The following is a 72,089-nucleotide window of genomic DNA, read 5'->3' as shown; positions in this document are numbered from 1 at the left end:
AGGAGACCTAGTACTATTATATGATCAAGCTAACGATAAGCTAGGTGCCGGAAAATTCGTTCCCATGTGGCATGGGCCCTACATTGTAAAGCGAAAGCTAGCAAAAGGGGCTTATGAGCTAGTTGACTTTGATGGGGACTCTTTGGGTAAACCCAGAAATGGACTTTACCTAAAGAGGTATTATGCTTAAAATGATGGGTATGGAGAAATTTTTAGATAGGTTAGATTTTCTTTCTAGCTAGCAAGTGTGTTAGTTTAGTCAGTGTGCTTAGCTTAGAGAGTGTGGTTTTTCGTCGTTATTCTGGCTTATCTTGGTTTTACTCTTGATATTGCAGATGTCGACGCCTCTCCAAACATACATTGGATTTGCTGATGGTGCTTGTCGTAGTACACGGAATATCTCTTCCGCAGCTTGGGTTATCTATTCGCCCTCTGACGAGTTAGTTTCTATGCATGGGGTAAGCCTCGGTCAAACAACGAACAACATTGCAGAATACAGTGCAGTGATTGAATTATTATCCGAATCTATTTCATTTGGAATTCGACGTTTGATAGTGAGGTTAGATTCTGAACTTGTTGTATTACAGCTTAATAGAGTTTATGCCATTAGGAATCCTGTGTTATTAAGGTTGTTTTTGAGAGTGCGTCTCTTGGAACGTGAATTTGATTACATTGAATATCAACATATTCCAAGGTCTTTGAATACATTAGCAGATGCAATTGCTTCTCGAATGTTGGACAGACATTTACAATAATCATGCAAGTAAATTTAAAAACATTTCATCACATATGTTAAACAAGATAAGCCGGTAATAGTGATATATATAGATAGAAGTGTGTCAAAAATATATACATCGTCTTCGATCATAGGTTGAAAACACCTTATGATCGGCAAAATGATAGTACAAAAAGTCAAAATGTCACATGTGACTACAAAAGTGACTAGTCAATCACTGGTGGTGCTCTCTGTATGACACCACTGCGCGGGCTACCTTACGCAAAAATCTCCTAAACGGTCCAGGGACCGCGACTACGAAACGCTGAAGCCTGATAGGAATGTCGTCCATAGTAGTCTCAGGTATATCTGCCGTGAGACGCTCTAGATCATGCTCCAACTCAGCTAGTACTTCTGCAGCTGCGTCCTGTGGGGCCGGTACCGGTGCAGCTGGATGTAGTCTATCAAAAGGCCGGAGGTTGGCTGGACGCTGTGGACCAACATCTGCATTTTGAAAGTTTTACTGTTAGTTTTGAGACGATATATATGAAAAATAAAAAAATACATAATTAGAAAACTTGTGAAAATAAAAGTACCTCTGTCGTCCCATTGTTCTCCCTGTGGAAGAACCATGTCCGGATCACCTCTAAAATCCACTCCGGCATACGGAAAGTCCTGTATCGAAAAAACCTGGTCCTCTAACCAGTGAAAGTAACTATCTGAGAATCGAACCACTGTCGCACCCTCGTCAGGATGCCGGGCCATCACCGCAACCCATCGTATCAGCTTTGGCTCCCGAGGACCCAAGATATCAACAGTGAGTTGCTGAGGGATCAGCATTGGAACTCTCTCCAAGGCAAAGCTCACGACTAGAGGCCCATATCCAAAAGTCTTTAGTCGTCCGTTCTTTGCCTTGGTCAGTTGGCTCTTCATATGAGCCGACACAGCTTCACACCAGTTGAAAATGGTGCCTTGGTAACAGTCAATTGCCATCCGCATTTGGGATCCGGAAGCAATGTGTAAAGCGGCCGCGCCGCAAATTCTGGTAACCGTGAACGCTATGACTTTGAGTTCAGGCAGAGTGATGTGTTTTATCTCTATGCCTTTTGAATGGTGAGCCCCAGGTGTGCACCACTCGTCGCGGAGACTATCAAGGGATTGGCCACCCGGCCTAGTCCCCGCAAGACTGAGTTGCTCGCCTCTGTTCGGCAAGCCAGTGAGAAAGTATACATCCGAGGGCTCTATCTCGAGCTGGTGCCCTCCTATGTAAAAGCATTGTTCTTGAACGTTCCATCGCTCAACCAGCCATTCCAAGAATCTTACCTGGCCCCTCATGCCCGGTATGGTCCAATATTTGTATAATCCGCATGCTCTTAGGGCATCCAGGGAAGGTTGATGATTTATTGCAGCTTCATCTTCCTCTACATGCTCTCTTTCTCTCCAATCTAACATGGTTAATGCCCTGCACATCAGAAATAGCAATTAGAAATTGATTTGGGAATTTTTGGTAGTTTTTTGAGGGAGTTGGGGTTTTGAAATGCGCACTTCTCGGAAGACGCACCCCGGCTTTGTAGCACAGGGCGCCCGGACGCGGCTGGCCTGAAGGCGGGCCGCGTCTTCCGACCATTTTCCCGTATGAGAAAAAGTCGGGGGACGCGTGTCACCCGAAGGGCACCTGCGTCCGCCGAGAGGCGCATTCCAAAACCAAAACCCCCCCAAAAAATGAAACTAAGACCTAAAAATTGATTCTAAATGGATAGAAATGCAGAGTAGGATGTGTAAAATACCTGGATAAGACGGCGTTCGATTCCGACGGTCAGATTTTCCGCAGCGACCACGGGAAGTTTCTTGTCAAAAGCTCCTTTTTCAACCTCAATAGTCAAACGGTAAAAATGACATGGTAAAAGGTCTTTTTATAGGTTTTTTGGATGAATTAGTTCATTTTTTACCATGAAAAGATGTTTTTCGATGTATTTTTGCCTATTTTAAACAGGTATGAGTAATGTGTTGCTTTTGTGCAGGACAAAGGGATTTCGAGGGAAATTGTAATTTTTCACAAACAAAAATATCAGAGTCATCTTTTAAGCCCTTTTCTGACTCCTAAAACATGAAAAGATCGCCGAGCGTTTCTTTTACACTCGTTAAAACGGAATTAAAAGACGGTCCCCTTTTAGCTCTTTTCTGACCGCAAAATCAGGAAAAGATTGCCGGGTTTTTGTCGTTTCAAACTCGATAAGGAAATAAAACGACGTGTCCTTGATCGCTTTTTACTTTTCAGGTCAACGACACTATTATGAAAGTACTCCTTGGTCGCAAGATCAAGCGGTTCCCCCAGGTATTATTTTATACTTTTTCGGGCTTGAGGGACACAAATATACGAAAAAGTTCAACGTGGAGTCTCCTTTTGTTTTTTCAGACTCTCTAAAAATGAAAAACGCCGAGTTTCTCCTATACTGGGCTCGTTAAACTTTTACAGTAAGGGACCTGTTCAATTACAAACAGGAACGAACCACTCCTTCCTAGGGTTCGAATTTAAACTAGGTTGGACTCGTCCAAAGGATGAGCTTATAATCAAGCATATGTTATCCTCCTCAAGCTTGTTAAAAATAAAGAGGTACTTGCCAGAAATGGTGGGGGAAAAGAGAGAAGAATGAACCTGTTTGTTACCTTTTGTCTCAAAAGAAACTTTATTACCACTCTTGAACACGACACTTTTCATTCACCTGGGTTGGGAAATCTTTTACCTCACAGTTGACCAAACCACTTTGAAAGTCTTTAACCGGGTTCTGGGGATTAACTTTGAGTTATTCGTCACCAAGCCATCTGTCGTGTCGTTATGTGTTCAAGAGGTCTGCAAGCAAAACTTTCATCTGCAAAATACTTGTCATCCATTTGACCATCCCTGAGTCAGTCCTTACAGCAACATTTCTTCAACTTGAACAATGATTTCGTGTTGCAGGCTTGCCTGCAACGGGTCGCTTTCTATCGACATCGACACATTATCTAGAAAGATGACTTAGGAATCGACAGTACCTTGAAGTCTGCATGCATCAATGGCAGGTTTCTCGCCTTTGACGTCAGTTTACATCATTGACTTTCGATCAAAGGATTCCGTGAAGTGTTCGACATCAAAACATCTATTCACATTTCACGGGTTGTGCTTGGTACTTTGAGAACCATTGACATTACTGGTGGTCTCTCTCACGCTTGTTAACAGTTTACATCATCGACTGGTAATCAAGTGGTTTCTAACATGTTCGACATAAAATCATTTAATCACATGGCTAGAATCGTACCAATTCGGGAAGTAGAAGTGAAGACCCTGGATCTAGTTTCTACCATCCAGGCTGCGAGGAGTTTTGTATTCATTATCTATGTAGACTAATCATAAACAGATGGTTGCGTCCATACTGTGTCTACAAAAGTCTATAAAAAATGATGTACTGCAAGATCATTCCTGTATCAGAATAGTTAGTCCATTAGTTAAAGTTTTGAATCTGAGTATGGGAATGCCTACCTCAGTGATGATATAATCTTATACATGTATTTTGTGTTGAAAATTGCAGGTTCCAACCAGGTCATCCACAAGACAATCCTTGAAATGATAAAGCACTTCACCCTTCCTAGAATTACAAAACCCTAATCTATTCCAGGCTTCGCACTTTAGGGGGCAATCTGTTACACTAAAAAATGTCACCATGACTACTTACAGTTAGTATGGCTCAAATCAACAGTCATGCTACCCTCTTAGGCAAGTCTTATGCCTCTGCTATCCATCTCAAACTCAAAGAAGAGAGAAAGTCTTGTAAAAAATGTGTTTATCTCTGGGGTCGCAGGTTCTCTCTAGCCTTACCTGCGGGGACGCTCACAATGTTCACAAAAGTTGCGTCCATGGACGCTCTGTATGTTAAGGGATAGGTGCGTCCTTCTGTAAAAGGCAAAATGCACGAGTTTCATCTTAAAAAAGTTACTTGTGGTTACTTCTAGAACTTTCTAGAGGTCGGTTTGATGAAATGGATGCGCCTCCAGTTGGTTCATGTATCTCTATTAAGGAGGATCTTATCCCATCAATAAGGGAGCTATCCCACCCAAAGAGGGGGATTATCCCATTGATGGTGGACCTGAATAACCTCTTTACAGCACTATAAATAAAGACATTGAGCCAGAGGGAGGGGAGGTTGGAGCTATACATTTTCTTTGGGTAAACGCTGCAGGAATTAGGACTCCCATTTAGAACCTTGTGAGGAGAGATTGTCTTTGCTTGATTCTACTTGGAAGTGGGTGAGCTTTGTCAAAGTAGAGGAAAACCCTTGATGGACCCTGGGAGGAACTTGCACAACACCAAGGCCAGGTTGTAAGAGTTTCTTTGTTTCGTTATTAATACAAACTGGTTTATTTTTCTCAATAGCTTGTGTTAATGAGTTATTTCATGTGTTCCTTGGTCTGCATGTTGAATATATGTTTTATTATATGAAATGCAAGTGCTTGGTAATTGTTTGATTGTTTGTGGTTGCAGGAATTGACATGAAGGAGGAGCTCATCCGGATCGGCAAGGACGAACTACAACAACAGCGTTTTGGAATAAGGTAAGCCTAAACACTTGTAGTTTTCATGTTTTAAAAGGTATATTTAGAGAAAGATCACTCCATTTTGTCTTGTTTGTCGCTAGAGAGTTTAGACTCCTAGGGAGGTCAGTTGTGTCCGCACAAACGACTTTTTCCGCAACGACAAGGACTGTTCACTGCACTATGCTCCCTTGATTTGGGCTTTGACCCCCTCTCCAAGTGCAAGCAATGGCTGTGTGGGCTTGTTTGATAGGGAATTGGGATTTTGTTTGACTTATTTGTCTCTACTTTAGACTTTGGCCTCTGGCACGAGCAGTGGACATAGAATGTTGGTTTGCTATTTGTTGAGATTGTTAGGATTGTGGCAATTGCTCACCACCATTGCAAGAGTGCTTTGGTAGGTTGAAAAGAGGAGTGAAGCACATCCAAAGTAAAAGTGGTTGTAACTTGTGTGATGGAGTGTTATAATGTTATCCTTCCCACTTAGGTTCTATTCTTGTAAGTGACATGACAAAGCTTTGAGCCTCACATATTTGGGTTTACCCTGTATACCAACCTCGGAATGAGGGAAGATGTCTAATGGGTTACTTTGAGATATGCATTATGTGGAAAAAAATTGAAGGAAGAGTTTGAGAAGCAATTTTTGAAGAAAAATCGTCTAAGGACTCTTGTGCAATGGACACATCAATCACATGTTGGAAACCTGGATTGTCAGAAAAGTGATGCATTCATCGGGATTCACTGTAGGAAGTATTTGGAGTTCAATGCACATCTATGGTCTCTATAGCATAGGGTTGGAGGAATTGTGGCCCATTTTGATTTACCTCCAGAAGCTTTCATATCCCCCTATTGAAGATTCAAACCCATTTGTGGCTATATCTTTGGTCTTTGGAGAATTGTAGGGGTATTCAGCGTGTTCAAAATCTGGTACCGGCGTAAAGTACATATGAGGTCAGCCTTGTTGCCACAATCGAGCAAGAGAGGCACTTGGAGGGCTGTTGGAAGTGACACAAAGGAGGACAAATAAGCAGATGCCTATAGTATGCATGGAAAGTTGGAAACTAGTATTTTTCTTTTCCAGTTTATTTAAGGCATTACACCTGTAAGGCCACTAGAGGCTGGATCAGGGAAGATTGACCATATGGTTTGAGGAACTATAATTTTGAATTTTGGACATTCGGCTATGGCTAACACTTCTCATTTTTGTATTACAAAGATGTTTGGCTTGACTGCAACATTTTCTTTAAAAAAAATATCTTTTATTGTGAAAAAATATAATTTGATTACTACTGTGATGCTTGTATGCCTTCTTAGCCAACTTAGATGTGTCTAGTAATATTTCATGCAGTAATGAACTGAACAATTGGTCTGAAAGGGCGTATTTTCATAATATAAATTTGAGATTTTACCTGAATTTGCAGGGATTTGCAAGTGGCAGTCTTGATCAGGATGCATCATCTGTGAGGTTGTTTGTAGCTCGTGGGATGAAAGTTTTTGTTGCTCAGTCCTACAGCAAGAACTTGGGTCTCTATGCAGAACGGATAGGAGCTATCAATGTTGTGTGCTCCTCATCAGATGCAGCAACTAGGTATCACTAATAAACTAGGGATTTTTATTTTTTCCATTGGGTGTTTATATTGCTCCTAGATATAAAGCATTATTTAAATGGAGTGTGAAATTTACCTGCTCATACACTTTTGGCAGGGTGAAGAGCCAGCTTAAAAGGCTTGCTAGACCAATGTACTCAAATCCTCTAGTTCATGGGGCTCGAATTGTGGCAAATGTTGTTGGTAATCCTACTCTGTTTAAAGAATGGAAGTCAGAAATGGAACTTATGTGAGGCAGCGACTCTATGATAATATTTCTGCAAAGGATAAGAGTGGGAAACATTGGTCTTTTGTTCTTAGACAGATTGGCATGTTTTCCTTCACAGGCCTTAACAAAGCTCAGGTAAACTATTTTTATATAACTTTTCCCCAATCCGGAATTCTGACTTTTATGTTACTCCTAATTTATTATTTATTTACCTAATACATATTTTTAATCTGAACAGAGTGATAATATGACAAATAAGTGGCATGTCTACATGACAAAGGATGGGCGTATTTCCTTGGCTGGTCTGTCGCTGTCCAAATGCGAGTACCTTGCAGATGCCATATTTGACTCCTACTATAATGTCAGCTAAACAACAGGATTATATCAAAATCTAATATCAATTTTCTATGCTAGAAATATTACTAATTTTGAAGCACCTGACATCACATTCGGTGTTGATGTCTGAGGCATTCTTATCAGTATGCATTCTACAAAATTTTGGCTGCTTACCGATCTTTCATTGTTCATCTTGTTAAATAAAGGTCTGACATTGGATGCCACCTGTTTGGCCGGAAGACCATAGAGTATTTTTCAAGCAGATTCTGCTTTCTACAGTTTCTGTCCTATTTTTTTAGAGCAGATAACATTTAAAGTTAGTAAAATATAAGCTCGGTTTTTGAAATCTAGGGATATTGCTGTTTAATTGTCTTCTATATTAAGGGATTTGAATAACTTTTGTAGTCCAGTGCCCAATTTCTGTAACGTCAGAGGGAAAATTGTGTCAGGTCTTAGCATATCTTGCATGTGATGTCATTGGTAGTTATTAGCACTTCTGCAGCTATATGCCGGAATTCACACAAATAGATTCAGTTCTGATAATCTGACTACAGAGCACTCTTGTCGGAAGATTCAATGCATTGTATGAGTGGTACTGTGCTAGCTAGCATATTGAGTTACATTCTGGAAATCATTGTGGCTTTGTTTGTTTCCCAGCCTCACAAATGAGAGTGGTGTTAGATTGAAATATTCCGGAAGGCTAGGACATCAAGTCTTGTAAACTGCATGAACAATCTGTAGGGTTCCGATACTTCTAAATAATTTATGCTGTTTGATTAACCGTATTTGCCTCATAACATGATTGTCTTAGTGGAGCTTGCCAAATGAATGAGTGTTGTGGGCAAGTATTACACCTACAGATTGTTCACGAATAAAATATGTAACTTTCTCAGTTTTCATGTCCCAGGAAATTGTTTGAGAAGTCAGAGAGAGTACACTTAGATTTAGCTTGAATTTTAGGCTGTAGGTAGTTGGTCTCCATGCCTGAAACTATTATGCTTACATAACCTTAGGCAGTGGATAATTGATCTGTATGCTTGAAATTAGTAAGCTCATCAATTTAGATTTTTCCTATTTGGTTTTATGTCAATATGCCGTTTATAGTACACATTCCTTGTCTAAGGCATGCTTTGCTTCTTTTATGCATCAATGTGAAAATGAAAGTCATGGATTTAGGAACGCTTTTCTTCCTACATGTACCATGCTATAAAATAAAACAGGTCTAGCCATATTATATTAAAATAGGTTTAGTTCGAATGAGTTCTAGAGTTTTACTACGCATTGGTGCTAAATATGTCCTGACATATGTAATATCGTTAGGGTCTAAGATTTGATAAGCCCTACATTGTACAAAAGAGTTCAAGTTGGAAGATATCACAAAACTTTTGTTTCATGAATAGGATAGCAGGAAGTTGCTCATCTAATAATGCACTGCCATAAAATTTAGCAAATACTACTTTGATTAATTCTTCCACTGATTTCTCGGAAGTCATTATTCTGAACTTTTATTTAGATGGATTCTCTCCCACAAAAGTTCAAGATTGTTAGTAAACCCACATGTTAGTATTTGCACCATGTCATACCATGTGATCCTATTTGTGATTGATGTGGGATCTATGTTGTCATGGGAAATACTATTGAAATCTTCTGAGTTACTAAGACCATAAGGATTTTTTATATTAGATCCAAACTTTGTTTGGCACCATTTTTCCATGCATATTAGAAAGGTTTTACTACTACATCATCCTTTATAGATCTAGGAGGATGATTAATAATAGAAGACTCAAGGAAATCAATATTCAATGTTTTAATGAAAAACGTATTCAAATTATCTACATTGTCTTTCAAATTTTCAAATTGAGATTTCACTAAAGAGGCATTTTCTTTTGCTAGATCAGTAGCAACAATTACTTTCTTGCAATTATTTAAGTTGCTTTATAGAGCATTTTGAGCTGCAAATATCTATGTTTTTCTCTTCCATAAGTAGATTTGGTAAATTTAGGAAATTGAGAATCCATTTCCTTTATTGTATGAGGAGACAAGGATAAGGATCTTTCTCCTTTTAAGATTCTTTGTAGTCTGTGTATTTCTTTTAAAATTAGACCAGAGTTTTCATTAAGCTCATGGAATGACCTTTTTAACTCCTGTGTTCTTTCTTCCATCTCAGTGGATTCTACGTGTCTACCAAATATATATTGTTTCATTTCAAGGATATCTTGTGCCATATCATCAAGATTTTGTGTTAAACAAATATCTTGGTCATTTGACTAATTTTGCAGGCACAAAAGATTTTGAAGCTTAACTGTATTATTTTAATAGCTCAATGGAGACCGCATTCGTAAGTGTTAATCTGAAAGCAGTCATAAGCAGTCATAAGAAATAAACTAAACCTTGATGCCCAAAATCACAATCCTAAAATAATCTGATAGCCAGCACAGCCGAACTTCATAAGATAGTATGGCCAAGGTCTACTAAATTTAAGGCATCCACAACACGCTGCATTTTCTGTTCTCTAAAGATGAATTGTTTTTCCATTGAATGCAGTATACCCCAGAACAGAAACTTTGTACACAAACTACATGATTTCTCACAACTGTCATTTTCTGCAATCCAGTACATGGTCCACTGCTCTGTGCTTTTTGTTGCTTAAATGATCTGTGTTTTGCAATACGAGAGAGCAGGTTGGGCTCTAGAGCCCAAATGGCAAGATTCCTTCTACATTAAACAACAAAAACATGTCAGCATTTTACCCTTCCATCACATTCACAAACTTCAGTTTTATATCATTTGGATGTTCAGCTTTCGAAGATGCTCCAGACACTTGTGCACACTGCTATTACTCTGTTTTCTAAAACTCTCAATTGCTTAGAAATTTGCAGATATGGACATAAATCCAATTCCAATATCAATTTACCATGTCCAATAATCTCAATTCATAACTTTACACAGACTTACAAGCAGAATAGCTCCTGTTCATCACTTTACACAGATTACAACAAGCATTGCTTCAAACGCACCAAATGCCCAATCTCTCAGCTATACAACAGATTATAAATCTATAAAGAATTTAGTTTTACTCCACCCCAATAAGGTGTGGAATGTTATATGCACAAGCCAGTACAACTGTTTATAGTTCATCACTTGAGTTAATTGCTCAACGCCATGATTAGTGTGAAATGGATGTTATTGTTAAGATGCTATGCTGAAAGAGCTCACTTTCTTTGGTGTTGCAACCACAAGTGGAGCTCCTGGAGAATTTGTAATAGCAAATTTGTCATGCATAAATTTGCTATCCACACTGGATTCATCTTTTGGAACAATCTTGTAGCAATAGTAGCTTTTTAGCCCATTCTGGCCCTTGTAACACACATGTCGCTGTTTTTTACTTGCCGGAAGTTCCAGATGACAGAAAATTTACCAACAGTGGCAACTAGATGGCACTCTTGCCTTCCACTCTCAGTAACCTGCAGTGATGAAGAGAATAGATGTCAGAAATTAGTACACTTGAAGAGCTAATAAAGGTTATATTGCAGGCCAACGGTCCTGTAAGGTTCAATTGCTACATGTTATGAAGTTGAAGTCATTTTCTGTGTACCTTATCCCTTCATAGACAATTGCTAACTTTTAATACATTATTATTTGTTTATAGTGGTGATATTCAAGAAGCATATGGCCAAATTTTTGTGTATCTGTAAGGCCATGTTTGGAATTTGTGTTTGGGAGAATCGAATGTAGTGGAAGTTAGAGACATAGAAACTTTGTACAGAAAATAAATGATTTCTCATAGCTGTCATCTTCTGCATTCTCTGATTATCGCTACTTATACTCAACATTCAATGGTTATGGTCAGCTGTTTGATGTGGCGTAGTCTTTTCATGACGGTACAGCTCCAACACTTCCAGTGTCGAAATTGGTTCGCGCTATTTCTCTTTTGAAAGGATATACGCAGATTACATAATTGATCTTAGTTAATTCGAATCTATATTATCTGGATTCGTAAGCCCAAATACAAGACCTAATTGCTTTTACAGTAATTTGAATCTACAAAAAAAGCGTGTTGCCAATAATCTTAGTAAGTATGAACGCGTTCTACACTTACTATATTGATATGCATGGTTTGGTTTTGGTTTTTTTCTTTTAATATCAAATGTACTGGTACAGGATGGTCAACGTGGTTATTGCCTTCGTCACTACTCAACTTTATATATGCCTGACTATCTATAGAACTCTCTTCCTTTTACTAATCCTATCGGCCTCTCTTTGTACCTTTTGGGACAATTGCTAGTTATATTAATATTATAATATTAATATTAACACTATAATGAGGTTGGAATTAGTAGGGAAGAAAAAATGGAGCAAAGCGTTAAGGTTTCTACTCTTTGCAGGTCTGACCAAATTGCCATCACTGAATAGGAGCTTGCTTCTAGCACTAAAGGAGAATCGAGGCTTGGGGGTTTTGGTTTATTCTCCCTCCATGGCTCTAGACGTGAATGGTTTGGGGCTTTGACTATGACAAACTGGTCTTCCATCCACTATTTTGCAACCTTGGAACAAGATGAAAAGAATGATCTTGGTCTTGTGGACACTCCCCACGTCTATACTCACGTTGAGGGAAAATATTAGAAAAAATGTTAACAAGCGATCCAAATCTTTCTTCGTTGGCGCCTATGAGTATAAGGAGAGACCGTGGTGGGATGGATTGTTAGGAGTTATGTCCAAATAGTTTCTTCCCACTTTTTCATTTTCTTATGGATGCACAGCTAAGTCGGGTTTGTGACCCATGACAGAGTAGATATTTACACCCATGGGAAATTTGATATCTCAAGTAGAACACGTAGATGAGAAGGTGTTCTTCTCCTATTCCTACATGGTTTTATGGATAATACATTGGTGTTTAATGGTAAACCCATGCTTTTACCTTTTTTCAGGGTTTCTTTCTCTTCCTGTTACTAGATCTAGAACTATCTCCTTATCATACCCTCTTGGAGAAGGGGATAAAGTATTAGGTTGGAGGAGACTTAGGGTTAAATGAGGTATCAATCCCCTTCTTATAGACCTTTGATTGAAATATATATTGACTTGGATTAGGAGGTAACATCCTAGCTCAAAGGCGGCCCAACATCCATCATGCACAAAGAAAAATAGAACCTTCTAGATTTTCATCAAAATCCTATTAGGTAGATCCATATTGATTTGGGTCACGGATGAAGACTCAATGGAGAGCCTCAAAAACAATATTCAATACTGTGAGGGACTCCCAAAATCATAACAAAGGCTCATCTCTAAAGGGAAACTGCTACACGATAAGAGGATTCTCAAAGAATACAAGAAAAGCAGAGACTCCACTCTCTTCTTGATCTCGAGACCATGTGGTGGAGCAAGATCTACCCTATCACTCTCCTACAAAGAAGTTGCTAGAAGAGGAACAGGACATACCAAAGCCACATAATCTACAGGGACTATGCTCGGGGCCTACATAATGGATAATATGGATAAATATCCACAAATAGAGATCAATAACTCACAAGTTAAAAACATCTTCTCATATTTTCATAAAGAAGTTGTAATCTACAGATTCAATGACTTTTGGCCTAAATATGAAGCCCTTTACTAGTGGGTCTACACAAATTGAACCAAAGAGTTTGACATCTATGTACGCTCGAAAGGTTTTTTCATAGTATACCCCTATACAAAAGAAGATTACTAGAAAATTAAGGAGGAAGGACCATGGTTCTGTGGAAGAGATGGGTTTCTTACTACCCCCTAGTTTCCATAATTTGACTCACCAATCACGGAAGTAACAAAAATGTATGTCTAGGTTCGCATGCCAAACCTACCACTTCCCTTTTGGCATCACAAAATGCTAGAACACATTGGAAACGCATTGGGAAAATTTATAAAAATAGACAACTCAAGAATAACATAAGGGCTTTTCACATACACCCACATTTTTGTCGAGATTGACCTCAGGAAAGGGCTACCAGATCACATACAACTGAAGAATGACCATTCCAAGTGGACTCAAAGCCTTAATTATGAAAATAAGACTTTTATATGCCATATGTTAGTGTACTCACAAGCAAGCTTAGTCTTTTATATTATTTGGTAAATTTGTAAAATATTGCCTATGATTTCATAGGGATCAAGTCTTAGTGTTAATTTGAGTGGAAAAAAATCAAGTTGTCAATAGTTTAAAAAGGGTTTAGGTTTAATAAGTTTAGGGTAATGTGTAATCCAAAGTCATGAGTGAAAGATAGTAGAGGGTCATTATTCTCTCATCATTGAGACAAAATAGTGGTGTCATTTCAGTCAGTTTTGTTGTCAAATCAAGCATGTGTTATGACATCACCCTTCAATACAACGAGTATGAGATCTTCCTTTGCTGCGCTTTCATGATTTGAACTTCAAATTGCAATGATTGTTCTTGAAGGCGGGTTTTAGTCATCTTGGGAGTTCAAAAACTTGTTTTGGCATCCAAGAAATTGGTGATTTACTCCTTGTTCTACTGAAAGCATTTTGGACATCAGTTGGAACTTGTTGCACTAATTCTATAGGGGAGTTGTTGTGCTTAGGGACAATCACTATGCTTCTACAAGTCAAGAGGTTATCGCCACTTCCAGGTTTCAAATCCTCATTTTCTTGAATGATTCATCTTATATGTTGTTCAATTTACCCTTACATGTCGAGGAAAACACCCAGATGACCTTGCAAACCTCAGATTCTTAGCTCATTGTGTTTTCCTTGTTGTGCCTAGAGAATTCGTTGTGCTTTCACACAGTCGTTGTGTTTTGTGTTTTACAAGTGTCAAAAAATAAAATTTCACTTGCCACCTATATCCTGGAGCCTAAAAATTCAATATAAGTGATATGGAGTCTCAGAAACTTGTTGTTGCTTCCCTAGAATATCAAGAAACCTATTCCCCTTATGTGTTGCGCTTTCTCACTGCACCTGTGTATTTAAAATTATGTTGTAGATAAAATAACAAATTGTTGCATTTGGGTCTGAGAGTTGAGTTTTGTTGTCTGAATTTGTTAATATAAGGATTTTCATTCAAATTTTTCCATAAGCCCTCATCTAAAACCCTAATTCCATAGCTGCTACACTATTGCTTTGCTTAATTGTTAAGCACTGTAATTGCATTGAGAAACCCTAGAATTCATCTTTTTTTGTGAATCATGAAAATAGTGGACAGAAGGAAGCACAAAGGGGGAGACATAGTCAGGTTTGAGCCTCAAGACCTTGCCTTGATAAACTCAGATCCAAGAATTAGGGTTTCTTTTGAAGAGACTAGTTGCATCAAATTTTGTGAGAAGATACAGGGTTACAACGTTCAACTGACCAAAGAGTTTTCTTTGAACTTCACGAGGGTAGATGTTAAGGTTGGAGAATTAATTTTTCTAGTGTCAGAGGCTACCATTTCAGCTGCTACAAAAATCCCTCTACAAGGAGAACAATGGTTCAAGGGCATGCCTTTAGACATAGTCAGCTACAAGGATTTCTTAAAACCAAAGTACAAAAACAAATAATATGGAGCTATTGTGCCAAGGGAATATCTGCTTGAACCCTACAACAAACTTCTTAAGGTCATCCAAAGATATTTCACTTGTGAAGGCATATTTGGGAGAGTTTATCAGTATCATTTCAAGTTGTTGATGCATTTCATAGGAAAAATCCCTTTGAGTATGCCTTTCTACTTGTTCAGAAGCCTTGGTAAGATGGCAGATAAGGTTCAAGGTAAGCAAAGTCAAGTAGAGCCCAGTCTCTTTCATTTCTCTTTGACTAAATTGTTAGTGGTGGAGGAGCTGAAAAAGAAAAATCAGTCATGGCAAGCATTCTTGGATTCATCCAAGTTGACAGTTGAGTTTCCAACTAGCCCTTGGAGTTAAAAGGATACACCTTCATCTGTGGCAAAGGATGTTCAATCAACAGTGGAGAGCTTAGTAAAAATGCCACCAACTTCAGTTGATCCATCAGACAAGAAAAAGGGTAAAAAAAATTCATTTTTCTCCCGAGGTGGTGGAGGCTCCTAAGAAACCACTCACAAGAGTTGTTGCAAAGATATTTCCCATGGAGAAAACACCTAAACATCCAACTGAAGTTATATATACCATACCAGAGGATATTTTTTCAGATGACAAGGATAAGGAAATTATAGAACTATAAGAATAGTTGAAAAGGGCCCATTTAGTCATTTCTTAGCTACAACATGATAATAAGGAGTTGAAGAAGAACATTTTGGAGAAGACACCTAAGATTGATGAGACAAATCCATCTTCCACTAAGTCTAAAGGCAAAGAAAAGGCAGCAATAGAGAACATTCAAAAGCTAGAGACCTCATCAACAAGAATTCTTGTAACTAGGTCCTCAACCAAGAAGTGTAGTTACAGAAAGAAGATTTAGTGCAAGAAGAGAATAATGTTGAATCGGATGAACGGAAACAAACTTTCCATAGGCTGAGGAAGCAGTTGAAGAAATCTCAAAATGAAATTACTAGGCTTAGGGAACAAGATGAAAGGGCTAAACAGAAGATACATGACCACTTGAACATATGTGAGCCAACATTGTTTGAGGCCAAGTATATGCTGAAGAGAAATCTTCCCTTACATAGACATCTCAAGAATATTTGCAGGAAAAATATCACTTTGAAGAAGGAATTGAGGGCTACAAAGCAACAATTGCAGGAGGCATTATAGGAAAACCAAAAAGAATAGAGGAAATATGGACTTATTGGTTGAGGAAAGAAAGGTTTAAGTTTGAACAAGTACTCAAGATCAATTTTGAATTTTCCCTTTTTGTTTGAAGTTCATCATCCTACATCAATCATATCCCCTGCATTTTTGGAAGTTTTGGGTAAAGGAAGCAAGTGACATAGTAATCCAGCACAGTCGTTGCGCTACTGTCAAAACATTAATTTTAGTAGAAAATCAATGTTTTTGTGCTTTTTATTATGAATGGAGCCTTAAGGAGGTTGTTAAGACTGTCAGCATCATCAACAAGCTATTTTCTTCAATTAGAGACCCCAGTACCTGGTCAAACCTATGCAGGTGTGCTCAGGCGCTGTGCTTTTGTTGTAGGTGATGTTTTTTAAGGATGGAGGGTTTGCATTATGAAAAGAGGTTATTCAAAGGGTGTTTGATGATTTATTTGTTTTTTCTTACTTGTTGGGCACATCAAGAAGTACATGGCATGATTGAAAGCTTGCAAACCATCAACTCCTTGTGCTTTCTGTTGTGTTTCTTGTGAAGAAGGGAGTCACGCAGTGAATGCAATGTGCTTCCACATAGTCAACACTTTGACCATGAAATTCGTATCTAAAATTTATGTAATTGAATTTTATGGTCATGGTAAATGTCCTGAGGTGTTTGGGAGGTTCGAAACTCATTTTTATGCATGTATTCAATGTAATTTGTTTAAGAAATTCTTAGTCAAAACAGTTTCCTAGTTTCTAAAGAGTAGTTCTATATTCATTGTTGAAGGCAGAAACTGAATCTTTTTTGAGGGAATTTGGTTCCTAAATGAAGGAACTAATTGTTTTTTATCTATATATGATGTATTTTTTATTAAGAAAAGGGTTGGTCAGGGTTAGAGAAAGAAGACATTGTGCATTGTATATCTTCATTAAAGTTTCAGTGAATGATGAAGGCTTAAGTTGACTTTTATAGGGATTCCTGTGTCAATTTCTTATGGTGATGTTTTCTCCTATGTATGTGAATTTTATCTCTTGTTATAATCATTCTTGATTTGTTATGTCTTCATTTTTACATGAGCCACAATTTATTTCAGAATTCACTGTTAAGTGCTCTGTTATAGCTTACTGAACATTTTATGTTTTTCGTCCATTGTGACATCTAAAATTAATCCTCAGTTAGATGCTTTAGATTTTATAAATTCTACTACTCTTCTCACCATATCTACAATGAAATTTGACAAAGACACCATAAGGAATTCCTACCCTTCCCCTATCTAAGGATTCCTCATTTTCCCATCATATCACTAAAAATAATTAGCTCCATATGACTCCATTCCCAATGGATTTTCCCTCTTCCATGCCATCAAATTTTTAAACATATTCCTCTCTGATATAAATACCTAACCTAAGACCCAAGATTGAAGATTCATATAGAGAGAGCCCTCTCTGAAGTTGGAAGGGCTAGATTCCAGTTTTTAAGTGGTTTTTGGTTACCTTTGGGTTCGTCTCCTTAGCCTGGAGGAATTATGAAGTGCTAACACCATATATGTAACCAAACATGAAATTTACATGACAATTTCCAACTGGCTAAGAGAACAAGAAATAAGACGAAAATGTAGCGAGTTAAGTCAAAGAATTGGTAACCCCACGAGCTGCATATTTTAGATAATGATGAAGAGGAGGAACAAAGGATTCACCTAACAAAGAAAATGAGGAAATTATTGCAATAGTCACACATGTTGATCACCCTCCACAAACCATATATCTCAATCAGAACACTGAGATGATAGTCACACAAAATCCTACAGTCATCGAAGCAATAAAAACCAAGAGATTTCATGTTTTAGAAGCTCAAAATAAAAAAATAAAAATATCCCACCCTTATGCATACTCGGTGGATATCGCTTTGGCTATAGTCCAACATGCCTTAAGGATTTGGAAGGAGTTAAACTAGTAATTGCACCAGAGTTGCAAAGGAAACGCCATACAGAGATAACATATGGAGAAAGAGCATGGATGAAGACATATGTGATATGTTACAATTTGAATGAGAGAAAAAACATGGTTTTAAAAGTAAAATGAACTCATCTTTCACTATCCTATTGATTTGAGTTCAATATGTCAATTGAGGGAATGCATAGCAGTTTCAACATTGTAGTTACATCCATTCAATGTGTTTTTGCTTCACCTAAAACCGTCTTTTTTATACCTTATACATCCTCTCCCATGAATACTCCTAATGATTTCCTATCATTGCTTTTTCCTTACTGAATTTTCATACAAATGTACCAATTCAAAGAACCAGGATGTTGGAGTGATATCATCAACTACCAATTTTTTTTTGTTTACAATTCCCATTAAGAGGCTTTTGAGAATAACCAACAAACCAAAGTGACAACAACTTGTTTTGGCTTTGGATATTTCCTTCACCATCTTCAAGATTTCCAACCGACTTAACCTGAAACTTTAACAATCAACATAGAGAGTGGTATTCTATTTTCTCCTCCAATGTACATTGCCATAGTTTCCTTACACTTTTTTGGTCTACAGACCCCTTTAAGAGGCTTTTAAGAAAAAACACTGAGCTAAAGTGATTGCCACATGTTTTGGCTTAAAGGATTTCCTTGACAATCTTCAAGGTTTGCAGTTGTATTAACCTCAAACTTTAACAATCAACTTAGAAAGTGATATTTCATTTGCTCCTCCCGTGTACATTCTAATTGTCAACTTGCAGTTTTTGTTTAAGGGGCCATAATGAATCTAAATATTTGTTCCTCCCGTGTACTTTTTGATTGTCAACCTATAGTTTTTGTTGAAGGAGCCATAATGAATCTAACTTTGACATTTTTTGTGCTAACAATTATTGCTTTATGACAAATTTATGTGCTTGCAATTGTCAATTATGATATATTTATGATCAATTGTAGTGTTGGATCACAACTTGTACCTATTGTATATCCTTTTTCTAGATGTAAATGTGTAAATGTGTGTGTCGTTGAACGTTATCAACAAATCCTTTAACATTACTCTTTTAATATTTTAATCTCCATTTATCTTCATTTTAATTCTTGTGCATTGAATTGCTTACCCATATTTTATTTAACCATTGTTTGATTTACCTTAGTTTAATAATATCACATAGATAATAGGTGCAGTTACTAAGAACATCACTTTGGGAAGACCCTACCTGCAAGGAGAATATGAAGGCTAATTAGTTGTATAGGCATTTGGCAACAAGTGGTTAAACAATATCACACTGACCACCTATTAGTAGAAGATTGAACCAGGCATAGCAATATACCTACTACATATGCTTTGATAATCTAAAGAGCTTTAGTTCTGGCTTATACCCTTGTAGGGAACTGACTAGCCTGGAAATTTGGAAATGGATGGTTTGTGAATGTAGGTATTGATCTTTTATTGAATCACTCTATGCCAAAACGAGTGAGGAGATCAACAGAACTTGACCTTACTAGCTAATATGATCATTAGCCAAAATGTGATTAAAAATATATAAAAACTTTTCTCCATTTATACCTCTTCATAATACATTTTCTTAATTAAAATTTTGTATATATTTTCTAGATTTAATTTTTTAAAATCATTAAAAACAATTTCAATTGCTCCATATCTTTATTTATATATATTATTGAGAAGATATTAAATAAACTATTGGTTTCCTGGAATTGGATATTATATACTTTAGATTTTAACACTAATAACCTTCTCCAAAAATACTTCGTTAGATGATATTAATTAATAATATAACAATTATATTTATATAATGAACCAATTTTAATATAATTATTCTCATTTTCTTAATAAAATTATAAATCAACAAATTGCATTGTAACACTAAGTTATAACACTTTTAATTAAAACTATTTTTTTTATATTTTTTTTTACAATAGTTGAGAAATCTAACTTAAAATATATATAAAAACTTTTCTCCATTTATACCTCCATATAATACATTTTCTTAATTAAAATTTTGTATATATTGTTTAAATTTAATTTTAAAAATTTACATTTTCTTAATTAAAATTTTGTATATATTGTTTAAATTTAATTTTAAAAATTCATTAAAAACAATTTCAAATACTCCATGTCTCTACATACATTTTATTGAGAAGATATTAAATAAACTATTGGTTCCCATTTAAGAATTGGATATCATATTTCATTAGATTTTAATACTAATAACCTTCTCCAAAAACACTTCGTTAGACAATATTAATTAATAATATAACAATTATATTTAGATAATGAACCAATTTTAATCGAATTGTTCTCATTTTCTTATTTAACTTATAAATAAACAAATTGCATTGTAACACTAAGTTATAACACTTTTAATTAAAACAATTTTTTATTTTTTATTTTTTTATAATGGCTCACATTTTTTTTATTTGGAAAAAACATGTTTTTCTTTATTTATAAATCAACTCCATGTTGAGCACAGATGGAATCACACATTTTCCTTATACTAAGTTGAACCATCACTTATTGAGCAGATTTCCAACAGAGAAAGTCATGAGTGAATCTCATAGATATCTTAATGGCTATATTTCTATAAATTTTTGTGCACCATGGTGCAAATGTTTTCATCCTCTACATTGAGACGAGGTGTTTGTCTTACATATAAATTCTTTGATAGTAATTTATGAGCTTGATATAGATTCTCAATAACCTCTGTCACTACTTTAGTGGTTTGTTGAACAGTTTCTTGATGATATTTTTGAGCTTTTTGGGTTCTATGTTTTCAAGATTTGCAAAGATAATGATTGTTTAAAATGTTTTGTAAAAGTCTAGTTAATACTATTAGGTATAAGTAATATATCAGCCCAATTTTAGGTAGTTATGATAGTATTTATATTTTATTGGAATAGTAAAAAAGAACCAAACTTTGTGAGAGCTAGCAAGATCTTCCACACAGATGTATGAATCCTTAACCAAGGGACAAAACAAGTGTGTTGTGTATAGAACCAAACGATAAAACCGGGTCTTACATATCCACTGAACTATATTTTTGGTTAGTGGTTTTGCAATTATACATAAAATCCCTCATTTGGAGAGTCTCATAACAATACATGGAGAAAATGTGCATCAAATGCCATCTTTCCAACCACTGAGTACATTACCACAAAGGTATATTATACATGTCTTCATCAAAGGTATGACAATGTTCATTACTGATATGCTTCTAACCCAAAAACATTGAACCCCAAAGAAGCCATTTATCTAAACATTTCTGGGACTATTCTCAAACCTTGTATATAGGGGTATCCTCCTTTTGCAATGAACTTACCATTTAAGTTTTTAAATGCATTCATGTTTTCTCACACACCTAGATTAACTTAAGTGTCTAATTTCCTACAAAGGAGTGGGATACTTGTTTGAAAAATAGAGAAAACAAGTGTATCAATCTATGACACCTCACGTTACATGAACAATTAACTTATTCTATTGTTTTTATTTTTACTTTTATTGTTATTGTACTGTTTTGTTTTTATCATTATATGTTTGATGGAAATACCAAAGAAATGTGGCTGAGTTGGCCAAACAATTTATGAATAATACATAATAAGAATTAAAGTATTTTCAAGAACAGAAAACAGTTGTTAAACCTCCTAAGGCAGTTAAGGTGGTTACTCACCTTTTTCCTCAAAATAAGAATTCGAGGAAGGCTTAGGGGGTTGGAGAATTGAAGAGAGGAAAGTAATGGATTTGTTTAAAAAGCAGAATGCTGCCACCAGAAACTCCTTGAGCTGGGTGAGATAAACCAGTGGGAGATTTGGAGAGAATCTATGAGGGTATGTAACTTGAGGCTGGACTATTGGTCTTGACACTTCAAGATACCCAGATTGAATACAGAGTTATAAATACTGTCTGAAGGGAAAGAGCTCGGGGGAGGGTCTGGATGTCATTGCCAGACTTGAGGCTAGGTGGTGAGATCTTCCAAGAGACTGAGGCTTGTTCAACCTACGGAAACAGATAAGTATGATTTAGTTTATAAAGTTTATTTAATTCCAGTGTACAGATATGTGGTTAAAGAATAGCTAAGTTGTTATTGTGTAAGTGCCTGAATGTAAGTCTGTATATGCTAATATAATTCAGGTTATTAAGTAATGAGGCTTCAGTCTGCAGGCATGTAGAAAAACATAAAATAAATTGTACATTGCATACTACACATAAATCATAGTTTAAATGCTACAGGAATTGTGAACAGAATGTAAAGAATAAAAAAACCTTGCATTATTGAAAAGTATAAATATTCCAAAAAGGGAAAACTATAAATATTCAGGTTCTGAAATAATTACAAAATGTATCAGTTTCGAAGTCGACCATGTCTAACTGGGTGCGAACGAGGTGATAGGATTAACCACACAAGCATGGAATTATTCTATGGTTGTCCTGTAGCCTTTGCTACAAATTACAACTGAACATCCAGTAAAAACCTAAGTTACAACATGTAGAAAATATAACAAAGCATCAAGTAAATTTAGTTTATTACACATAGAGCACACATAAGAAACCCACCACATCTGATATATATATATATATATATATATATATATATATATATATATATATATATATATATATATATATATATATATATCGACCAGTGTTTTACAACCCGGCCGAGTCAACTCGGAAACGGCCGTTTCGAACCGAGCCAAAGCAAATTTTAATGACCCGGCCAGCAACCCGGCTCGGTTGACCGAGTCATAGTTGACTCGGTCAACCCGGCCGGGTCCGTATTGACTCGGCCGAGTCAAAGAACCCACGGTTGCTCTAGGTGCCATTTGTATTATTTAGGTTTCAAATAGGTGTTCAAGAACAGTTAATAAAATAGCTGGGTATATGTACATCTATGCTCTTGCAGCCCAGGATTAGACATAGTAACTACAATCAGCCACTCAATGACTGTGATGCATTCTTGTGGCACGTATAGCTAAAGTTAATTCATGATTATGATCACCATTCTTTCAGCAGTGTAGACACAACATGTAGGATTTCACACAAGTGTAGACTTATTTAATAAAGATCTAGGCTATGAACTGTAGCATTCCTTTTACCACACAGGAATCTATTAATGCAAGCATCTTAAACTTGAATAGTGTCCATAAGCACCCTTAATGCTGAGATTAATTAGACTCGAGAGTCCATGGCACATGCATATAGAGTACTGCAATTTTCACATGATCAGATGCATATCATGAGGTCAACACATGTAATCATTTACATTTTCATCAACAATCAAAGCATTATCATAACATGAGCAATTCCAATCCCTTAAGAAAGCATACTTCACACAGTTAATTAGCATATAAACCATTCCAGAAATATAAACATGACATCCATTGCTCATATCAATTGTGGTAAACACTTATCTCAAAATATAAGCTGGGAAACTAAGTCGGGGGCTTGAAGTCTCTGCCCACCCATTGGGTACCATTTTGATATAATGGATTAGTTCATGAGCCTACTTTGATCATATGTTGTCTTCCATCTATATTATAATGCTGTGTGTTTGGAAACATGAATGAAAATCTTTAAAATTATGTTTAAAATATTTAAAATTATGTTTTTTTTATAAAAAAAAATAAATATTTAATGTATTTTTTACAACGACCGAGTCATTGAAATCGAGCCGGCCGAGTCATTACCAAGTCCGAGTCCGAGTCGGAGTCGATCCTCGGCCGAGTCCGAATCCGAGTCCAAGTTGTAAAACATTGATATAGACTGATTGAAACAATAACCAATCTTGAAAGAATATATATTTATAATTCCTTCGCTGTGTAATAAAAAAATTAACAATAACCCGCAAGGAATTCCAAATATTCATTTTTACATGAACATGCATCAATAATTAGCACAGAGTTGCAATGTTCCTGAAGTCTGAAAGAAAAGGAAATAAAACCTAGTTTAGAACCCTATCACCTTGCCTGTATGAAGTATAGGGTAGAGATAGCATGGTCGTTTTCATTTTTACATCCCTACATTCCCTGTCACTAGAAAACTGGGAAAAGGTCATGGCCTTTGTGGCTGGAATCACTGTAATAAAGGAATTTCCCGAAACTAACTAGAGACTTGAGACCAAGTGAGAAGACTGACCTAAAACAAGGGCACAAAACCTGTATGTTTATTTCTGCCATGGAATTCATAGGTATACAAGATATAACAGTGAGGATTCGTCATGTACCTATAGGAAGAGATTGTCGAGGGTTAAATTGGTTCAAGGAAAATACCCATTAACAAGTATTTAAGCAGAAATTGTGGGAAAACATAACTGTAAATCGAAGCTTTGGTAGCAAGAAAAACTACGAGAAACTCTGTCAGCAAAATTGACAAGGGTAAGTAGTTGTGAGCTTCATTCAAGATAACTAAACCAACCAGGATGTGGTAAAACCCTTACCTGTGTAAGAACCTCCTTCAAATAATAGTTTAGATTGCATTGTAGACGCATATTGTGCAGAAAGAGGAGTATAGTCCTTGCCACAGCAGGGATGTCTCCTTAAGGTATGAAAACGAACAGTGGGACAACTAAACCCTTGTTCGACCTGTAAGAATGGAGATGAAGCTTTCGTGAAGGCTAGAAGTCATAAAGCGAAGGGTAGTTTATCCATTTGAAACCCTCAGTGAAAAAAACCCTCACCATGTAGAGCCTCTCCATAGCAAAGTTGTTGCTCGAATGTCGTGGGTTGCCCGATGGGGGAGGTAGGTGGTTACCTCATTCTCCCTTGTCGTGGCTTGTCCGTTGGATCGGAATCTGGCACATTGACGGAAGAGTGAGCCTCCCATTGTAAAGGAAGGGTCTATAAGGCATACATCAATGTTAGGTATAGGAGTTGAGTGATAACAGAGTCCCTCTAGTTGCTCATAAACTTATTAAATGACCTCAGGGCAGTGAAACATTGAAAAAACAGTTAAACCTATCACTTAACCTTAGTCTTTCGTATCATGTCAGTGGTAGGGATTTATGTGAACATTCATTTTCCCTTCAATCTTTATGTGAAAATTCATTATCCCTTGAATCTTTATCTGAACATTCATGGTCCCTTGAATTTATGTTATGGCTTGTGTATGGTAATTATCAATATACAATTTTTTTGTTAATTAATGTGTCCATGAGTAAATACATGCTACATATGGTATCAGAGCCTGGGATTACAACACTGAGGCTTCTAGGATATATATAAATATAAATATATAATAATAATAAAAAAATAAGTGGAACTCGGTGTGAATGATTGAACACAAAGAGAGAAGAAAGGCAAGGAGCCGCAAGGATAGAATGCAGAGCGAATATAGAACACCAAATCAGTCAGATGCAACATATGTAGGGTTTAATCCAGAAATGTAGATACAATTGGGAGAAGAATCTCGTCAAGCCAATGCTGCCCTACTCGAAACTGTTCAGCAGTTACATGTTGAGATGACTAACTTGAGAATGGATAATGAGAGATTACGACAAGAACAAGAGAGAATTATGAAAATCCTGTCCAATCGACAAAATCAACGTGGGCCAAACCCTAGTGCTGGTAATGGAGAGAAAACTATGACTGTCCATCAAGGGGAAGATAATGTTGAATCAGAGGAAATACATGATGATGACAAAGGACGTTCTGATAATGTCTCTAATCAACGAAAGTCAAAAAGACAGAAAATTGAATTACAAGGGGAATTTAAAAAGATAAAACCCCCAACTTTTGAAGGTGAAATAGAGGAAGCGATAGAATCTTGGTTAATAGATATGAATAAATATTTCCAGATCTATGAATATAACGATAAATTGAAGGCTCGGCTGGTAGTTTATCAACTAAGAAGTAAGGCCACCCTATGGTGGGAAGAAATAAAAATTGTAAGGAAAATTGATGAAGAGCAAGTCACATGGAAAGAATTTCAGAAGCATTTCAAAGATAAATATTTGACAAAGCATTATTATGATGAAAAAGTGAAGGAATTCCATGATTTAAGGTTAGGAGCCTTAACTATGGATGAATATGTAAAATGATTTACCTCTTTACTATCATGTAACCATGAAGAAAAAGTCAAGATTCAACATTTCATTAGTAGTCTACCTAATTTCATGAAGGAAAATATGGAATTTGATTATCCAAAAACAATGGACGACGTTGTGCGAAAGCCCACATTTGTTATCAGCAAATGAAAAAGAAAAGTAAAGGTTCAAAAGGAGGTTTGAATCAGAGGGGAAGGAATTTTCCCCCAAATAGACAAACACAAATTTCCAATGGAAGGAATTCGCAACAAAGAACCTTTAATAAATTTCCGGTAAAGAATTAACCAAAGGTTCTAGCATCTATTGAAAGTAGGCATACCGAGGGAGCTAATAAGCATGCTAATGACCAACAACAAAAACAACCTCTGCAATGTTGGGGGTGCGGAGAACCCCATTATTACAAAAATTATCCACATAAATCAAGAACGGAGCAACTTTCAAACATGCAAGAAGCCTCTACAGTTGGGGAGGTGGCAAGGAGCATGCCCAGGATTAATGCTGCAATAGACGACCATCAAGCAAAATACTAGCCCACCATGATTTAGTGTGAAGGTATGGTCACTAATCAACCTGTCTCTATTTTTTTTTACCTAGGTGCTAGCTTAAGCTATGTTATTCCTAAGATTATAGAGGAATTCCAATCACAGGGCAGTAAATTTCAAAAACCTTGGTTAGTTCAATTAGCTATAGGGGCGAAGCGAAGGGTAGCTATAAAGATAGAAAATTGTCCTGTGGATATCTCGGGACAACATATTTATGTTAATTTAAACATACTTCCATTGGGATCATATGATGTACTAATAGGGATGGATTGGTTGGAAGGACACTAGTCCTTGGTAGATTGTAAGGGAAAATCTGTTAGTTACCTCACTAAATCAGGACAGAGAAAGTAAATTCAAGGAATTAAGAAAAATATTAAGTTATGCCCTATTACTACTAACCAACTGGGAAAATGCATCAGGAAAGGTTGTCAAATTTATGTTGTACAGGTGGGATATACAAATTCCAAGAGAAAGATGACTTCTCTGGAAGATATTCTTGTCATCCAAGACTTTGTTGATGTGTTTCCTGAATCCATACCCAGGTTACCGCCCAAGCAAGATATCGATTTGACAATTGAGTTAGTTTCGGGTCCAGCTCCTATTTCTAGAATGCCTTACCATATGAGTATACCTAAATTAACAGAAATCAAAATGAAACTGCAAGAGCTTCTTGATAAAGGATATATCCACCCCAATGTGTCTCCTTGGCAAGCTCTTGTACTGTTTGTACAAAAAAAGGATGGAACTCTAAGATTATGTATTGATTATCGTCAATTGAATAAACTGACTATCAAAAATAAATATCCTTTACCTTGAATTGACGATTTATTCGATCAAGTTCGGGGAGCAAGCATGTTCTCCAAGATTGACTTAAGATCCGAGTATCATCAAATAAGGATTAAGGAAGAAGACATTTTTAAAACTGTTTTTTGAACTCATTATGGTCATTATGAGTTTGTAGTGCTACCTTTCGGTCTTACAAATGCCTGTGCAACTTTTATGATTCTAATGAACAATATTTTTCAGCCATACTTAGATAAGTTTGTGCTGATTTTCATTGATGACATATTAATCTACTCTAAGAATCAAGAGGAGCATGAAAAAAATCTAAGAATTGTGTTGCAAACCTTATGGGACAATCAGCTATACGCTAAGTACAACAAATGTGATTTTTACAAAAGTCAGATATAATATCTTGGTCATGTTATATCAGCAGAAGGTATAGCAGTAGACCCGGAGAAGATTAAGACCATTATGGAGTGGAATACCCTGAAGAATGTCACTGATATTAGGTCCTTCTTGGGCCTAGCTGGGTATTATCATCGGTTCATTGAAGGATTTTCAAAAATCGCCTTTCCCATGACTTCGTTACAAAAGAAGGGAAGGAATTTCCAGTGGACTGTTGAATGTCAACAAATCTTTGAGCAATTGAAACACCTACTTACCACTGCACCTATATTAAAGGTTGCAGATCTGGAGAAATCATTTGTTGTATGTACAAATGCTAGTAAGGAAGGTGTTGGAGGAGTACTAACACAAGAGGGAAAAGTTATAGCCTATGAATCCCGCAAGTTGAAGGAATATGAACAACATTACTCTGCTTATGATCTTGAATTAACAACAATAGTACATGCACTAAAAATGTGGCGACACTACCTGCTGGGGAAGAAATTTCTATTGTTAATAGATCATAGTAGTCTTACAAATTTCTTTAACCAGTCCAGTTTAAATGCTCGTCAAGCTAGGTGGACAACCTTTTTAAGCAAATTTGACTTTGAAATAAAACACCTTAAGGGAAAGGAAAATCAAGTTGTTGATGCATTAAGCAGGAAGTTTCATTGCATTTATGAAATACATTTCATCCAAGTGAAGTCGAATCTCCCTGATATGATTAAAGAAGCATCTCTTAAGGATCCAGAATATACCTTCCTTTGGAAGCAAGCAATTAATTCTCAGAATAAAGGAGAAAAATATGAATATGGGATAAATCTTGATAAATTGTTAACCTTTAGAAATCGAATTTATATCCCTAATCAGAATTCTATTAAACAATTTTTAATGGATGAATTTCACAGGAAACCGTATGCTGCCCACCCGGGATACCAGAAACTACTTTCAGCTATCAAGAAAGGTTATTTCTAGCCAGGCTTAAGAAAAGATATTACCAAATACTTGGCTAAATGTTTATAATGTCAGTTCGTGAAGGCAGAACACCAACATCCCTCTAGACTACTTCAGCCACTGCCTATACCTGAGTGGAAACAGGAGGTGATTACTTTGGATTCTATCACAGGTTTGCCCCGACATGACTTAATTATGGTGGTGGTTGATAAGCTAAGTAAAACCGCTCATTTTATACTAGTAAAATCCACTTACAAGACTGTTGAAATTGCAGATATCTTTATGAGAGATATATTTAGATTGCACATGATACCCAAAGTAGTGATCTCAGATAGGGATGTAAATTCTACATCCGCATTTTGGAAGAACCTTTTCTCTGGATTGGGCACAGAGACCCAATTCAGTATCGCCTACCATCCTCAGAAAGGTGGTCAGACTGAACAGGTTAATCAAGTTTTAGAGGATATGTTAAGAATGTTTGTGATGCAACATTTGCATAAGTGGGAATATTACCTCCACTTAGTGGAGTTTTCTTATAATAACAGACACCACGAGTCATTGGGAATGAGTCCCTTCGAAGCATTGTATGGAAGAAGGTGTAGGGTACCCATATATTGGAATAGTCCTATCAATAGATTAACATTGGGTCCTGATATGCTAGCTGAGATGGAGAAAACAGTTAAAAATATTTGTTAGAACTTAAAGGCCACCCAGGATAGACAAAAAGTTTATGTAGACAAAAGAACCTATAGAGAATTCTAGGTAGGAGATCACGTGTATTTGCAAGTCAAGCCAAAGAAAAGTACCTTGCAATGGAAAGGTTGTGCTAAGTTAGCACCCTGGTACTGCGGTCCTTTTCAAGTATTGGAATGAATTGGACCTGTAGCATACAAGATCACGTTACCAAGCCATATCCGGGTTCATAATGTTTTCCATGTCACCTTGTTAAAAAATATGTGTACAATCCTTAACATATAATTAACTGGGAAAATTTGTAGGTTGAACCGGAAGGAGAATTTATGGAAGAACCTCTTCATATTCTCGAACGGAGAGAAACAACCTTGTGGAAATGAGCCATCACCCAGGTTAAAGTGCAGTGGAAGCACTTTGGCCCAGAAGAAGCCACCTAGGAAGAAGAGGATTTCATGCGGAAATCTTATCCTGCACTATTTTTGTAAATCAAAGAGAACACTAGGACAATGTTCCTCATAAGAGGGGGGAGATGTGACACCTCACATTACATGAACAATTAACTTATTCTACTGTTTTTATTTTTACTTTTACTGTTATTGTACTGTTGTTTTTTTATCATTATATGTTCGATGGAAATACCAAAGAACTGTGGCTGAGTTAGCCAAAACAATTTATGAATAATACATAATAAGAATTAAAGTATTTTCAAGAATAGAAAACAGTTGTTAAACCTCCTGAGACAGTTAAGGTGGTTACTCACCTTTTTCCTCAAAAGAAGAATTCGAGGAAGGCCTAGGGGGCTGGAGAATTGAAGAGAGGAAAGTAATAGATTTGGTCAAAAAGTAGAATGTTGACACCAGAAACTCCTTAAGTTGGGTGAGATAAACCAGTGGGAGATCTGAGAGAATCTATGAGGGTATGTGACTTGAGGTTGGACTATTGGTCTTGACACTTCAAGATACCCAGAATGAATACATAATTATAAATATTGTCTGGAGGGGAAGAGCTCGGGGGAGGGTCTGGATGTCATTGCCAGACTTGAGGCTGGGTGGTGAGATCTTCCAAGAGACTAAGGTTGTTTAGCCTACGGAAATAGATAAGTATGATTTAGTTTATATCATTTATTGAATTCCAGTGTACAGATTTGTGGTTAAATAATAGCTAAGTTGTTATTGTGTAAAAGTTTGAATGTAAGTCTGTATATGCTAGTATAATTCAGGTTAATAAGTAATGAGGCTTCAGTGTGCAAGCATGTAGAAAAACATCAAATAAATTGTACACTGCATGCTACACATAAATCATAGTTCAAATGCTACATGAATTGTGAACATAATGTAAATATTAGAAAAATCTTGCGTTATTGAAAAGTACAAATATTCCAAAAAGGGAAAACTATAAAGATTCATGTTCTGAAATAATTAAAAAATGTATCAGTTTCGTAGTCGACCATGTCTAACTGGGTGCGAACACGGTGACATGATTAACCACATAAGCATGGAATTACTCTGTGGTTTTCATGTAGCCTTTGCTAAAAATTACAACCGAACCTCCAATAAAAACCTAAGTTACAACATGCAGAAAATATAATAGAGCATCAAGTAAATTTAATTTATTGCACATATAAGAAACCCACCACATCTGATATCTATATATATATATATATATATATATATATATATATATTAGTCACAACAATGAAGGAATATATATGTATAATTCCTTGCCACATTCACTGTGTAATAACAAAATTAACAATAACCCGCAAGGAATTCCAAAGAGTCATTTTTACATGAACATGCATCAATAATTAGCACGGAGTTGCAATGTTCCTGAAGTTTGAAAGAAAAGGAAATAAAACCTAGTTTAGAACCCTAACACCTTGCTTGTATGAAGTATAGGGTAGAGTTAGCTGGGTCATTTACATTTTTAGAACCCTACATTACCTGTCATTAGAAAACTGGGTAGAGGTTGTGGCCTCCGTGGCTGGAATCACTGTAATAAAGGAATTTCCCAAAACGAATGAGACTTGAGACCGGGTGAGAAGACTGACCTGAAACAAGGGTGCGAAACCTGTATGTTTATTGCCACCTTGGAATTCATAGGTATATAAGAAATAACAGTGAGGATTCCTCATGTACCTGCAGGAAGAGATTGCCAAGGGTTAAACCAGTTCAAGGAAAAGACCCATTAACAAGTATTTAAGTAGAGATTGTGGGAAAAACATACCTGTAAATCGAAGCTTTGGCAGTAAGAAAAACTACGAGACACCATGTTAGCGAAATTGACAAGGGTTGTCAAAGACATTGGATTTTTCCAAGTAGTAAACTTTGTTTTCCTCTCTTTATTCAAAATGGAAAAGCACCTCTTCCTCGCCTACTTTGGTGAAGTTGAATTTACTAGGGTCAAAGCCCTAAAACACCTTGTCCACTAAAAATTCAGTAGGACATTTCTTAATATGACACCGTTCATTCAGTTGAGAAATGAAACCATATTTTATAGGGATGATCTGGAATTTAATACCCCCACACAGTTTGTGGATACAATCCATGTCAAAACATGTCCTTAAAAACATCACCCAAAAAGGCATACCCAAATTAATGTATGTTGAATAAGAAATTTCAAGAATTTGCATCACATTTTGCACATTGAAATTTTATATGTTCCTGCAATTTTCCATACTTTCAACACTTTTATTGGATGCAATATTTTTAGTATGTATTAGGTTCCATATAAAAAAATTCCAACAATTCTAAGTAACTTTGACAACATCTAAACAATTTATTTACATACAAATGAACAAAAAAGGTGAGAAAGTGAGTGTATTGATTTAAATCCTACAAAGGAGTGGGATACTTGTTTGCAAAATAGAGAAAACAAGTGTATTAATCTCACCTCGTAAAAACCAATAAAATTCCACATGAGACTGACATTCATGCCAACAATGGAGAAATTGGCACAAATAAAAAAACAAGCTCGAAGAAAGGTAAATGGGAAGGCTAGATAATAGAATTCACAACTTATAAATGCTTCAATTTGATAAAATTAAATAGCAAAAGATTCACAAGACGAGAGACTGGCCAAAAGTGAAGCCATATCAAGCCATGAGACCTTTGTTAACCATAATAATCCCAACAGATGTGCTGACATTGAACATCCATGATGCCACATCAAGGGCTTCCTTCCTATCTGCCTTGCTTGTAGGTGCCATGCCTACCCAACCTCTAAAATTACACACATATCCAATCACTTCTAGCCCACTAATTTATGCTTCAAGAACCTCGAATCTCCATTCATCCAAGATGGGCCATAATATGCCACATTCCACAATATTGACAGCACATTTTTCCTTCTTTTTAAAAAGTAGTATAAGTATGTCGTTTTCAACAACAAAAAGATGACATATTTTAATTTCAAGAAACAAATTTGTAGCACAGAAGAGAAAATTTTTTATTGTGCCTTCGACAGGTTTATTGTTCAAGGAAGACAACCAACATTACATGCAAAACTATGAGAAAAATGCATATAAAGGCCTGACTTTCTGAGAAAAAATGTTTGCTTCAAGAACCTCAACTCTCCATTCATCCAACAAATAATGAAAATGAAAAGGAAAGTTTTAATAAACCATATTCCTACATCTCAAGATCGTTCCTTCCAACTACCTTCACCTGGGATGATCGAATGGTTGAACATCCTCCAATCATCTAACATATAATCCAAAAGCACAGAGTGATGACAGGTGGGCAAGAGGGAAGTTCTTCTCACGGGGGAACATCTTACGACATAAAAGGAGGAAATGTAAGAAATGAAAAGTGGATGATTTCTACAACTATATAGGGCATTAAGCATTCTTGCTAGGTTTTCTCTTCTTTTTTCACAATTATGAGGGCTTACAACCATTATTGTAATGGAGCCATGTGATCTATATTTCTGAATATATGCTAGACATGTATCTACAAAATATAATTTTATTTCAATATAATAATAAATTCACATTTATTTTTATTTTTTTTATTTTTTATTTATTATTTTTTTTTTCTAGGAAAAATATATTAACTTTATATTATAATATAATAATTATTGGCTAATATCACCGAACAACTAATATAATCTTACATTATATTAAACATAAGATTATAATATTAAACATAATATAAAATATTATATAATATTTAATATAATACTATATAATAGTATGTTTAATATTATATACTATTATGTAATATTGAACGTTAATAACCATATAATAGTATTATATTATATTATTATATAATATAATATAAGATTATACAAATATTGTATAATAATTGTCTACTAATATAACATAACAACTAGAGGGAGAGATGGAGTGACAAGGGAGAGATGGGGAGAGAGTGAGGGAGAGAGAGAGAGAGAGAGAGAGAGAGAGAGGGGGAGAGGAGATAGTGACAGAGTTGGAGGGCGGAGAGAGAGAGAGATGGGGAGGGAAATAGTGATAGAGTTGGAGGGCAGAGAGAGGGAGGGAAATGGTGACAAAGTTGAAGGGTGGCAATAGAGAGAGGGAGATGGGCACTTGGATGGAGGGTGGAGAGAGAGGGAAGGAGAAAGAGACACACATAGACAACTACAGATATTATATAGTATTATATAATATTGAACATTATTAACCATAGAGGAAGAGGAAGTAAGACTCTTACAAAAAGTAAAAGAAGTTGGATTTAGAAAGCCATGAATATTTTTCCTTTTCACCGAAATATATGCATTAATTTCACTGTAGATGTTTATTCATAATACCATTTGATTGGTTGCCCTAGATGTATTGATTTCATTCTAGTAATTTATTTCCAATCCTATTTGATTGCTTGCACTAGATGCATTGATTTCAATGTTGATGTTGATTTTTAATTTGATGTAACTAAATGTATGATGTACATTAATTTTAAAGTAATTAAATTAATAATGTGCATTGATTTCAGTGTAAGCACTAAAAAATTATTGACAAAGTGCATTAATTTATGTGTTGCAATAATTCAACCATAAATAAAATACTTGAATTTTCATCTTAAATAAAATGTTTACTTATCTGAAATGTTTGTTTTTTTTGTCAAGTTGTTTGTGATCCTCCGGGCTTGACCTGTGGCTTGAGGAATTGTGACCCAAGGGCATTTAATCCATCAAAGTCACCCGGGGATTGCACCCAGCCAAGGCCACACCAACCCTAAGTTGACTGGATTATTTAGCAAGTCTCCTCCCCCTAGCATAGGTTACAACCACCCCCTATGAGGTTTGATCCCAAGTCTCCTTGCTAACAAGGCCCAACCTCAATCGGTTGTGCTAGTGGGACTTTACCTATAATATTTTCTTCTTGAATCTATAAATTATTTGTAATTCATTTTATTTCCATTTTCAACCATACAACATTGTTAGTCACTTCACATTCAAATAAGGTAACAGAAAACAAATACCATTGAAACTTCTTTAGGGTTTAACACTTTGTAAGTCACAATGATTGAATTTAGAGAAAGCTACTATTAATATTGGAAAACAAGAGAGACTAGGTATGACGTTTACCACAATATCTTGAGTTAAATATTTGAATTTTCTATGATTTTAAATGTCCTTTTCATAACATTGATATGAAAAGATGGAAAAAATAATTGACGTGACAATAATAATAGTAGAAGAAAAGAGTTTGAGACTAATCACAATGAAACTACTTGTACTTGAGTACATTCTTATTATTCACATTTTTTTTTTATCATTTAACATTGTTACATTGACACTTTGCATTCAAACGTTTTTCATCATTTTTCATCATTCGGGTTATTGATAATCTCTATCATTCCAACAAACTAAGGTAACTAAGAAAATTTAAAATTAAAATGACCATATTAATCTTAGATATGTTAAAAAAAATAATCATAATAATTAGATGTTCAATATATTGTGTGGCCGTATACGACTTAAACTAGCTTAAATCCATCTTAACTCCAGATCTATCAAGTGCTAAGTGGCTTGCACCTCAAGAGATTTGATCCCTCTCGACACTTGATAAATCCAAGGTCAAGAAAATATACAGTAGTTTAATACGAATATAGTTTTTGGGAAGAATTTTTTGAATGTAATTTAATTGGGTGTGGAAAATGTGTTATCACCCTCTCTTGAATTCAAATTTATTTACTACATTGATAAGTTTTCCATGAAAAGTTGACATGTAAGAGGGAAAAAGCTATAAAGGACAGTTTAGGCCTGTCCGTGTGTAGAGGAAGAGGTTATTTAGGTGGCCAAATTACAATCAATGTCAATGACTAGATGTTTCATGGATGAGTTGTTCGTTCACATGGATGTGCACAATACCGAGGATTGATCCATAAATACGAGAACCTCGCACATCGACCAATAAAAAAAAACTCAGTTCCTTCTCTCCAAAATCCAAGAAGTATGTTCAAAACCCACATTGTGCCAATGCATTTCACAGAGGCGTTGTCTACCAAGACCACAATTTTGCTTGGATGGTGAATTTCGCGTTGGAATCTAGAGATTTTTATTTTCAAAATATCTAACAATGAAAGGGTTTAAATTGTTATTTTCTGGCATAAATGGATTCAACACCATCAAGAACACATAGGCACCCAAAATCCTGAATCTTGACAGCTATGATGAGAATCAGAGAACACAACATAGAATAAAATCAATCTCAAACACAAATTATTTTCAGAGACAACACGAAGCAGGAAGACATTAAAATTATGGAGAACAAAAAACACAGGCTTTACATTACATTACAGGCCTTGCCTTTCTTGCCTTCTCAAGCTAAGGCAATTTACAAATTTATAGGTGATGGATAGTGTTCTAGATTTTTCTGCATGTGTTTTTCATGAGCTACATAGTGAAATTTCCAAAAGGTCGATGAGTAGTGCAATTGGTTGGCGGGTGGTGGAGTTGGTTTGCATCAGTTTCAATGTTTGTCTTCACACCTAACATTCTCCCACTTGAACCCAAATGAAGAGTCTTGAATCAAGTCACATTGAGTCCTACCGTGTCTCTATATAACATGTTTATTTCTTGGTAGAATCTTAGTGAGCATATCAACAGGGTTATTATCTGTATGGATATTTTCCAATGATAATTATCCTTCCTCCAACACATGCCAGATCCAATGGTACCTTAAGTCATTGTGCTTGGTTTTTGTGTGAATTTTTTGGTTTTTCACCAAGTGGATGACACTCTGAGTATCACAATATAGCACATACTTGTCCTGCCTTATTCTTATCTCTCCTAGGAATTATTGCATCCACAACATCTCTTTACAAGCTTTTGTTTCAGCTATGTACTCTGCCTCTATTGTAGAGAGAGCTCCTATTATTTGCATCCTTTACACCCAAGATACCGCTGCACCTGCAAATGTATACAAATAACCTGTAGTGGACTTTTTGGTGTCCATATCTCTAGCCATATCTGCATCTGTAAATCCTTCAAGCATAGTCTTATTACGACAAAAAAAGATAGTAATGACTAGTATCCTTGAGATACCTCAAAATCCATTTTACTACTTTCCAATGTTGTTTTCCTGGATTGGCAAGGAACCTACTCACTACTCCCACTAAATATGCAATGTCTAGTCATATGCATACCATGGTATACATCAAGCTGCCAAGTGTTGAAGCATAAGGAATATTTCTCATTTCTTCCTTCTCCTTGTCATCATTAGGACATAACTTAGTACTCAACTTGAAGTGGGTTGCAAGGGGTGTACCAACTGGCTTGGCATCCTTCATATTAAACATTTTAAGCACATTTTAATGTATTTTCTTGTGATAGCCACAACCTTTTTTTTTTCTTGTCACGCATAATCCTCATTGCTAATATATGTTGTGTTGGACCCAAATCCTTCTTTGCAATTTTTTTGCCCAAATATTTCTTCAACCTATTAAACATATTCTTATCATGCCCAACAATCTGCATGTCATCCACATATAGCAGTAATATTATATACTTCCCTTGATCATACCTCTTGATATAGACCCAATGGTCAACTTACAACTTGTGAAAACCATGTTCCAACATGAATGAATCAAAATTATTATACCATTTTTGAGCTGCTTGTTTCAACCTGTAGAGTCTTTTCTTCAACCTGCAAACTAGGTCTTCCTTGTCTTTTTCTATGAAGCCTTCAGGTTGCTCCATATAAACTTATTCCTCCAATTCACCATGAAGGAAAGCAGTTTTTAAATCTAATTGTTCACATTCTAAGTCTATAGCAGTGACAAGACCAATAATGGCTCTATTGGATGACATTTTTACAAAAGTTGAGAAAATCTCAGTGAAGCCAATACCTTCTTTTTGGGAAAATCCCTTCTCTACCAATATTGCTTTATACCTCTCCTTCTTTCCACCACCTTCATGCTTAATCATGTATACCCATTTGTTTTGTATAGCCTTTCTACCTTTTGGGAGATTTACCAATTCCCAAGTTTTATTTTCCAGTAAAGAGTTCATTTTTTCCTCTATTGCTTTCTTCCATTCTTTATTGTGCTTAACTTTACAACCCTCTTTAAAATAATTACGCTCGCCTTCATCTGTTAATAAAATATAGTTTGAAGGAGGATACCTTTGTGAAGGCTTAAGAGGCCGACAAGATTTGTGAACCAATTCTAGTGGTGCATTATCAAGTTGAATCTCCTATAAATGTTCCTACAAGATTCCTTCTTCTTGATGTTCATAACTTTCCACTTGTTTTCCTTCATGCGCTTGAATTTGATGTCCATTTTCTTACATTGGTGGGATTTTCTCATGCTTCTCTTCAAACCCGCCAATAATTTTCTTGAGCTCCAACTCACCTACAGACCTCTTAAACATTTCTGACTCATTAAATATAACATCTCTACTTCTAATAACTTTATTTTTGATTGGATCCCATAGATGATAACCAAATTCTTCATCTGCATATCCCAGAAAAATGCATTTCATAGATTTATCATCTAGCTTAGTTCTATTTTATTTGGGAATATGTACAAATTCTTCACATCCAAATATTTTCAAATGAGAATAATTCAACTTCTTACTAGTCCAAACTTCTTTAGGAATGCCACCATCCAAGGTTGTAGTAGGAGATTGATTTATAAGATAACAAGTTGTCCTTACTACTTCTGCCCAAAAATGCTTCTCCAAACCAGAATTTGACAACATACTCCTCACTTTCTCCATAATGGTGTGATTCATCCTTTTTGCAACACCATTATGTTGAGGAGTACCAAGAACAATCTTCTCATGCTTTATGCCAAACTTATTACAATATTCCTTGAATTCATTTGAGCAATATTCTCCACCATTATATGTTCTTAGACACTTGAGAAATTTGTTAGTCTCTCTTTCAACAACAACATGGAATTTTTGAAATATTTCAAACATTTCACTTTTATGTTTCATAGGGTAGACCCAAACCTTCCTGGATGCATCATCTATAAATGTTACAAAATATGATGCTCCTCCTAATGACTTAATGTTAATGGGACCAAACACATATGAATGTATCGATTCTAAAAAAAAATTCCTTTTGTCATGGCAAACTCTAAGGAATGAAACCCTTCTTCGTCTACCATATATACGATTCTCATAAAGATCAAGATTATATGATTTCAAAACCTGGCAGTAAATTTTTACCAACAAGGATTTTTAAGCCCTTCTTGTGACCCAAGTGCTTATGCCATAAATCTGTTGAATTTCCTTCTTTTGTGATAATAACCAAATCTGATTTTCCTATCATTCCCTTCAATGTATATAATGTTATTGTCTTGAGTCCTCTGCCCATGACCAATGCTCCTTTGCTAATTTTCCAGCCTCCTTTTCCAAAGCTTGTGTAATAGCCTTCATCATCTAGTTGTCCCATAGAGATCAAACTCATGCACATTTCTGGTACATTCCTGGCATGTTTCAACAATATATCTTGTCCACCCTTCATCTTGATTTAGACATCTCCCACTCCAATAACACCGCAAAAATGAATTTTCCCCAAATTCACACTACCATAATCACCAAGATTATATGCAACAAAATTATCTTTGCATGGGGTTACATGGTGATATGCCCTAGAGTCAAGGATCCAATCAAAGCTACTTCTAGATGTATATAAACATGCATCTTATACTAAAACAATAAATAACATATCACCATTTGTGACTACAACAGTGTAAAAAAATTTAGGGGTGAATCTTAGCCCATGGGTGAAATTTAAGGCATTTGATATTTTGGAGGGGCGAATTTTTTATATTACATCCCTTTTTCTATAGTTCACCCAAAACTTATTTCAAAAATAAATAAATATTGTATTTTATCCACCAATATTAGGAAAATAAACCGGATAAAAGACAATTTTGCCTCTCTGAATTTCATTTCAAGCCCCCTGTTTCACCTTGAAAATATAACTGTAGGTGGGATTTTATCCCAAATTACCTCGATTTCCAGTATTGGCATTGATTAGGGGCTATCTCTACCATCAATGATTAAGAAAAGCAGCAGAATGCAAAAAATGGGGGCATTACCAACGCAATGAATGTGGGCATAATAGTAAAATTGGATTGGGACAAGCGGGAGTTATCCTCTTCCTTGGCTCTCAATCTTCGTCATCTTTTTGAATTTCTACAATAATTTGGTATGTGGGTTTCTATTATTGTCTTTTCGAAATTCTGCTACAGTTTGATACGCGGGTCTCTATTATTATCTCACACTTTTAGCTCTGAAAATTTGGGGTTTTTTTAGGTTGCATTTGGCTTAGAATGGATATGGGTTTCATACTTTTAGTATTAAATGTGCTAATAAATGTTATCTATGAATACAATTATGCAATGGATCTCTAAAAATCTCATGTACTGTAAATATGAAAACCTATATTTTCCATTGAATGGGCATAATTTTAAACAGTCCCATATTTGTCTTAGTTTATATATGACATATTTCTATGATGATCTCCAATATGGTCTTCCAACTCTTAGTTCTGAGAAATAACACATACACATATAGACCTCCCTTTTATGCACCTCAAGGCCATGGATTTATTGATTACATATCTCTTGAATTTCGATATATGATATATTTCTCATTTGTGTGAACTCAAATGTGAATTATGTAGTTGGAGGGTGAGAAACCTTGATTTGTATATCACACGCTAGTTTATATGGGTCTGTATTAGTTTTCATATTCAATTCACATAATTCATCATCTAGATTCACTAAATCATTTCACATACAAACACATAATGTGTTGATATATCCCCTGCCCTATCATGGACTATTGAGCACCTAGATTTGCCCAGTGCAATAATAAGGGTTTCATATAAATAGAATCTCCTTCAGTTTTCCAACACCGAGTTATGAGAATAAAAAACTCATTTGGAATTGTTAGATAAAAAGTAGTTTTGCTTTTGTTTGTAGTGTAATTTTATGACATAAGGCTATTTGATATTTACCCTTTGTTCAGAGGCCTCAACTAAAAGCAAGTTAGCAGCACTGAATGACAAATTGAGTACATTGGAGCATCATCTAGAGCTACTTGAAGCCAAGGTCAGAATCGTATCAGGTACTTCGGGATTGGCTTGATCCATGCCCTTTTCCTATTGGAGACTAGGAAACAATTTTTTTATAGATTAAAATGATAAATTTAGCACCTCAGGACATGAGGCACAACATCCTTGAGCACAATCCAGCATTGCACTAAAATATGGGAGTAACTGATAATGCCTTACCTCATATAGTTATATCAATAAAATATATTTACTAGTGAAGTATTGATACGTAAAATCTATTTCTACACCATTTTATGCAAATTCCAGGGCTGATATCATGATATCATAATCAATTTAGAATCCTTGTAGATGATATTTTTTCTCCCAATCTTTTAATATGTATTCTTATACTGATTTCATCTAACCAGAGACATATTTTAATGAAATGTTGACATATCAGGAAAGTTAAGGTTTTCATGTAGCCTGATGTGTGTAAAGCTAAAGTTATATGTACTAAAAGACAACGCAAGGTTTCCCAGGATGTCATATTGGTAATTGTTGCAATAGTGGTTCTTTCTTTGTTTTGTTTTCTCATGGTAGCATTATTCATTCGTTTAGTATTTCCTCTTTGTTTTATTTTTCATGGTATCATTTTTCATCCATTCTGTATTTTTAATTTTATATGTGCAACCTTAATTATACCACAAAATCCATTTATTTTATCACCCAAAAGCCTGCCCAGTGCCTAACACAAAGAATATGTCTTGGTAATCTCAACTATCCTTTGTTCTTTGTAGTTTTTCATCTAAGTCAACCCAAGAAGCACTCAATTGTCTTCTTTAGAACTATCATTAATGTACACCCTCCTCGGTCCATCTACAGAGTCAGGGTCATTCCTCCAAGGGGAGGTGTGAGTCGTGACTATGACTGTCAAGCCAAGAAAACTAGTATTTACTGAGGCAAACCAGAAACTAAGATACATTGTCAATGTGACCACAAAGAATATGAACCTTCTCCCTGGTAATGCGAACACACCCTTATGATTCCTTTCCTAGTAAAATGGGAAGCATATTATGCAAATCCCAATTGTTGTAACTAGACAGGAACCTTATTAGGTATGCTTTTCTCCAAATCTTGTACACATTGAAGATTTAATGGTCACCAACTGAAATGGAGTTTTTCTGCCTCTTTTGTTGATATACCTGTAGAAGTTGGAAGCATATCATTGTACAGGTGTGTAGTAAACAATTATCCACACATAGTTTCTCAGTTAATTTGGTTTTGTAATCAACAGGGTAGTGCTTTTCATTTATTTTGGGAGTCACTTCAATTACTGAGAGGATTCAACATTGGATGACAGTGGTTCCTGAGTGTGTGTAATGGAGAGTTTTAGCATAGGATGATATATATATGATAGATATTTCCATGGATTCTCTATGTTCGATGTAGAGTTGTGTATACTTATTAAGGTTTTTATTTTTTTGCTAACATTTTGACAGTCTAAAATACATTGACAAAGTTTCTTTGGGGTTAGGTGGGTCTACTGCCTCTACTTTTCCTTAATGTGATTATTTTGGATTTTCATTCATAATGTGATGCAATGCTTTTGCAGGGCTTCTAGAGCACGTACGTGTCAAGCCCTGGGTCACCTCTCATACAAAGATGGCCAAATACAACAATAACTTTCAGGTTTATACAATAACCTTCCTTTGTGGTAGGATTGCATTGCTTGATTAATTTCCAACAATTAAGAAGTAGATGGACTTACTACATTGAAAATTTCATTTTTCTTTTTATAATTTTCACTAACGGTTTTTAGGGCTTATAGCTCAAGGCCTGTTGGGAATGATGTAATTGGTATTGATTTGGGTACTACCAACTCATGTGTGGCAATCATGGAAGGGAAGGTTAGTTGTTTATGCTTGAATGCTAAAGTCCTTATTGTTTTCTCTAGGTTGAGTTGACAAAATAATTAGTATTTTGGTTTTCACGCATCTTCTCATTACACTATTTTTCGAATATCTGTAGAACCCAAAAGTAGTTGAGAACTCAAAAGGAGCCAGGACCACACCATCTATTGTAGTTTTGAATCAAAAGGCAGAGATACATGTAGGTATTCTTGCCAAGGCCTTTCCGTAGGATATTCAGATGGGTTTTCATTGCTTTTTTCCGAGGGTCCCATGAAGTTGGAGCAATTACTTGAGTTGATGATATAATGGCCTTTATATTTTAGCATTATGCATTTGGATAAAATGCTTCAGATTTCCATTAACATCTCTTTTACAAAAAATAGTTGGTGAGGCAACCACCACAAGCTACATTTGTAAGGAAAAAATTCTATATAGTTAAAACATGCCATGTAAGGTCTCCAAAACTAAAGTGACATAAATACCAAATCATAAGGAAACAAACATATAAACAACCAGATCATCGAGAAAGAGTCAGTGGATAGACCATGATGTCGCAAGAATTAAACCCATTCAAGGAGGAGAATCTTCATCCTTGGAAGGAACCCCCAAACCTTCAGTTGTGGGATTAGGGTCAACTATCCATCATTGTCATGCACAGGTTCATCATGATGGCCAAAGGAATAGTAGGAAATTTGTCCGTGAAAGACCAATTTGGGGCTCTTGTTTGGGGTCAATGCCTTTTCTTCTCTTGACATTCTCTTCCAACTTGACTTGCTTTATCTTGATGTCATTGCTTGAAGGTTGAGAGTGCGTAGAGTAGGCAAGAGAATATCCTTGAGGTGGCACTTTGTTCATTTTTCATTGTCTAGTAGGCCATTAGCTCATGTAGGTGGATTATTTCTATCTCGCCCTCCACATTTCATTTGGATATGCAGATTCAAATGTGCACAAATGAGAGACCCCTCTTGCTAAGTACATTGGCACCACGCTAAGAACTAGTTGATACACATAGCTTTCTTGCATTCCATAGATGATATAAGATACCAATTCTAATCTAATATTGTGTTATGTGAAAATCTATGGCCCAGGGGAGAGAATCTCCCAATAGGGAAATCTTCTAAGAAATATTAGATGACAGCAAGGAGGGAAAAAGCTTAAAATGAGCATATTTTCAAAACTAGAACAAGTTCTTCAAGGTTTCATTCTTGCCACATAGTGGACTTTCAATGTGTAGAATTACTAGGTTTTCAAGCATTTCCCTACGACTAAGTCATCATGTGTTAAATATGAATCGAAGTAGGGATTTTTGGGTTTTAACTGCCAATTTTAGATGGATTTAATATAAATTGAATTAGGGTTTTTTTGGCTGTAAGTGCCAGTTTTAGATGGATTTAATACAAATTGAATTAGGGTTTTTTTGGTTGTAAGTGCCAGTTTTAGATGGATTTCAAATATTAAAGAAAAATCTTCTCCTTATATTTCATTCTCGAGATGTTTCAGTTTTTCTTAGGTCAATGCCAAAGCCATTTGTAACCATCAACTTAATCGTAGTTCAGAAAACATTTTCTTTGGCTCCATCTCCAATATTTCCACCAAGTTAGAGGTCGTAGAAGGCCAAGATTAAGAAAAAGGTGTTGTAAGATTGAGCTTTCAACTTTTTCTAGCGTAATTCTATTTGTAAGTCTAAGCTTTAATTTTTATATACGGTTCCAATCCTTCCAATCTCTAAAATTTTTGTCATAGAAGTCACCAGGACCCAAATGCCTTTCTTGTATAGTCTCTTGGTTGAGAACCAAAAGATGTTCACAAGAAGATTTCCTTGTTGAAGAACTACTTGGAAACATTATACAATGATCCTTGAAATAAATCCTAGCTTCAAGGAAGTCACTTTTCCACACCAAATTGACCTCCCAAGATTTCTCAGTTATTTTGGCTACAAAGGTCTCATCATTTGGTTGGATGTTGGGGTGGTCAATAGCTTGGTATTGTTTATATTACTCCATATTTTGTAGCAGAGTAAGGACCCTAAGATGATTTATTCCCAAGTAGTCTCTTCCATGCTTCCTTCCCTTCCACTATTCCAATGGTCCATTTGACATAAAGAGCCTAGGCTTTCATTTGGGTGGCTAGAGCACACAATCCTCCTTTATCCTAAGGGGCATAATAATGGCTCTAGCCAACTATATGAAAACCCTCATCTCCACTAGAGTTAGCACAAAGAACATTTTTAAAAATATTTTCTAACTTGGCATAAGTTTGGGGAGAAGTGACTTAATGTGATGAATAATGTAGAAATTTCTATGTAGATTCAAAACTGCTCATGTAATTTACTAAAACATAAAACTTGAATCTACTCTACTCATATGTGGAAAGAAATTCACAATCAAGAAAGGAAATCATAAACATACAACATGAACCAATACAAAAAAATAAATAATTATCTAGGGGAAAGCAATTGATCAAAACCCCTTCCTATCTATATTGCATTAATAAGAAAATATAGAAGAAATACAATGTTTTCTCAAGCCTGAGCAACCTTTGCACTAGTATATTCTATCTCACTACTTCACAGACTGACCCTGGCCAACACTTAATGAATTTTACTACCTATCAAGCTCCTATTTCCTTGCATTTTTCCTTGAGGAATTAGCCCCTATTAATTAGAGAAATTGCTCCATGAAAAGTGCACAATTCTTGTAGGCCCTTCTCTGACCACATGCACCACCTGTACACTTCTGAATAGTCTACAACTGATAGTACAATTCCCTTGAAATCCAATCTCAATTGGGTAACTCAATTTATCTGCATGCATCAATTATTCTAGGATGATTGGTGAGTTAGTTGGTTGATCATTGAGCCTGTACACACCCCAGTATTGGACCCTCCACTAATTCTCTAACAGTTAGAACTAGTTAAACTCACAATAACTCAAATTAATCAAAATAGATTGCTGGAAATTAGCAATCAATCATACTAAATTGAACTCAAGTGTCTCCTACTTGAATTAACTAAGTTAAATAAGTGACAAGTGCCATGTCACCTTAGTTAACTACCTCCAAGTATTTTACTAAAATTGAAATTTGAATTTTAATCTTGTTTGACCAAGGTAAAGTCAAAACTAGATTTTCTTGTTGCATTTTCAACACTCCCTCTCAGCAAGAAAGGGATTATCTGATACCCTTATCCTGCCTCTATGGAACTCGAATTTTCCCTTTGATAAAGCCTTTTTCAAAATATTTGCATCTTGTTCCTCTGTAGGAATGTATTCCAACAACATGATCTACCTCTGCACACAATCTCGTAGATGGTGATACCAGATGTCGATATGCTTGGATCGATCATGAAATACAAGATTCTCAGAGAGTTTGATACAACTCTAATTATCATAGTAAATCACAGTAGGATCCATCATCTGACCAAATAACCCAACACGAATCTTTCTCATTCAGATGCTTCTTCTGAGCTGAGTGCAACAAATCTCTGCTTCCTATTGTACCAAGAAATTGTTGGTGACCTAACACTGAAAATTCCTCCTGATGTGCTCTTCCTATCTGATGGACTCACCGTACATTCTACATTTATGAAGCCTTACAACTTCACTCCCTCTGTTCATTTGTACCAAAGACCAAACTGAGTGGTGCCTCTGAGGTAGCCAACACATGTTTTTCTGTTGTCCAATACAGTTTGGTTGTCTTAACCATTGCTTGACTAAGCTGGTTAACTACATAACACATGTCTGGTCGTGTGTTCACCAAATACATAAGTGAACCCATAAGCTTCCTATAAATGGTAGCGTCCACTTCCTCACCTGAACTCCAATCTCAACCGGGTAAATCGAGTTATCTTCATGCATAAATTATTATGGACTGATTGATGAGTTAACTGGTTGATCATTGAGGTACACACCCCACTATTGGACCCTCTACTAGTTCTCTAACAATTAGAACTAGTTAAACTCACAATAATTCAAATCAAATGAAATAGATTGCTTAGAATTGGCAATCAATCATACTAAACTGAACTTAAGTGTATCCTACTTGAATTAAGTTAACTGAGTGAAAAGTTCCATGTAACCTCAGTTAACATTCTCCAAGTATTTTAATGAAATTGAAATTTATATTTTAATCTAGTTTGACCAATGAAATGTCAAAACTAGATTTTCTTGCTGCATTTTCAACAAATAATAAATGTGGGTAGCAACCGAATTTTGGATACAAATTTGAATTTTCCTATGAGGAATAGAGGTTTCTAGATCCATTTGTCGATATTGCTTCTTGTTAAAAAGAAAATGGAATACAAAGGAATTTAACACTTTGCTAGATCCTAACCAATCAATTAGGGCATCCTTTTGACTATGTTGATAACATTGGATTTTTCCATTTATAACTTCCACCTAGAAGCCTCACATAATATTTGCAAGCAATCCATGGTGTTTTCCAAATTTTGATTCTCTTCAATGATGATTATAAAATAATCATTTGTGAAGTGACTATTCATTCATTGATTACCATATACAACAGAGAGAAGAAACCTTTCATGAGGTGATGTGTTATTATACTATGAAGAATATATCCAATGGCTTTAGTAGACATTACATAGAGGGTTAGGGTGAGTGGGAAACCTTTACTGATTAACTAGAATAGCCCTATCTCATTAGACTTGGTATGATTGATAGAAGGACAAGTTGTGACATGTGCAAATAAAGTTTCTACCACTTTAGCAGAATACAGGCCAAATCCAAGTTCTCTAAGCATGGTGAAGATTAATGGCTATTCCACTTTGTTGTAGGCTTTTATAAAATCTATTTTAGTGAATAGGATCTTGAGGGATTTTTCTTGGTTTTCCCTAGAAGTGAGGAGTTTGAATTCTATGATGAAAGTATGAAAGATAATTATTTAATTAAGCTAACGGTTCCTCAACAAAACTAGACAAATTGATATTAAGTAGATAAGAATGGTCTAAAATTAATCACAATAATATAAGTACTAATAATTATTTATTGTGACTGGTTGGGAAAGTATAATATGCAAATTTATTTTCTATAGCATTGCATTATTATGTGCATTCATATTCTTGGTTTGGAAGTTTGTTTTCATCCATATTGAGGGACATGGATTGTGAATATCTTTATCTCTGTTGCAAATTCTTCCCAACAAACACCCATTTACTATTGCAGATTCTGCCCACCAAGCACCCACTTGCTGGTTACTAGGATTATTTTTTATACATACACATCACGTGCTTGAATTCATGCTAGTAAGGCAGCGTCTGTAAGCGATGTAGGACTTAATCTATATGATATACTATCCATGGCATGCTAGAACTTGTGCCAACAAAGTTGGGGAAGACATATAGGCTAATCTTAGTTTCCCAGCTTAGAGTATTTCTTGTAAATGAGATATTGGCATACCAAACTAGTGCAACTTCTTCCACTGAGTCAAAGAAATTATCATGAACAATATTTTTAAATATTTATCTTGAATAGAAAATATTCAAAGGCCATCTAAATCAATGGGAAGTTTAGGATTATTATTGTGAGTTATTTATTTGTGGAAGTTGGCCCTCACTTATCTTTTCTTTTGGGTTTATAAAATAAACATGTAGTATTTCTCCACCTAAGCCTTGGAAATGTGTTGGAAGTTCATCTGGGCCTTTTCCATTCAGGACTCCTTCAACTGGATCCACAAGTACTGTGGTGGAGTCGTTTGGAGTAGCAAAAATAGGAGAGAGTTCTGATACTGAACGAAATGTGCCACTTGCTAACAAAATCACTATTGGTAGACCTATGCCACTAAGACCGTGGGAGCAGGGTAGCTATGGAAGTAACTATGGAGGTAAATGTGTTGCAATATATCATGTTTAACTAATGTAGCCCAGATTATTTTGAGTTTTATCTTGATTATTTAAGACTTAATCATTAAGATTATTATTCATGATCAGTACAAGCTTGTAGTATTGTTACATCTTGCTTGTTAAATTGTAATTGTGTTATTAAGAAGTTCTGCACCTGACAACCTTTTCTTTTGCTAAATTCAGGCTATGGTTATGTGAAAAACTATAATTCAAGCTATGGTTCCATGATAAATTACAATTCATGCTATGGTTTTAGCCTTTATGGATCCAAAAATTTATATGGGGGAATGGGAGGAGGATATGGGGCGATGTCAGGATCATATGGTGTTGGTCTTTATGGCAACAATATGTACAGAGGAGGATATGGTGGATCAAATATGTTTGGTGGAATGTATAATAATAGAACGGGGGATTGATGGGTGGATATGGCATGTGATATGGGGCTACTTATGATAAAGGAAATGGTAATCCAAATGATCCATTTGGAAACCTCTTTCACCCCCAAACTTTTGGTAGTCTATGCTTTGTGTGATGAGTGTATTCTTGCTTTATTTTCTTATGTTTCAACATAAGATAGTACAACTTATTGTTGATCTTCAAATGAATGAAAAAATGCACTGAGTGGATGAATGGAGGATGTACAATCAAATATATATTTCTTTTATTTTGTCTTTGTGCATGTTCCTGATACATGTGTGCACACATAGAGTCTGGCATTACATTACATTTTGGACCATGAATGGGGGTTGTTGGGGGGTTTCATTCTGCTAGTTGAGGGTCGCAGTAGCTCCTTATTATCATAAAATGTTGTGATACAACCATATTGATCATGAATGATTTTAAAATTTTCCATTTCTTTCTCTAGGGATTAGATTTCCCTTATGTTTTGGAGTTGGATGGAACTAAAGTAGTGACTTGTTTGGAACATTTCATTGTTGGACAGAGATGGATGCTTAAAAGTTTGGATATTTCTCTAGACCATAGTTGCATTGGTAATTTTGTACCTCTACAGCGATACCTGTACTTGTTATACCCATATAATCTTGTTGTACCTAAATCATGATTAACTCCTACTTTAGAAAGGAATGGTGCCATTTCTTTGCACCTGTAGCTTAAAATATCTTCATCGTTTGTTGTCCCTACAGCTAGACCCAACTACACACATGGTTTATATGATTAATCTATTAAATGCTAATTATGGTCTCTTGTCTTTAAAAGAATGCACACTTAAATGTATTTAGTAAATGCCTCATTATTGGGATTATTATGGCAATGTACATAGTGACAAAATGCATGTTGTTGGATTGTATAACACATTCACTTTAACTTGAACTTGAGAAGGATGCAAAGCTTCCTTGAATAGTATGAAGGTTTTGACATGGGATGAACATCACAATTTTATGCATTTTGACCTTTCTAACTTGTCTTAAATATTTTGAAAGTACAGATGCATGGTTTTGTGACATTTTTTGGTCGAATTTCCATCCTTGTTGATCAAAACACTCAAGCATTCCATTTTTATTATGACTGCCCTTCTCCAAGTAAAACTTGCACATAACCATATTCATTTTCACAGATTTCATTTGTTTATCACTGTATGTATCGATTTGACCATTGGTTTCTAGTTTGGTTTTGTCTATTCTATTATTCTCTAGATTTGTTTGATCAATCTGGTGTATTGTATTAGGAGTTTGCTCGTTTTGTGCTAAGGTGACTTGGCATTCAGACAAAACCAAGGATCCCATCCAGGTCTGGACCTAAAGCAATAGTTGGTCAAGGCCCTGAAAACTACGATATTGAAGAACCTAAAGAGGCAGCTGGTTGGCTGGGAAAATGTCTGAGAAGGTTAAGGTGGAAGGTTGTAGTAGTCAGTTGTAGGTTCTGCTTCATGCAGATTTACTCAAATATCCTCTTTGAAAAATATGAGATATGTTTTTTCTTGCTTTTTCGGTGGCTTTCATGTGCTTCTTGTATGAGTATGTTCTAGAATGCATTGTGCAAGGAATTGTAATTTTTAAGTAGGAACTGAATTTGGGCACCACTGGTGTGCACATGGGGTGTGTAGTAGATTCAATTTTCAAGTGAAAACTTTTTTATTATGGCACATAACATTATAAGTGCACTATATTCTTTAAATAATAAGTGATTGGATCATAGCTTATGAACCTTAGATGTAGAGAAGGACAAATTCGACTGATTTGTTCAAGTGATAAGTGATTGTTGCAATTTCCATATCTGTTGATATCCTGCAAGTACAAATACTTCCTTGAGACTTAGATTACAAGGTTCCATTGTGAGTTGTATATTTTCCTTTAAACCTACTAGACATTATAGAAAGTTTTGGTTTCTATTCAGGTGAGGAGGCTATGGAAAATTCCATGTATGTAGGTGTTGATGGTGCTGGATCCACCAACATGTCAAGGGATCTCCCCGATAAGATGTCCCAACTAGACCTCAGACCGTTTGGAGTAGGAGTCCCAGCAGTGGGCTGTAAAGTTATGCCATGACTGCGATAAGGCATAGAGGTAACAAAGATATCTTTGTTGGAAGAAAGTGTGTGACCTTGCAGTGAATCAAGAGAGATGCATGGGTAGGTTCTAACACACAGAGGGGAAAATAAAGTGTTCCCCTTAGAAGCCTGTAATAGTACGCAACCTAAAAGGAACACACAAGTTGAATGACATCACAAGCTGGAAAGAAGAATATTCGACAATCCAAAGTGATGGGTTAAACCAACAACATGACTTGAACAAGATTCATACAATCGTATATGAAATAGTTCATACACAAATGCGTAATTTAAACAACATACATTGCTAAAGTAACTAGAATAGTCGAACTACAATAACAACATATGCATGAAGACGTGCTTGATATTTTATATTATATAAAGTGAAAGTTCCATCCATACATGCAACCATGAAAACCACTAGCTCTAATAGTGGAACGTTATTGTCAACACTTCCTACTCCTCTAAAGAGATGTACTCACTTTGTACTATGGAGAAGACAAGGCTCGTCACAATAATCTCCAAGCCCTTCTCTAAGCAATGTGTAGCAAAAGTTTGGCTCCCAAAAGCCTGTTCTATGAGTTATGAGGTTCTAATTATAACAAAGGGTGGGGTGACCCTTGACATTCCCCTTTGTGACTCTTGGACTACCCTCATGAGTCTTCAACTTCATTACATATAACTCTTTACATTACATATAATTGTTTGTATTACACTAATGACACTTGGAATTTCACTTTACATCATGTTTACAATAATAATACATTTTCCACATATACCCATGTGGGACACAAATAGGATTGAGTCAGCAAGACAAGACAACACTAAGACTCAGACAGTTCTGGAAAGACCAGCTCATTAACATCCTCTCTATGATCCTCAGTGACGAACGGATGCCATGCTTGGTATTGCGCAATGGTGTCTGTCTATTGTTTGATGCTATCTTTCTCGACACAAACTCTTGCATCCATTGCTTCCAGGTATACTAAGCTAGAACCTCTATCCAAGTTGTCCTGTAACATGCGCAACTTAGTCCTGAGCACAGTCAGACTGGCGACATATCTCTGCATGTTGTCTGCAATGATCTGCAAATCTATGTTGTTGGCCATGTGCATCAACTGATCAAAGTACGCATCAAGCTCCAGCCGAACTTGGTTCTTCTCTTTGGCTTCGATGAGTGTTCTAATTGATGGGGTTCCATAATTTCTCACCACGACATCCAAACTCCTGAAAAACCGTGCATACAAAGCCTCAACATTGGCGATGGGAGTTCCTCATAGTTCTAGATCATACTTCGGATGCGTGCTTTGTCCAACTATACTTGCGACTTCATCATCTTGTGCAAGTGAAGCCGGGCTCCTTTGTACCTCATTGTCCATTTCTGTACATGATCAACCATGGCATGTATATCTGTGAGTGTTCGCGATATCTTGGTGCAGCACTGATGATGACCCTGTAGATGGAAAACTGCCTTGTGCATGGTGATGAACCTGTCATATAGTCTTCGCATTACTGTCTCAAGAGCCGATACTTCAACAAGTATTGCTTTCTTCATTTCTTCTCTAGTGGATCCTGTTGATTATTCCTCTTTGCCTAGCTGCTTGCAATTCCTTAGCCATGCACTCATTTTCTACTATTTAGAACTTCACACTCAAGCTCGTGGATTCAACATAAGCCTTTGTAGCATCGACCAAGGCAGTTGTATGTCTTTGTACATTTGACACAATCACTTGTTCTTCAACATGTGCAAGTGATGCATGCTCATCCAAGATATGCGCTCTATGTGCCTTTACAACTTTGTGTTGTGACTCGTCAAAGGCTATGTTGTACACATCTGTTCCCAGATCATCTTCAAGGAGAATGGTATCCCCTTGTTCACTTGGGACTTGCTCTATTATTGGAGTTGGTGAAGTGTGTGGGATAACCTTGGTTGCTTTTTGCATGAGGTGAGTGTCTTGATCCTATTCCGTCTGTTCCATCTTCATGTCCATTTGTTCACCCATCAGTTCATCTTGCTGAGCAAGTTCCTGTTCCTGCCACTGCTCACCCTATTCCTCATCTGCTGCTGGTGGATTTGAGTCTTCAACGTGTATCGACGCAGTTTGCATTATCTCTGCGCCTTGCACTTCCTCATATTCATGTTCCCATTCATGTTCCTGCTGCGCTTCCTTCTCTCGTCAGTGCAACTCTTGTTCTTCTTTGAGCTTCTACTCTAATTCCTGCAACTTCCTCTCCGTCTCTTCCAGTCTTTTCTTATTTCTCCTTTTCCACGCTCCTGTCGCACTATTGCCTCTTTGCTTCTATCTCCAAATCTACTCTCTCAACAAGTGGATCGTCCTTAAAATTATAGCTTTGCTCCACATCTACACTTTTGCAAATCTTCCTCTTGCCTTGGTCTTGTGCAAGTTTGCTACTCGCTGATGCTATTGTTGCTTCTCCCTGTGGTGTTGCTACCTTGTGTTATGCTAGACACTCTATTGCCATGCTGACCATTTCATTAAGCTTAGAGGAGTTATAGAAATATCAAGGGTCTTCCTCTAGTCAATGACACGCCCCTTGGATCTAAGGATAGTACATTCTCGAACATTGGTCCATGCATAAGCCATGTGGATTTTACAGATTGAAACTCTTGGTGCCAAAATGAAACTTCTTGAAGTCCTCAACCTTGTCATCCACTTCTTTCAAACTCTGGATCACGTACTGATGAGCCTAGGTATTTTAGCAAGAATGTTGCAACTCCCAGGGCTACCAGCTTTACTTATCAACCCGGTGTTTGTACAAAATTGGAGGCTACTGTGCTATATACACAAGTAGAAGTGAAGGTGCTGCCTATTGTCACTGCTCATCTGGCAAGAGACCCCAGGGGTTCCAAGCCAGACTTCTATAGGGTCAGAAGAAGCTTGATTTTGATGGAAGGAGAGCAAACCTATTCTAGGGGAGAGCTATTCTACTACAGAAATGAAGAAAGCAATCATGTAATGCTAAACTCACACCAGACCCTAGCTAACCAATTAAACAACTATGATAAGCAGAATTACTAGGTCAATCACTAATCTAATTCTAATTATCTAAGTTGCAGAAGTAAGAGCATCAAAACTAGACTAAGGGGTAAACAATGGAAACTAAGTTGAGTCTGTGTCTAAGTGGAAGAAGCAGTCAGAGGTCAAATTGGTGAAAAGAGGACGTGAGGGAGCAAAAATGCTTAAGAACCATTGGATCAGGGGGGTGAAAAGAAAATGAACGGCTGAGATCGAATCGCAGGAGGGTACGTAGGTAGATGGGAGAACAGTGTGAACTAACAGGATGAATGATTGAGATTATATTGCGAGGGTGGAGTCAGGAGATGGACAGACAGGATTAATCAGCAAATGGATGGCGAAGATTAGATCGAAAGCAAAAGAAATGTATGGAAATGGTATCGAGTGATGCAATGGCCGTCAGATCAGGAGCTAGATCGACGGTGGAGATTGGAGTGCTTAAAGGAATGTGCAGAAATGAGGGAGCAGGTTTAGAGAGCGGTAAGCAGTATATCGCACACCCTCAGAGCTGTAAGTGGTTTCCTAAAATTTTACGTGATTAACCTCCCCAGCCAACACGTAGCACGGGGAAACCACCCATTTCGTATGCCCTCAGGTAGATAACAATCAGACAGAAATCCACGCGATATCGCGCGATGGCCATCAGATCTAGCGAGGTAGATCAACAGTGAAGATTTGACCGAGCTGGTTGGTGAGCAAGTGCACGATAGCCGTCGAATTTGACAAGGCAGATTGATGATCAAGATTTAAAGTGCACAAAGTCAAACACTAAAAGTGAATTCAGGCGGTGATTGGTCAATTTTGTTGCGTGCTCAATCTACGGTTAAAACCATTTGGACGTGGATTAATAGCTTCTGCTCTACTTTTCATGCTAAAGGAGAATGAAATGGATGTGAGGGAGATCAAATGACTAAAAGAGAGTGAAGGAGAAGATGACCAGTAAAGGAGTAGAGTGATATGAAATGAGCTCAGCGACTGTGTTAAGCAACAAACTCCCTATGAAAACTAAAACCCTGTGTTTTTGGGGTTGCTACAGGGTTTCTTCCTCACATCATGGTCCCAGAGGGAGGAGGTTAGGCTGAAACACTTGTGAGAAACCTTGTGGATCTTTTCTTTGCCAACCTATTGGTTGAATGAGAGCATAAATGGAAGTAGACTGAATCACAGCTAATCTACTCTGTACTACCATAATGAGACTACAACTACTTAAACAAATAAACAGAAAACATGAAGCTACTTCAGTGAATGAACAGGAAAGCCATAAATCTATGCTAAACTATTGTAATGAAAATGCATCTACTTTAACAAATGAATAATCAAACCATGCATCTATGCTATACTGCTGTAATAGAAATGAACTATTTAAGCAAATGAACAGAAAGCTATGCTACTTAACAATACAATAAAGAGGAGCTTTGGCTACTAGGGTCAGGCCCTAACCCAAGAGCTTCAGCCCTTTGAGTTAACTTAGTGCTGGCTTAGAACAAAACTCATCTTCATTATAAAAACATTGTATTACATCAAGAACTGTTACAGGTCTAGTTCTATAGTCAAAAGTTCGAATTATTGCTAACTCTTGGTAACTGACTACTGGTGACTAAAAAAACTGAGGTCCTAAGCCTCTCTATTTATACATTTGAAGTCTCCAACGACTTCCCTCAAAATTGGGGAGGTACATCTCCCAACTTAATGATAAACCTGTGCTTTTACTTTCACTAGCTGAGCTGCCTTCTAGTAGGGAGGCTTGGCTCCCAACTCAAGATAAACTCGTACTTTCACTTGCTTGGTTGTCTTCTAGTACACCTGGTTTGGCTGTTTGCACCTTCACTTGCTTGGCTGCCTTCTATTACTCCTGATTTGGCTGTGTGTACTTTCAGCTGATGGAGGGATATTCAAATGGAGGGGTTGTAAATGAGGAGGATTTACCTCTTGTAATTCCTCTCCCTTGTTCCATTTCAGTTTTTACCAAGTTATTTTACCATAGTTACTTGCTTTTATCTTTTATTCTTGCATTTCATGCACAACAGACCACAAAGCAAAATATCCCACTCTAACTCATCTCATAAACAAAATATAATAAAAAGTATGCAATAAGTTGTGAGAATAGTTGGTTTAACTAAGCTAGGAGGTGAATTAAGGCCAATTAAGGCCGATATAATTACTTAATGATGAGGCTCATCATCACCCCCTACTGAAAGTGTTGCTCATCCTCTGAGCAACTTAGTGGCTCTGGTAGCCTCTCTGACATCCTATGCTTCTGTTGTGGTCTCTTCTTCTAGTTCATAGAAGCCTGCTTTCCTTTCTACTTCTCCCCACTGATATTCTCTGATCTTCAAGCTATGTGGCAGTGTTTTCCATCTCCTTATGCATGTATATTTCTTAGCAGCTTAAGCATGTCCTCGAAATGTGAAATTACTTTCTATTGGGCAGCAAGACATCTAAGTGCCAGCTAAGGATCATTTGCAATTAGATTATTGGTGTGGATTAGGGCCATGGAATTTGATTATTCAGCTTCTTCTCTGTCCTTGAAGCCACTTAGTTCTTTTGTTTCTTGCTTCTCTTTTTTTTTTTTTCAATGCCTTCTTCCTCTTCTGTTTTAGCATCATGTTTCTTTGTATTAGTGTTGGCTTATATGGGCCTAGCCCAGGTTCGGAAGAATTATTTAGCCAAGCAAATCCCATAGCTACCAGCCGTTTCGCCAACAGCCCACGAAGCGCAGACTGAGGTCTCACCCGAGGTAGCAGGAGAGGGTGTTGGAACCAGGTTTCCGCACCCTTGGGATGTCTAGATGTGGTTTGAGAGGTTCGCGTGCCATCCTGCAGCCTCGTGTTGTGCTAGATCCGCGCAGATCCAGATAACCTTAGCTTTCCTTTACCATGCTGATTACAGATCTTATTAAGTATTATTACTCAGATCTACTTAGAGAGGTATTTAAGCAAACATTTATTACTTTCATTCAGTTCGCGCATTAAGATTAAACCCAATTCACAAGTATTCAATAAGCATACGCGCGCAGATCAGAACAGTTTCATTCACCATAAAAGAACAGAGTTGCGATAGAATTAACACAGAATTAAGAAGAAACTTATCTTTATTTCCACTTATCACCCTTACATCCATGTCTGCCTTGCGCACTCAGCTACAGGGGTCCGCGCACACAACTGTGGACTCTTCCAGGCCTCTGCGCACACAGCTACAGAGCCTCTATCCTCTATCCAAACTCCTGACTTGGACTTATATACGCTCTCAAACTGCCCTTCTCAGACACCCATTACATATCCGATCTCAAAATCATACTAACCAGAGAACTGCCTTTCCCCTCATAGAGTCGTGGTCTATTTATACCTATCTATGGTCCGCAGACCGACTTACTTCCTATTATTTTACATTATTTCTTGGGTGGACAACCCTTCAACTCGACATTTTATATTTCGTGCTCTGCATACTTCAGAGTTTTTACAATAATTTACTCCTAATTTCTAGGCTTTCTGTCCCAAAACCATTATGCGGGACCTCCGCTACCCAACAGTTCCCCAACACAATCATCGTGACTCGTCCTGAGTCACTCGCCGGTGCAGCGAGATGCTCTTGGCTTCACAGTTCACCTCCCTATGAATGACGCTCGTCATCCTGCTGCTCCTTTGTTGTCTCCTGCAATGCTTCATCCAACTCCGGCTTCGTTGTTTCTCCCACTTCTTGCAACCGATAATGCTCATTCTGCTCTGCTCGGTTAACACAGAACACGCCCTGATAGGATTTTAGCGTGAGTAGGGAAGCCACCTACGGGACCCCTTGGTACCACCGTAGTCACTTCTGACCTTCGTATCTTCTCTTAACACTGTCTGCTGCAGCCTGTGTTGCAATTTTGCAAGACCCTTGTTGTTGTCTGTAAGATCCCAATTTTGAAGAGACAGCAGAGCCAACTTAGTATCTGCATATCTACCTGTGGTCTCCGTCTATCGATCCTTTCGATTTTCTGTTGTAGTTCGCTGGCCAACCCCCGGGCGGAGCGACAACATCCAGACCAATTCTGCTTCGTGTCTCCCTTTTTCCGGTACATCCCCCACCATTGATGCTGCCATCTGCGGGATGCCCGCAGCTGTCACCACCATACGTCTTAGAGAGTCTCGCTTCTTCAGTGGCCATATCACCACCCTCGGGCGTACTCCTTGTGTAGAGAGAATGAACAGCCCCATATCGATACCCAGTATATGTTTTCTAGGAGTGTATGTCACCCGGTGGATGCCCCTCGGTGATTTATAAGTCATGCGAATTTCAAATTCACTGATTCCCACCTATTCTAGCATCTTCGTGTAAAATCTGTTGCAGCTCATGCCATATCTAACTTGTACTTCCATTCTTAATTGCCCACCGCCCACTCCCTTTTGCCATAATGCAGACATCATGTCGTGAATAGTGATAGAAACGGTCACCTTTCTTCGTAGCCACGCAGCGGCGCACTTCTGATTGCGCGACCGCAAATGTATCACTGATCTAGCTTGATGTGTAGCCTGGTACTCGTGCCTTCCTCTAGACTGCTTTACCGTCCCGCACTCTCTTTCAACTAGTTGGAGCGGTGAGATTGTTCCTTGAACAGTTAGTTAGGCGGCCAAACCGCCCACGTAGAGCTTCAGGTGACTACCATTCACTCGGCTCGGGAAGGTGTCTCCATTAAGTTTAGCTAGCTGAACCGCGCCCCCATTGGTAACTTCTTTGACGACGTAGGGTCCCAACCAATGCATTCGGAGTTTGCCAGGGAACTTCTCGAATTTACTGTCGTATAGCAATACTAGATCATTCTCCTTGAAGGTGTGCACCTTGATATGGCGATCATGCCATGCTTTTTCCCGCTGTTTCTACACTTGCTGATGGAATCCAGCCAAAAATCGTTCCTCCTCCATTTCTTCGAGCTGCGCAAGCCTTTCCTCCAAAGCCCCGCGGTCTGCCATACTTGTGATTGTTGTGATCCGCAGACTAGGTACAATGTATTCCATAGGCATGATGGCCTCCTTGCCATAGACTAACCGAAAAGGTGTCTGGCTCGTCAATTTCTTGCACGTAGTTCGATATGCCCATAGCACAACAGGGATGCGCAAGTCCCAGTCATTTCATCGCGCATTACAGACCTTGGTCAATGCAGTCTCCAAGATTTTGTTGAATGCCTCCACGGTCCCATTTTCTTGCGGGTGGTATGGCATACTCTGTTGATGATATATTTGGAATTCCTCAGTGAGTGCGCTGATGGTTTCATTCAGAAAATGTGTTCCCCGATTGCTCATGAGAATTTTGGGACAACCAAACCTTGTCAGTACATTCTTGAACAAAAACTTCGCAGCTGTTGCAGCCGTGCAATCTTTAACCGGTTGTGCCTTGGCCCATCGGGTTAAATAATCTGTTGCAGTGATGATATATCCCACGCCCATTTTTCCTTGTGGCTCAATAGGTCCTACGAAGTCGATTGCCCACTTCTTGAAGGGCTATAGTGTCATCTACCATTGGAGCGACATTTCATCTCTCCGTGATGGTTTCCCCATCTGTTGACAGATGTCACAAGCTCGATAGTGAGCTTTCGAATCCTGATGTAGAGTGGGCCACCATAATGCTTCGCCAAGTATCTTCTGGGATATGGCGCGATCTGCATAGTGTCCGCTAGCAACCCCCCTATGGGCTTCGGCCAGGATGTGTCCTCGTTCGAACTCTGGGACATACCAATGCAGGATCTCATCGTTGCCCATTTTCTAGAGGTGTCCTGCAATCATGGTAAAGTCTGCTATGCGTATCACCAATTCCTTCTTCTGCTGAATGGAGTATCCCTGCGACGCAGTCCCTATAGTTAAGAAATGGATTATATCTTCAAAATGACCATCACATCCAGCTGGTAAGGTGCATGTGTGGGTCATCACGTCCATCGTATTTCTCTATTATGCGTACTTCCAGTTTCCCAAATCTGATCTTCATCATACGCCTGCAGGCATGCCAATCTTCGAACGTTCCTTCATGTGTGCCCCACCATCGCGCAAGCATCGCGCGCAGTGCCCATTTCATCGCGTCAAACCGTTGGTGCTCTAGTATTGCGATTTCAAATTTGGTTAGAAATTCATCTACCATTGTTAGCCCATCATATTTTGGCAATTCGCGATCCTGGGCCTTTACGCAGTACAACGATTTCGTCACCATGTTGCAGTGTAGCGTGGTTACTCCGTTCAACTGGTTGTGCCACCGCTCGTCTTCCTCATCTGAATCATCATTGTAGGATTCTCCATCCCCTCGTGATATTCTTCTATCCTCCAATGTATTGACCCATCCTCGCTCCTAGGCAGTCATTCTGTAACTACAATCTTTGTCGTCATCATCGTGCACCGGTTCGATGTAGCGCGGTCCTTCAGCCAGATCTAGAGGAATAGCGACGCGAAGCACCTTTGTTTCAAATATCATTGTCCTCTTCTTTAGATTAATAACCCCATTCATGTTGGTGGCCTAATCTATTCCTAACAACACAGGATAGGGCGTATTTTCATCCATGAGCTCGATAACTTCAAAATCCGTGTGGGTACTTGCAACATCAAGGTCTACCGTAATCCCTTGCATCCTTCCCATGGGCAACACTTTCTGTTGATTTTCCATCCGCAATTGGATAGGGGACCATTGTAGTGTAGGCATACACATGCGCTCCCATGTCTATTTTGGCAATATGTTGGCATCTAAGCCCAAATCCAAAATGACCTGCTCCATCTCATAATCACTGATCTATGCTATTAACCGCATTTCCCTTCTAGTCCGCGATGCATGTCTTCCTAATTTTTGAATGACGTGAGGCTCAATCCACCCTGTGCACTTATTTATCAACTCCTGTAAGCCTTTAACCGCCCTGTTGTCGCAAAGCAATTTTATACATGTCTATAAAAAGGTAGTTATCATCGAGGGATCCTTGTCCGTCTTGGGCTGATCCCTATTACCTGGGGTAGAGACCTCCACGAAACTCCCTTGAGCTTCCTGATATGTCCCCTTATTATCACAAAATTCACCGAGACCGGACAGTGATCTTTATTGTGTCCCTAGCTCTTACACCATACACACCATACTTCCTCCCAGACTTCTGAGCATGGTGTTTGTTCTTGTTTTAACTTCTGCATTTCCAAGCATAAGTTTTGGACCTGCGCTTGAATTTGCTAAAATCCCAACCCTGGGTCTGGTATCGGGGTTTCGTGCAGCCACATTGCTGCCTCCAGCGCTTCAGCTTGGGTTGAGATCTTTTGTTGTAACAAAGATGACTTCAGATATGCCGTTAATGTTGTGGCAAACCAAGCGTAGTGCTGCTCATCTGTCAGTGTCATGTTGGCCTCACGGATAGCAATTTTCAACCTCTGATCCAGATCCCATGGAGTTTCACTCGGCATCATTACAATCTCTTTGAACCCTACGACCGACTGTTTTCCTGACTTCGGCTGGCTAAATTCCTTTTTTAATTCGGTCTGGATTTCTGCTACCCCCGCTGTTGGGTTACTGCTCGAATACTTCATGTACCATGTCAGCGCTCAGTCCTGCAGTGCGCTGACTAAGGTAGCTTTCCTGATATTATCATCCTCGATTTGCTCCGTGTTCCATACTAATGTTATCAAAAACCAGAATTTCTCCGGGTCTTTGCCTCCTGCTCCCTTGAATACCGACAACTAAATCACGCTTGCCATAGTTACCCTTGATCTATTACCATCCCTGATCCCTTCGATCCTTCAACGTTTTTCTCTCCACATTCCATGCCAGACACCCCTTAGGCAGATCTTGGTCCCAGCAATGGAACCATTTGTTGGCTTGTATGGGCCTGACCCAGGTTCAGAAGAATTATTTAGCCAAGCAAATCCCACAGCTACCGGCCCTTTCGGCAACAGCCCGCGAAGCGCGAACAGAGGTCTCACCCAAGGTAGCAGGGTAGGGTGCTAGAACCAGGCTTCCGCACCCTTGGGATGTCTAGATGTGGTTTGAGAGGTTCGTGCACCGTCCTGCAGCCTCGCGCTGCACTAGATCCGCACAGATCCAGATAACTTTAGCTTTCCTTTATCGTGCTAATTACATATCTTATCTATTTGATTAAGTATTATTACTCAGATCTACTTAGAGAGGTCTTTAAGCAACATTTATTACTTTCATTTAGTTCGCGCATTAAGATTAAACCCAATTCACAAGTATTCAATAAGCATACAGGCGCAAGTCAAAAAAGTTTCATTCACCATAAAAGAACAGAGTTACGATAGAATTAACATAGAATTCAAGAGAAACTTATCTTTATTTCCACTTATCACCCTTACATCCAGATCTGCCTTGCGCACTCAGCTGCAGGGGTTTGTGCACACAACTTCGGACTCTTTCAGGCCTCTGCGCACACAGCTGCGGAGCCTCTATCCTCTACCTAAACTCCTGACTCGGACTTACAGACGCTCTCAAACTCCCTTCTCAAACACCCATTACATATCCGATCTCAAAACCATACTAACCAGAGAACTGCTTTTCCCCTCATAGAGCTGCGCTCTATTTATACCTATCTATGGTCCGCGAACCGACTTAATTCCTATTATTTTACATTATTTCTTGGGCAGACAACCCTTCGACTCAACCTTTTATATTTCGCGCTCCACATACTTCGGATTTTTTACAATAATTTACTCCTAATTTCTAGGCTTTCTGTCCCAAAACCGTTACGTGGGACCTCCGCTACCCAACAATTATTATCTTCTTTATCCATTTCATCCCCATCTAGCTCTATATCTTCTCCTTCTTGTTTTGCCTCCTCCTCACTAACAGAAGGACTAACACCATAGATGAAGGTTTTGATGTCATCCTCTGCTGGTAAGTCATTGAAGATTGTCCATGTTATAGGGATCCTGAGGTTTTGGAGGGCATCCTCAATGAGGATTCTGATCAACCCATGGTGAACTAACTATTGGGAATTTCCTTTCTTTTCTTTGCTACTGGAGTCCATGAGTGATTGCATTAGAAAATAGGGTATGCTGAGGCTTTGATGAACTGGTGTTTCTACCCCAAATCTTAACTCTTCAAGCATTCTAAAGTGGTAGTCATAAACACACTGTATCTACCCTCACATGAGATATACTTGATGAACATCTTGCTTGTGAGGCTTGAAGATGAAATGAGAAAATTCTTGAGAAAACAGAGTTTCCTATGTATGTAATCCATTAACCCTTTTTTAGAGGAAATTGGCCACCTTTTCACTTTCAAACCCACTACCTCTTAACATTTACAACTTTTGATCAAATGACGCATATGAATGAGTGAGTAGGATATTTACCTATGGCCGTAATGCCACGCTGCAGTTGTCAGAGATCAGAGGTGTTGCTGACGGTCATTCTTCTTCCTCCTCTACTGTCTGCTGATGGTTTCTTGACTGCAGATCTGATGCTGCTGCAGCTGTTGTATGGTCATATTTCTTCCTCTTCTGTTGTCTAGAGATTTGATGCTGCTGAATGGACAGAGGGAGTAGGAGTATGTGTGAAGGAAGGGATGATGGTAATGGGTGAGGTGAGGGGTCCTTGTAGAAAACACAATTTTCACCTGAATTGGAGCAATGAAGTGAAAAACAATGGAATTTATGGAGGGATGCATGGTAAGGAGTGGAGGAGATGAACATATGTGAGGCAGGGCCCCCTTTGGATCTTCTCTTTTCTCCCTGATTGTCTTTCTCATCCTCCTACAAATAACAATTATGTTTTTTTTCCTTTTTCTCTTATTTTATATCTATATATATATATATATATATATTAAAAAACACCTAGGCTGCCTCAGAGAGGTTTTCACCCTAGATATTTGCCCTAGGCGCCTCAAGGAAGGTTTTCACCCAGGGATCTTCTTTTTCTTTCCATTTTTCTCATCCTTGGGCCACCTCATGGAGGTTTTCAACCCAAAGATGGGACTCAAGCACCTCATGGAGGTTTTCACCTGAATCCTTATTCTGTTTTTTTTCTTTTTCAGTGACCTGATGAGGGAGGAGCTGAAACTTGCTCCACCATCATCACTGTCTTATTAATATTGTCAATGAATTCTTGTTTAGATAAAGGCCTCTTGTACATTTTCAGTCTGTGTCCATTAACTAGTAATGGAATGGCTTCTTCATCTATAGTTCTAATCTGCACTGAACCGTTGTCATGGCATCTTTCCACCACATAAGGTCCGAGCCATCTGGTCCTTAGCTTGCCCTTGAAGTCTTTGTACCTTGAATCATATAATAATGCCCAGTCTCCTTCTTGAAATAGCTTCTCCTTAATATGCTTGTCATGCCAGATCTTCCTCTGAAGCTGAACTATCTCTGTATGAAGGAGGGCCTGCATTCTGAATTCATCCAAGCCATTCAAATGGAACAGTCTCTCTCTTTGTGCATGGCTGAGATCCAGATCTAGTTGGGCTGCCATCCTCAATGTGTTATATTCAAATTCAATGGATAGCAAATCCTTTTTCCCATAGACCAGCTCATAGGGTGTAAACCCAGTGGTGGTCTTCCATGTTGTATTATAGGCCCAGGTGGCCTCAACTAGTCTCTCTGCCTAATCCTTTCTACTGTTGTTCACTACCTTGGTTAGGATGTTTTCTAGTGCTCTATTGGTCACCTCCACTTTCCCATTAGCTTGTGGATGATAAGGAGTGGAGGTCCTATGCTTGATTTTGTGATGCTTGAGCAGTTCTTCAATCATGCTGGAGGTGAATTGGTTGCCTTGGTCTGTGACTAGTTCTCTAGGGTATCCAAATTTGTAGAATATATTCTCCCTTAGGAACTTAGCCACATTTTCTTTTGTTGTTTCCTTAATTTCCTTCCTTTCAACCCACTTAGTCAAGTAATCAGTGCACACAATAATGTGTTGTTTTTGCCTTGAAGGAGGATTGATAGTCCCAATGAAGTCCATGCCCCACTTATCAAATGGCTCGAAAGTCACTTGAGGTTTTAGGGGCATTTCATCTCTTGGAGTAGGCTTTCCCATCCTCTGGCACCGATCACACCGAGTGATGTACTTCCTCACATCCTGATGAAGAGTAGGCCAATAATAGTCTGCTTTTAGCACTTTGAATGTTGTCCTCTTTGCTGCAAAGTGACCTCCACAAGGCCCATCATGATAGGTTAGAAGGATGTCAAAGACTTCCTCTTCCCTTACACACCTTCTCAAGATTTGATCTGGGCCAAGTTTGAATAGATTGCCCCCAATCCAGGTGAAGGGGGCACTTTTCCTGATTATCTTGTTCTTTTCTCTGGAGGGCAGGTTTGGTGGGAACTGTGCTGACACCAGATAGTTTGCTATATCAGCAAACCATGGGGAGAGCATTGAAATAGCAAACAAATGCTCATCTGGTAACTGATCATCCACCATTCCTTCTTCACCTGCAGGCAGATTCATTCTAGACAGAAAGTTAGCAACAACATTTTCCTTACCAGGCTTATCAACGATAGTTAGATCAAACTATTGTAATAAAAGTAACCATCTTATGATTCTAGCATTTACATCTAGTTTGTTCATTAAATATTTAATTGCAGCATGATCAGTATGCACAAATGTCTGATAGCCTGTAATGTAATGCCTAAACTTGTTCAATGAATGCACAACAGCCAGGAGTTCCTTTTATGTCACGGTATAGTTTAGCTCAACTTTTGACAGGTTTTGCTGGTAAAATATATGGCGTAAGGAAGTTTCTCTTCTACCTGACCTAAGGCTGCTCCTATGGCTTTATGTGACACATCAGCATTGTTGAGCCTAAGAATTATCCTTAAAATACATCCACTTTCACTCCATTCAACATCCCCTTTCTCTCCATTCACACATTTTCTCACCTCTATTCCACCACCATGTCATCACATTAGCTTCACTTTCATCATTATATGGGTTATCCTTGTGTTTTCCAAAACATTATTAATTCTTAGTATTTTTAAGTGAATTTGTGGTTAAACTTTAGAAAATAATCTCCATATACTTATACCTAACAATTAGAATGAGTTTGTTGACATGTGTAGGTACAAAGGAAGCTTCCAAGTCATCTTTATGTGGCACTCTATGTTCAAATTCGAATTTGAGGAGATCATGGACCTCATGGAGGATATCATGGAGGATAGGGTTATGTGTCACCATTGGTTGAGAGATATGTGGATTTGAAGAGGGAATAGTGGATCCACATTTATGAGTTTGTTATCATAACTTTTGTATAAATAGGAGTGTTATCTCCTTCATTTGTAATTTGGAATTTAGAATTTAGAATTTAGAATTTAGTACCTTAGGATCTTATAAGTTTGTAATGAGAAGTTAGAATTTAGAATCATTGTAATGGAGATTTTAGAACCTCTTGGAATGTAGAAATTGTAATTGCAATTTGCAATTGATGATAAATAAAATAGAGCTTCTTCGATCTTCTACATTTGACTTCTCTTTTGATATTCTTGTGAATCCTTGGAAGGGCCCCCATTGTCTAGAAAGTACACTTTTGTTTTGGTAAGCTTTCATTTTATGTTTTTTTGTAAATTTTATTAGGTTCATATGTTTGAAATATTAATGAATGACCTGTCGTAAGAAAGTATTAATGTTTCTTTCAACGAATCTGATTTGTTATTTAATGTTTGAATTCATTCGTTTAAATAGTTTCTTGATGATTAGAAATATTAATGAACAGTCTCCTATAAGGGAGCTTTAATATTTCTTACACTTGTCACAATGTATTTAGATTTCATTTTGTTAAACGACTAAATAGGTGTTGGAGATTCCAATGAAAGACCTCCTGTAAGGGAGCTTTGGCATTTCTTCACCTAGCTTAGTTTAGTTTGTCTCTAAGTCCATATATATTGGATGATCCTCGAAGTTTACTTATCCGGATTGATAGTAAATGAAACTCTAATTTGCATCCACATTTTAGACCAAACATTTTGGCGCCGTTGCTGGGGAGGATGATTTGGAGATAGACTTAGGAAGTTATTTTTATTCAATTTCTTTTTATGGACTAACTTGTGAAACCTGGTGATAGCAGGATCTTCATAAGGGAGTTCAAGTTTGAGCATTTTTTATTTTCATACTTAGTTAGTTTCAAATTCAGTCTTTCTAAACTCCCCATTTCATACTAATCCATCTATGATTGAGAAAATTGAAGATGTTGAATATGTACTTCTTGGAGAGCAAGAACAATATCAAAGACTAGTTTCAAAAGAACCTTGCGCCAACTCCAAAAATAAGACAGGTTACTCACATATTTGCAAAGCATAAGGTAAAAATTTTAAACCTTGATGTGAGCATTTTCAAATTCTTAGTCCGTAGGTGGCTTCACTAGAAGCATTCTTTTACCTAGGAAATAAAAAATTTCAGGTTAAAGGTAGAATAGATTAGAAAAAATAAAATGAGATCTCATAGAGTTTTCCTTTAGTTTTGTTTTTTTTTTAAATAAAAATAATAATAAAAAAAATATCCATATTTCTCATGAATAAAATTAGTAAGAGCCACTTCATCCACGCTAACCTACAAAAAAAAAAAGAAGAAGAAGAAGAAGAAATCAATAGATTAGTATGCTCTCTTCCTGCACTTTGAGCTATCAGGAAGATCAAAAAATCTATTGATTTATTTTCAAAAATAATATAAAAATCTCTTGCTCGGAAATTGCACAAATCATTAAAACTACAACATTATAAGAAATCGAAATCATTTAAAAAAAAATCGTTTATTTTCGATTTCAAAATTTAAAATTAACTTTGTAGTTTAGTGATTTGATAATTATGTTAAAACTTCACTGCATAAAACTTCTTTGCATGCATTAAAAATCAAGGTGCAAGAATGTATATCTGTAAAAAGAGAGAAAATAAAGAGCCCTTTTTATTAAAGAGCACTGTTAATTAAAGAGCAATTTAGGTTGTCCTCAACACTGTAGCTCTCAAAACGATAGCATACTTTTGCTCAAGAGTTTCCTTGGATCCATGGAAATTATGTCGCAGAAGGTAGATAGTGATTTCCTTTGCACTTTGATTGATAAATACGCTACCCAGGTATCAAAGTAATAGTCCAGAATTCCAAGGTGTGGCTACACATTCAGTCCAACAAGTCTCTAGCTGATATGTATTACGTGCATTTAACTGTCAAGCTGCCCAAAAATGTTTAAAAGCTAATATACAGGACCAACAACATTTACCCTCATGTAATAGCCCAGAAATGACAAGGTTCGTGGCCTTTGTGGGTAGCAAAAAGCCTCTGCATAGGAGATACTCCCTCAAGCAACATGTACAACCAAGCAAGCAACAAATCTTGGCCGTGTCCAACTCGCACCAGCAAAAGACACTAGCCTAGACTCCAACAAAAATGTAGCAGAGAAATTCAAGCTTATTTCCTTGGTATTTTGACCCTGTATAGCAGTCAAACTTGGTGAGAGAATGAGCAGCAACTTGGCCCTTGAGCTGGGTATGATTTCGACATCCTTTTTGACTGGAAACTCGACTAGAAGACGCAGCAGTTTTGACACATCGTGTTGAAACATGTTTTGTGATCAAACCAAAACAAATCTGGAAAAACAAAGACATGGGTTTCTTCTGGAACGAAATGAGTTACATAACCTAGAAATTGTTTCCTTGGATTCCTAACGGTTTGAGAGGAAATCACGGTTCTTTGGGACCTTGTTTTGGTGACTGCGTGAAGGAAAAAACGGTTTTTTTTAAGACCGAACATTTCTTCAAACAAGCCAAATCTGCATATAAACAATTCAAGGTCAGTCTTTAAAGAAGAAATTTGTAGGTGGAAACCCACACTGTCCATAATTTATTGATAATGTATATTTGTCCTTCCATATATATATCTACATCAATAAGAAGACCGAACTTTCACCAAAGCAGCGATACTTCATTATTCAACCATCAAGATGAAATTTTAAACACGCATAGGAAAACGTAGTCGAGGTATGGTTTTCACTGTAACCAAAGATCAAACGATTTGATACATGCAATTGGAGAAAACAAGTCTCCTTATATAATGAAAAGGAGGGATTTTAGGTAGGCTGAATTGAGCAAAAATAGGAGGGAATTATTAAATTCAAATTTTACTAATTGGATCCGAAACCTGATCTAGTCTTCAAGCACAGGAGGCACGCAGAACCAGTCTTCCATATTTGCTGATTTGAAGATTATCAATGATTAAATGCAGATTTTGTGAGAAAATCGTGCCATATTTATAGGGGTATCTCCAGAAAGGAATCTGAGGTAAGTGATCTGCCCAGAAAATTGTCTTGGAGATATGCGTTGTTAACATTCTGCCAAGAATTACGAGCGTGAAGAGTTTTTCCCATAAATGTGAGCCCAGAATTGCAAGGATCGTTTTGTAGGACGTGCACCATTTGAGGATCTCGGTCCACATTTCAGTTTGACTGTGCTAAAATGATATTGGTATTATCACGTTTCTTCTACACTATTATTTTTGTCCACCTGCTTCGATGGCTATCCTTGTGGCCTCCATGTTCCTTCATCATTCTTCAACGCTGCACAAACCACGCTTTTTCACATGCTTCAACATTTGACACATTTTGATTATTTCACACGTTTTGACTTTTCATTTTTAAACATGGCAAAATTCATTTTTTTTATATTGCATCATGTATGTATTGTTTTGATGTTACGTTGTTTTTTTATGTATTCATATTTTGAGGTCAATTTGTTTTAATATCGTTTCTTTTAATGTTTTTATAATATATGTTTTGTTTTGTTTTGTTGTTAATGTATATATTTTTTTGTTATATATATATATATATATATATATGTTTTATGCATTATGTTTTTTTTAGTATATATTTTAATGTTATGTTTTTATATATGTTTTGTTTTTGATGTTATGTTTAGGATATATTTTGTGATTATTGTGTTTAATGTTTTGTTTATTTCACTTTTTAATTTTGTAAATATTTTATTAGTTTTATTGTTTTTCAGAAAATTGTCAAAAAAAAATTGATGTGAAATTTATTGCGTGATTGAAACAAACTGAAAAAAATCTTTATGAAATTTTATGGTTCAAACAAAAAAATGGAGGAAATTGTTTATCTGTGCATATCGTCATTTCTGTCACCCATGTGAAAAAAATTACAAGCTTGAGAGGTCGAAATTTGTTTACTTTTCTGGGTTTACACTTGGAAGCAAATTAGGAGGATTCATTTATAGTTGGCATTAAAATCTATAATTGTATTCTTGTTATATGCTTTTATGTGACGTACTAATCTGCAGGACACAACAAATCTACAATGCCAAGCTTTTACATGCACATTCCATGAGTCATCGGACACAAACAGGGAGTTGATTTACTTTTCATGGTTATTTTTATTAAAAATAGATTGTTATTAACATCATGAACTGGACTAAAATTATGCTTTTGATATTCCTTAATCTATTTAATTTTGGCATACAATTTTTGCATAAGAATCAGAAAGGGAATGGCCATCTCTTTTTGAACAAACTCATGTTATTTATGTCAATTTTTTTTTAGCAGGTTTCGGATGATCAACTGATCATTAAGGAGATTAAAATGTGATGACAATTGGTCTTCAAAAGACTAGTTTCATGAAAAATTCTAAAGAACAAGACCATGATCATAAGAACAACATTTCCAAAAACTTACAAGTTCTTGTAACTTCCTGTAAGGGTTTAATGGTTTGATATGTTGCATGACAGATTAGCAAATTCGAAGACTTGGGGGTTGTTCCTAAATGTACAAGGATGGTGAAATACCTATCCACACTTGAATTCAACATCTACAGGTGGTTAGTCAACGCAGGTCAAACTCAATTATTTTAGCAGAAATTCTAGAATTAAGAAGCAGATTTGCTATTTTTTAGATTTTGCATGCCATAATTCACTTTTTCCCAGCAAGAGTCATTATCCATTTCCCATTATCCACATACACTTCATTACATTTTCTTCAATCCTAACCCACCAATAAAAGCAATGAAGCTCATTTACTAGCTTTTCGTTCCACTTTACATATTCATTGTCAGTTTCCTTTTTCCTACCCTTGCAAATAAAACCTTCCTTCCATACACCATTGAGTCCATAGTCCTTGAGTCTAAATATTTTTCTAAAAACACCTTGAAGCTTGCATGCCTTAAGGGCAAGCTATCATGCTGATAAACAAAGGGAATACATCAATGTCCCTTTTTCATCGGATCTTCTAAGTATTCGACAACAACAAATTCATTCATACTTAGAAAGATGTGTTAGGGGCACCTTGACTCTCATCCAAATCAAAGATGGGAGCTCTCGTGTTGACTAGTGGCATCCATTAATGGCCACTAAGTTAACAATTTCTTGTTATGTTCGACACCGAAACATTTATTCACATGACAAGAATTGTGCCAACGAGGGTTGAAGACTTGAAGACCCATCATTTTGTAGTAGAGGAAGCAGATTTACTTTCATTATTTTTCAGTTTTTGATGTAAATGACTTGAGGACAAGTCAATAAATAAGGCTGGGGGGAGTGTAAATTCTAAATTTTATATACCTTCCAAGCCTTATACATTTCCAACCGCATTCAGCAGCAAATTCTGAACATTCAGCAGAAGATCTAGCAGCAGATGCAACAACAATAAAAGATTCACTTTTTCGACTTCATCCACCATTTTCACAGCCAAGTGAAGAAGACTATGATCAGAATTTTGCAGCCACACATGCACAACTCTCATCCATTTTTGAAAGGGTAAGTTGAGGTATGATATTTTCTAACTTTTAACCATTTAATTCCTTGAAAACTAGAATGATAATTTTTGGAAAAACTTCCTTTCCTCATTTCATAAAATTGCCAAAACCATCA

At 37.0% G+C, this 72,089-nt stretch overlaps 2 pseudogenes across 1 annotated transcript in view; both read left to right on the top strand.

The window, feature by feature from the left end:
* The window catches only part of LOC149143434 (aspartate aminotransferase, chloroplastic-like), a 22,231-nt pseudogene extending 14,404 nt beyond the window's left edge, over positions 1 to 7,827 (top strand). Inside the window, exons 9-11 of the transcript XR_016265112.1 lie at positions 6,702 to 6,868; positions 6,985 to 7,230; positions 7,334 to 7,827. The product of XR_016265112.1 is annotated as an aspartate aminotransferase, chloroplastic-like (transcript). The remainder of the gene's footprint in view (positions 1 to 6,701; positions 6,869 to 6,984; positions 7,231 to 7,333) is intronic.
* A 17,735-nt stretch (positions 7,828 to 25,562) lies between these two features.
* LOC149143433 (peroxisomal membrane protein 13-like) lies at positions 25,563 to 50,592 on the top strand (annotated as a pseudogene).
* Positions 50,593 to 72,089: the final 21,497 nt, after the last annotated feature.

Source organism: Pinus tabuliformis, chromosome X (genome assembly GCF_031772625.1).
Source record: "Pinus tabuliformis cultivar Carrire ecotype Pingquan chromosome X, CPIR1, whole genome shotgun sequence".
Classification (NCBI taxonomy): domain Eukaryota; kingdom Viridiplantae; phylum Streptophyta; class Pinopsida; order Pinales; family Pinaceae; genus Pinus; species Pinus tabuliformis.
The sequence above is the reverse complement of the archived record's forward strand: the minus strand, read 5'-3'. Positions and strand labels throughout refer to the sequence as shown.